The sequence below is a fragment of the Seriola dumerili genome, unplaced genomic scaffold (genome assembly GCF_002260705.1).
Source record: "Seriola dumerili isolate Sdu_G_001 unplaced genomic scaffold, Sdu_1.0 BDQW01000449.1, whole genome shotgun sequence".
Lineage (NCBI taxonomy): Eukaryota > Metazoa > Chordata > Actinopteri > Carangiformes > Carangidae > Seriola > Seriola dumerili.
The window spans coordinates 6,814,147-6,884,232 of record NW_019174704.1 but is presented as its reverse complement, the minus strand read 5'-3'; the positions used below and the strand labels follow the sequence as shown (position 1 = coordinate 6,884,232).

The window sequence follows — 70,086 nt, the reverse complement described above, 5'->3', positions numbered from 1 at the left end:
AATAGCCACTATGCTCATTTCTCTTTTTCTTGTCATCCTTCTCTCCCAGCAACAGAGAAAAGAGCGAGAGATGGTGAGGCAGCAAGAAAAAGGTCCCCACCGGAGACTTGACGATATGAGACGGGAGGAAGATAGAAGGTTGGCTGAGAGGGAGCAGGTAACCAACCACAGGAGACATGGGGCTGTAATCAGCCAATCAGGGTGAAGTGTGGGTGTGTCCATCGGCAACACTGTACAAGTTGCTCTGGTGGTGAAATTCCATGAGTAGGTTGCCATAGCAGCAAGGGTCTAAATTAGTGTTTTTATTCAGAGATGAGTTTTTCTGTGGGTGAGCTCTCTGCGTCTCTTATGCTCTGTTTCCAGTATACCCTCAGTAACACAAGAGTCTGGCATCATAGCACCATCACCTTGTAGTGCCAAATACAGATTTTATGTTAGTATAACATTGTATAGTTAGCATGATAATATTCTGGTAAATATTTCTGTTATTTATCTAGTAATTGGTCACAATCTCAATATAGTTATGAGAGTGATGTATTGTTGTTAATGCTAACTTTTATTTGTGTCTACAACTTCTAAACAGGGACAGTGTGCTTTGTCACTGCTTTTTGATTTCTGACTTGATATTTTATTAGTACAACACATGGTTTCTGTTGTTTGCTGAAACGACATTACGTAACTGTTATATGCCTCTATCTTCTACCCCTCCCCTGTTTACTTTCATTTCTCTTTTTCCACCTTAATGTCTGTCATTCCTGCTGTCTTACCTGTCCTTAGGAGTTTATCAGACATAAATTAGAAGAGGAACAGCGGCAGTTAGAAATCCTTCAGCAGCAGTTGCTTCAGGAGCAGGCATTGCTTATGGTAACTAGTCCTCACCTTCTTTATCAGTTCTTGATTTGACTGCAGAGGTTCCCATGTTTCCATGTTCATGTCCTCCTCTCAGTTATAATACTTCATAAATAAAGGAGATTTATTGACCACCACTGAAATATACTATATCTGTCCTCACAACAATGTGGCTTGTTTGTTTTTTTCTCAAAACAAACATTGCATTGTTATATCTCTGCTTGTGTTTCCTTTGAATTCTTTTAGGTGGACTAAAAGGCAGCTGATATGACTATTTTTACGGTCAGATTTTAACAGCTGTATTTGTAACAAAATAAGGAGGTTCTGGTTCAGGAATTTGAAGCACCCTGATATAGATATGCTCTACATGTTAAAAAGTATGGATGCAGCTCCCACAGTATTGCATGTCTTGAAAAAGCATGCACTGACCTAGATTTTTAGGCCAGTTTTAGGCAACTTTTGGTGTATCAGTGGAAGTGTATCTTGCTTAGATTGAGGGAAAGAATTAACACACTCCTGACATCTTTGTTTGAGCTATCTCCTGTGGAACGTAGGAGTTGCTGTCATTTGGATTGAGCTCTTTGTTCCTGTTTTTTGGAGGGAAAAAGAACCCAAATCCTCACTACTGTGTGAGGCATTTGAGATTTCACAGATCTCTCCTAGGTCACACATTCACATAATTCCTGTGTATATCTATGCCTTAATAGCGACCAGAACACAGGGTCAGACACAGGCCAGTGCCCCTGGAGCAGTTTTGGGGGTTCAGTGAAGGAACAGTGCTGTGATGCAAATTTGGTATAATGGGCACATTTTGAACTGCCGGACACATAATATACACTGTCCCAAATATCTTTTTTTCCCATGCACAGTAATTGCAAAAAGAACAGCAGTAAAGCAATGAATTCTGACTGTCAGAGACATCCTGAAATAACTCATCGGAATCAGAATTTGATTAATTCCATTTGCAAGTCTTAAATGTACTCCTGCAACTTAAATATGTTAATGAAAACTTCACTACCTGCAGCTGTTTGAGAGGAAGTGCTGTCCTGTAGAGATGTAATGAAGATAATAGAAGTCAAAGAAAATGTGAACAAAATAGAACTAAACCACTACCAAAAAAATCTGAAGAAATCTAACAAAATGCATAAATAAAGAAGAACTGCTGAATGGCTTTGGTGGCTAACTAAAGAAACCACAAAGTCAGACACAATTTATTACTTAATAACATTCATTGGTCTAAATCTATATTCACACATTCAGTAATCTCTCCATTGGGTCGTTGGGCTACCTCCCCTCCCTCACAGGGAATCATGTCCTCTCCCTCACAGGGAAGCACCTGAGTGAGACATCCTTACTGGAGACCAAACTCATTTTTCTCACTGACTTGTAAATCTAGCGCTTTGTGGCAATTTAAGCAGCAATTCAAGAAGAGCAAATGACAAGTATTTAACTTTATGGGGGAGTTAATTTTGATTAATTGTTTATCAAATATAACTTAATGTGGGATATTCAGAAGGTCCAGTAGCCTTTACTGCTTGAGAATGGAAAACAAATCTCTGCTGTTGTAAGAAACAAAATGACTTCGATTCATGATTAAAACTCTTTTCATTTTTCTTTTATTTCTTCTTTCCTCAACAACACAGTGGCCATCAAAAGGCTTGGCCAGAGCCTACTACTCACAATGAAAAACCAATAAATCAACTGACTCACTTTTACACTGTCTATTTAAGAAACTGCACAAAAAGGTTTAGTTACAGACACAATCAATATTCTTTTGATATAGGTTGGTAATTTACTGCTGTACTAAAAAAAAAGGAGTACAAAGTTAGAGATGATAAAGTCTACCACAAACATTTATTGTCTCAGTAGAGGAAATAAGTGGTGGTCAGCTAAATATGCAAACATCTGCCTGTAGTTTAAAGTGAATGCAGACTTGCTGTTAGCAGATGTGTTGGTTCACTTATGACATGCCTGAGCTGTCTGTGTCCAGTCTGAGGCAAGCAACATCTTGACTGCAGTGTGTTTCTTTGGTCAGGAGTATAAGCGCAAGCAGCTGGAGGAACAGCGTCAGTCAGAGAGGCTACAGAGGCAGCTGCAGCAGGAGCATGCCTACCTGGTGTCTCTGCAACAACAGCAGCAAGAGAAGAAGCCCCAGCTCTACCACTATAACAAAAACCTGGAGCCCAACAACAAACCTACTTGGGCTCGTGAGGTAGAAATGTTACCTACATTTACAGCATTATACACCACAGTCAAACTGCTGTACACTGGCCTGCAGAGTGGATCATTTCACTGTTGTCCATATTTCAGGTGGAGGAGAGGAGTAAACTCAACAGACAGGGCTCACCCAAAATCTGCACCACTGTCTCTGACACTGCTATCCAGTCACGCTCTGACTCAATCAGCCAGTCAGGAGTGGTCCAGTCTGCTCAGACCCCACCAATGCAGAGGCCTGTAGAACCCCAAGGAGGACAGGGCAAGGTGGGTGTTTAAAATTCAGTTGATTAAAACCTGGAAAAACAATGGAAGATACAACAGCTTTTGCCTTTCTGCCCCTTAATTCTTTGCTGCTTTACCGTTTATTGTCCCTGTTACCTTATTTATACCTTCTTTTATACCCTCTCTTCCCTCTCCACCCATCACTTGGTTCCTACGTGTTAAAAACATTCACCTTGGAATACAAACAAAACCTTGCATTTTTCCTTCGCTTCGGCCTCCTTCTCCAACTGTCTTGTGTGTTCTTTCTTCCGCTCGGCTGTCCTTCCCTCCTGGTGTGCTGCTGCTGCTGCTGCTGCTGCTGCTCCTCCTCCTGCTCCTCCTGCTCCTGCCCTGTGCAGTTCCAGATGGCTCACTTGGTTCCTCTGAAGCCTTATGCTGCCCCTGTCCCTCGCTCCCAGTCCCTCTGTGACCAGCCCACTAAGACCATGTCCGCCTTCCCCACCCAGGATCCCTCCCTCACCCCCACCCCCCGCCCCATCCACTCTAGAGAGCTGGTGCGTCAAAACTCAGACCCCACTTCTGAAACCCCCGCACCACAGGCACACCAAATCAGAGAAGATCGCGGCCCCTGGATCCGCCTGCCAGATGTGGAACTCCCACCCAAAGTAAGATCTAGAAGCTGGTTTTGACTCAGAGCAGGTGTGCAACCCTTATTTATATATAGATGTGGGAGCCTTGTTAAAAAATATAATGTTAGCTGGACTACAGTTAGTAAACTGACAATGAAATCACTCCTTTTTCAGTAAAATAGAAAGTCACACAATAGCTGTTTTTCTGTCCACTTCTTTGACCTCCATTTAGTGGTGGAGGTTAAAACCCCACCCTGCACTCACATGCTGAGATCAAGGAAAAACTTTTGACCAGTTGACCATTACATTTATGTGAATAATCTCAAAGGTAATTTATGCGATAAAATTGTCAGTGCAGCCTCGGCTGATTGGTCCGTCTGACAACAGGCTTGTAGGAAATTGCTGTTGTTTATTAAGAGTGGTTTTAGGGTTTTTGCAAAATACTGGTAAATGTACGACCTATGATGTTGCTGTCCTCAGATTCCACAGAGGACAGCATCAATTGCCACAGCTCTCAACACTAACCTGACATCTGGCATAAGGCATCCAGTAAGAGCCAGGTAAATGCTTTGATCAGTTTGATTAGTGCTCACTAAATGGTGGTAGGTTTGAATGACGACTTGAGATAAGTGATTTGTATCCTCATTGCAGCAATCCAGATCTCAGCCGCAATGATCGCTGGGAGAGAGGAGACAGTATGAGCATCATATCCAATCTGCCCCAGACTGGCTCTCTAGAGAGGCATCGCATCCTCAGTGAGTCCCTGCCTCCCCAATGCTATTTCTCTGCAGACTGTCTTTGCAGTAAGCCTGGTTTCAGAAATCTAACTACACCATACGACATTGTTCTTTTCAGGTTCCTCCAAAATGGATTCACCCATTCTCTCCCACGAAAGTCGGCATAAGCCAGGGGAGTCTCGCACCTCCTCCCGCCCTGGGCGCCCTGCTGTAAGTGTTCAAAACAGACATTATATTGGCTGTCTTTCCAGTATCCCCTACTTATAAGAAGTGCATGCAATATATAATTCTGCTCAGATATAAGCAATTATACAACAAAACACTAACATAACGCACCTGTTCTGTTAATTTACTTGTAGTATAGTAACTTCTCCTCAAATAACCTTTCCTTCACACATAATGTACTCTGCACTTTTGCTGTTTCCCTCCATGTTTCTCCTCTTTTCAAATCCCTGTTTGTTGACCTCAAATGTACAGAGTTACAAGAGAGCTATAGGGGAGGTTAGTATCACAGTCTTTGTGTTTTGTGCAATACTAAATGTTCATGCATGAGTTTTTATCAGCATTCATTGGCTGAAGAGACATGTTCATGTAGAATGAATTGCATGCTCTGTAGTGTCTTCATTTATTGGTTAAATCATGTTTTGTCTTTGAATGAAATTCCTTCTTTTTTTTCTTTTTTCTTTTTTTTTTTTACATAAAGGCCTTTTTAATGTATGTATTCTTTCTGTTACTCATTTGGGCATCATACACTCAGCATAATGCCATGGCTCAAAAACATCCCAAAATATCCTCAGGTTACAGGCTCTGAATTCTGAGAGTATTGGGAGTTTTGAGTCTGGACTTACATTGGGACTGTTTCTGAGCCCATCCTCCTCGCGACCCCTCACCTTCAGCTGTGTCTGGATTGTCATTAATATTAGTATTGCATATATTGCTGTTGTATTACTTGCTACTTTCTCCAATAGCTGAAATTATTTAAAACATTTTGTGAATGCATTCATGAAGTAAACGTGGTGTATATGTGTGCAGGACCATGGTCTCTTTGCCAAGGAGCGTGCTGAGGAACAGCCAAGGCCACCAGTCAAGGCCAATGATTATTCCTCATCCTCTGAGAGCAGTGAGAGTAGTGAGGAGAGTGAGAGTGGCGAGGGAGCAGAGGAGGAAGAAAGCCCCACAGATCGGTAATACTGTCGCCTGCGAATACTGGCAATTTAGGAAGCAAAGAATCATTTTCATTTGTGAAATTGACTTTTAAATAAAGATTTCAATACATCCTGTAATATGGTGTTACTTTCTTTTCATTTGTTTCCATTATTAATTTGTCCCTCTTGATTTCAGTCACAGGGACGCAGACACTGATTCAGTCAACACCATGGTGGTTCATGAAGACGAAGGCGAGGGGGGAGATGGAGAGCAAGCTGGAGGGTATGGGGATCAGACAATGCTGGTGCAGAGGGTGAGTCATCTGTATACGTAATGATGCTTGAAATGCATTGTGACTTGATGGAAAATTCAGTCTGTTACATGACAAAGAATATTACAGAGCAGCAAGACAAGGGGAATGGGTCCATAATATTGTTCAACAATGTTTAACTAACACTCTGAAAAAATGAATCATAGAGGAGAGCCAGACATACAATGCATTGTCAAGTTTGTTATCAATAGTCTGTAGTGCTGTAGGACATGTTAGCTAGCTGCTGCTGCAGACTAGCTCACAGGATCACAATAATCATAAATATGAGATTTTCTGAGGGATGGCAATATGATTCAGTGACAGACGGCATACATTTTGCAGGTGGCTCATGATATGTTGAATGTGGGAAGTGTCACTTTCATTGAAGTGCTAAACTTTTTTATATTTATGCATATGTGTGTGTATTTTAATGTGGAGTCAGCATCAAAATATGTGCCACACACTACAGCTACATTACTGAATATCAGGGAGAGATATGGAGTTTTTTATTTTATTTTGTCTGACATTATAAATAACACAGCAAACATTATACATGACATGGAAGATGAATTTTGATTATTTTTACACATACAGTAAATATACTTCCTGTGTTTGAAGCGCTTTAAACCAGGCATACTTTTATATTACTCACTAAACTCACTAGATACTCACTAGACAGAATCATTGCCAGAAGGTCACATTTACCATTGAGTATGTGTAAGATAGAAGGTGTAAATTATCTTAAGGAAAAGAATGGATTCCTTGGAGTCTTTTTTAGAGAACTTCATATACATTTGACATACATTTTTGTGGCTTCCATATTTTGTTTTAAAAATCTGAATATTTATAAGCTGTGTAGATAGATCTTTTCATAGGGCATCAGTCAGTTTAAAAAATACAAAAAGCACTGTATCTCTTATTTCCCTTTTTTTCCTTTATGTTGCATTAAAACATAAATCTTGTGTTTAGTTTTTGCTAAAAGATATGAGGCTATGAAGCATCCACTGATGTTTTTTTGTGCACTGCAGGTAAAACCCGGAGTAGTCAATTAACTATGGGCAGTCATTTAGAAATGGATGATGGAAAGCCGAACAGAACTAAATTTTTTTTCAGTTGCCTGTAAATAATAGTGGCACATCAGTGACAAAAGACACAACATCTAGCTGAATCTCCCAGTGTAAAGAACAAGACCTTGACTTTTTAATGCAAATTTGGTCACAGCTGTTACTTCACTTTTTGTGGTTACTGTGGTGTGCAATCAAAACAGGTCGTATCCTGGTAATCAGTACAGGAGATTAGCCTACATCTGAGTTGCTTATTGGTGTTATTTATTACAGGGAGGTGTGTGTGTATGTGTGTTTCTTTTCTACCTAAAAGACCCCAGAGAAGCGGAGCCATAATGGATACACTAACTTGCCAGATGTGGTGCAGCCCTCCCACTCCCCCACTGATTCAGCCACTCACTCTTCCCCTGGGAAGGACTCTGTTTATGACGTAAGTTTTACTATTGCTAAGTATATCAGTCCTAAATTCCTGGTTTATTTTTATGTGTTCCCTATTTGCCATCACTCCAGCCATGAAGTCCACTCATAACACATTGAATTTCAGGAAAATCAGTTCAGTTTGTAAGTGGACTGTCATCAAAAATACAAATCTTAATATAAAATCTTTTTCTTTTTTTTTTTACCATTTTGTCTGACAAACTAGCATCTCCTCAGACATGATGTTGATTTAAACAACACTGTATACAATTTCTCTGCTCCACCAGTATCAGTCGAGAGGTTTGGTTAAAGCATCTGGCAAGTCCTCCTTCACCACCTTCGTGGATCTGGGCATGTACCAGTCACCAGGAGGTACAGGGGATAACATCTCTGTCACTAGTGAGTCAGAAGCTTTTCAGTCCTGCAGCAACATCTGCTCTGAGCTCCTTGAACATTAAACAATGATGCTACAGCTGATTGCAAAAGTATTCAGTAAATTAACCTTTGACATTATTTCTTGTGCAATAAAATACACTGAGAGATGAAATTACGCAGTTTTCTTTCAAGACTGAGAGAATATCTTGCACAACAATGGAATATGTATTTTATAAAATTGTAACTTGATAATTGGCTGTAATTTCTCTTTAAGAATGAACTGAAAATTTGTGTGTAATTCCAAACCTTGTAGCAGTTTTTCCTGGTTTGTGTTTTCCCTCCAAAATTAAACAATTTCCATTGCTGCCTCCATGTTTAGGCTCCAGGTTTGAGCAGCTGAAGATGGAGGTGAGAAAAGGATCCATGGTGAATGTCAATCCCACCAACACACGCCCCCCCAATGACACACCTGAGATCCGCAAGTACAAGAAGAGATTTAACTCTGAGATCCTGTGTGCTGCACTTTGGGGTAAGAACGGATTCAATACTTTAGTGTAAATGTAAAAAAGAAAATCCAAAACATGGAGATTAGATACCTTAAACTAACTATATTACTTATTATATGGTATATCAATTAAACACAATCAGATTGAAAACATAGAGAAAAATCAGTCAGTGTCAGAGCCAAGTTATTTTAACCCTCCTTATCGCTAACTACTATGTCAGCTCCAACAGGGCTCTGGGTGCAAATATGACCAAAACAAGAGCAAGAAAATTAGATTTGAGTCTAGTGGTGTATCTTAAACTGTATTAATAACTCTTCATGAGAGAACATAGTGTCTCTGCTTTCATTATCCAAGCAATTTTTATAAAATAAATTCTTCAATCTTTCACCCATGTAACTTAGGGAGAAAGGTTAAAGTTGTGTTTTTATGTAACAAACTTAATGCATTATTGAGTCTCTCTACTCCATCTTCAAATATGCTTGTAGATACAGTAGTCAATGGGTCACATCACACAGTTACATCATGTATCCATTAAAGTTATCTTTTATACATCTCATTAAAACACAATTAAATATTATGGCAGTGCAGTTGCTGCAGGTTATAATGGGGAAACGATAATGGAAAATAAACATATTGAAGATGACAAATAACAGAAGTTACAAAACAGGCATACTGCAAAGATATTTTTAGCTGTGGCTAGCGGAAAGGCAATAATTGGAATCATTGCATGCACACTGAAAAAGCTGTGTATTTGTGCACGTGTGTCTCCAGGTGTGAACCTGTTGGTGGGCACAGAGAACGGTTTGAAGCTGCTGGACCGTAGTGGTCAGGGCAAGGTTTACCCCCTCATCAACTCCCGCAGATTCCAACAGATGGACGTCCTGGAGGGCCTCAACCTGCTCATCACCATATCAGGTCGTTAATGCTGCTCCTCGCCAGTCTGCTCTCACTACAGTCAGTTGAAGCTGCCTGTGCTTTTGGCATAGGACCACTGTCTTTAATGGGATGCCAAATACTAGATGCCAAATTGTGCTAATACTTTCAGATTTTTTTTTTGCATTGCATTGCATTTTGACTTTGCTTTCAGAATCACAGGAATGCTGTTTTTATTTCTGTGTGTGTAGAGCTTGGACATAGTGACAGAAGCTAATATTACAATATTTTTGAACACATACCTCACTTTTATCAGAATATCAAGCCAAATTGCTGCTTAAGTTGGGAGTGATAGTTTTTCACAGGATCAAGTCTCGATATAATATATTGAGAACCATATTTGCAATGTGATGATGTTGTTGGTTTTAGCAGATATTTACTTTGAGAAACAAGGGGTGGAAACATTTAAAAAACACAGGTAGAGGAAGTCAGCATGTTCACATAAGAAATTTGTGTCAGTAACTTTTAAGCAATATTTAAAACTTGGAAAGGATATTTAAGTGAGGTATATAAGTTAAAGTTCTATACTGTTTCTTCCATGTAAATGCATTTAAATAATTCTAATAATCTCCTAATGTGTCTATGAAGGCAAGAAAAACAAGGTGCGTGTCTACTACCTGGCCTGGCTGAGGAATAAGATCCTCCACAATGACCCTGAGGTGGAGAAAAAGCAAGGCTGGACCACTGTGGGGGAGATGGAGGGCTGCGTGCACTACAAAGTGGGTGAGTGACATATGATGGCTATTTATCACTGCTGTCTATTCTGCTTCAGGCATATTGTCATAAATGCATGTGGCACAGTGAATTATTGATAACAAGTATTTGATATCAGATGGCCTTGTTGTTCTATCTAGTGAAATATGAGAGGATAAAGTTCCTGGTGATCGCTTTGAAGAATGCAGTGGAAGTGTACGCTTGGGCACCCAAACCTTATCACAAATTCATGGCCTTCAAGGTAACTCTCCTTTCTCATGAGCTAGATTAGTTATGCAAGATCAGTCAACCAGAAGAGCATTCAATTTGATTATTTTCTCACACTCACTTTCTGCCCCTAAATCCCTCCACTCCTTTTAACCAGTCTTTTGCAGACCTGCCACACAGGCCTGTCCTGGTTGACCTAACAGTGGAGGAGGGTCAGAGGTTGAAGGTCATCTATGGCTCTTGCGCTGGTTTCCATGCCATTGACGTGGACTCTGGAAACAACTATGACATTTATATCCCTGTACATGTAAGTTGTACAGCTGTCAGACAGAAACAGTGTTTTGGCAGATGTGAAAACAACAGGAACCCATCCCTTCTATTTTCATCTCAAACAGATCCAGAGCCATGTGACACCACACGCAATTGTGTTCCTGCCCAGCTCAGACGGCATGGAGATGCTGCTGTGCTACGAAGACGAGGGTGTCTATGTCAACACCTACGGACGTATCATCAAAGACGTGGTCCTGCAGTGGGGAGAGATGCCCACATCTGTTGGTACGGGTCAAATCCAAAAACACCTTAGATGCACTTAGATTAAAGTGGCCACATCATGTGTATGAACTGTAATCAGTTTGCTTTGTAGTTAAATGACATTTTGCCTTGCAGCTCATATCTGCTCGAATCAGATCATGGGCTGGGGAGAAAAGGCCATTGAGATCCGCTCTGTGGAGACTGGACACCTGGATGGTGTCTTCATGCACAAAAGAGCTCAGAGGCTTAAGTTCCTTTGTGAGAGAAATGACAAGGTGAGAGTTGCAAGCACTTAAAGCATGGAGCTGTGAGGTCACTAATAGCAGCTGAATTTAAAGACGTTACTGACATACATGTCCTTTGTGTCCGTGCTGTCCCTCAGGTGTTCTTTGCATCAGTGCGGTCTGGCGGCAGCAGCCAGGTGTACTTCATGACCTTGAACAGAAACTGCATCATGAACTGGTGAAGGAACAGCTGCTCTGGTCAGTGTGTGGAACCCAGCAGGGTTTGGAGAAGGAAGTGCATCTGAAAATTCTTGCAAACGCATGCACACAAACGCGAACACTTCCCTCACTTTCTCTCCAGTTCACTCTCACACATGCACTCTAATAGACAAACACACACACACACACACACACACACACACACACACACACACACACACACACAAACACAAAGAATATCTAACTTCATTCCAGCCTACACTCCTTAAGTCACACTTTCTACCGAGGCCCCCTGATAACATTCTCCCTGGAATCATCACGAAAAAACACTGATGTGCTTCAAATGTTAATACCATCTATTAATTTATACTGTATATATTCTTGTCTTGATTTACTTTACTTGGTGGACCTGTGTTCAGTCGTAACTATTTAGTTCCTAATTGTGAAGTATGTTAAAAACATTCCTTGATGGTTCTGCAGTACATTTTGCAGAAGGCATTATTTACCAATACTGTATGTCAAAATGAAGCTGTAAATAGTTAGCACCTGACACACTTAGATCTGAGTCATTTGCAGGCCTCTCATATAGCCTCCATTCAGTGTGTTGCCACTGGACACATGGATAAATAATAAAATGCTGGAACACCCATCTGCAGTGGCTGGTGGTTCCCCGTTGTTTTGGGGATTTCACAATTTCAGGAAGACTTAAAGGAAGGACTTAATATAAAAAATATTATAAAGGGACATTCAAGTCCAAATAAAGTAGCTTGTGCTACAGTAGACAGTGACCTGAAGTCCTGCTCTCAATAACTTTTTTTTTTGTTCTGGCCTGAATGGCAAATTATGTTGCAACTCTTAATCACAGCAAGTAAGCCTTGAATGCTTCAAAAGCAAAATAAATTTCAGTTTAAAAACAAATAGATAATAATAAAAAAAAACAATCAAAAGTCTCATAAATGTGCAGTACTCAGAATAAGTACTGTGAAATCTCCTGCTTTGCCTTTTTTTTCTATGGTTTACGTGAAACCATTAATTGACTCATCAGGCTTGTATCTAAAGTTTTTGTTTTCGTAGATTTACAAAATACAAAAATTTGATATTTATATGTAGTGATTCTGTATTGGTATTAGCCTACTGGTATTCTTAATTTTACTGTAATTATATTGCCATTATATTGCAATATATTCTATTCTTGTGGAGTCTTTGTTTGAAGAGGAGAGTTCATGTATTTAGCTAGTACTAGTTAGGGGAGTATGGTGACAACTTTGGAGGACAGAGGGGTGGGACATTTGTCAGTAAAGGATGACATTGGAGAAATGTAGAAGGAGGGTGTTGCTGAGATTATAGTGATGAAGGGAGATCATTTTCAGGGTTCTTTCACCCTCCAACCACAGTGATCTACTCTACTGTATTATATTTCAGTTCTTAGGCTATTTTTGTTAGTGTGGATCTTTTTGTGAGAAGTGTTTGTCCTGGGGATTGCAGTGGAAAAGCTCTTAGTGTGGTACAGTTCTTATTTGTCTTGGGCCAGTGGAAAGATTTAATGTAGGGCGACTCTGCAATACCACAGAGGACTCCATCTCATCAGGCACTTGAGAACACGGCTGGAACACTTGAGACTCAATATATTTCATATCTATACATTCTGCCAAAGTTCACAGCATATTCTGTTGTTGGGGTATGAACCAAGGCCAAAGGCAAAAGAGTTTATTTGGCGACTATAGAGATTTTAGAAGAAACTATTCCTACTGATCACTAACCAGTTTCCTTTGAGTGTATAAATCCAAAGAATTAACTGGCTTTTCAGGATGACTATGGTATTATGCTTTAATAGCTGCTTGGGATTGCTTAGATAGATCTGGACTCTTTGTTTGTTAGTAGTGCACATATTCCCCCTCCCCTTTTCTTTAGAAGAATCAAGTGTGTGTTTCGTTTCGGCAGCTGCATAAGGGAGATATTGTGCTCTCATACACCAGGCAGTACGGTAGAAGTATTAGGCAGCATTATCAGGAAGTAGCCTGGTGGGTTTTTTTTTTTTTGTCAGCAGTTGGTAGATCAACACATGAATCAAGCTTTGTGTTCAGTGTTTGATTACAGTGTGGTTACAACAACACTGTGCTGCCACACCAAGATGGTTTTACTCACTCCCATCATGCATCTAATCAGCATGGAGTTGTGGGGAAAGTTAGATCATCTGCCTATAAATAAATGCTGACATGTTGATGTTAAAAGAATGCAACTGTAAAGTTTTTGTGAAACTGCCAGTATGAAAAGCTTTTGGATGTTATAAAAGGAATCTTGGCAAGTGATCAGTGGGATAGTCAGCTTAAAGTCACGCTTTAAGCTAAGGAGATATATTTTATGCATTGAAAAAAGAAAGCTATTAAGAATGCAGTGAAAAGTCAGGGCAGAGAGCGTTTAATCAAAGATTATATAAATAGATGGTTAATTTAACGGTAAGATTATAAAACAAACTGTAAATGAGCATGGAAAGCACTTTCACTTCAGTAAACACACATTTACGAATATATCTCGAGCAGATACTTTGGTGTGCATGTAAGCCATTGAAATAGAGTATGTATTACTGTATCAAAGTTGTTTTCCCCTTTAGCGAATGTGTTTTTATTCCTACATATGTTGTGTGCCATGACCTACATTTCAGTTTTCTCAATTACAATACACCAGGAGTTCTGGCACTCATTCTTTTTATGGGCAAATCTTTTTTTTTTTTTTTTCCAATCTGCCATGTTTACAGTTTAAGCAGTGCCTTGGAGTTGGGAAGGCGAGAAGTTTTAGGATGGGTTGTGAGCCCCCCAGCCCCCTACCCCACTTGTCTCTTACTTGAAATCACATGAAGAAGAGGCACAACTATTTTTGCTCCCTCATTATGACTAATGTTCTGTGCCAGTTAAGTGCACTTAAGTCAAATCCAGAAGACCCCGTAGAGGGACTTGAAATGCTTTTTTGGCACCTAAAACGATCTGCAGATGATTATCCTTTCAGAAAGTTGCAATAACAAATAAGTTAATACATGTCCAATTAATCCAGTGTAACTAGTAGAGGATCTTATCACAGTGGGAGCCAGCATAGAGAAAAGCCATATGTAGGAAACATGTTTGTAGAAGAAAACTTAGTACTTGTGCACAGATCAAATTAAAGTGTGTTTGATGTCTGCTCAGAAAATGTAGGTTCTTGCAGCAAAGTTGAGGTAAATGCTTATTCTTTAATGATGTTGATTGTTTAATCTTGTAGTGGGGAAAGTAGCTCGATATATTCTAAGAAGCCTATTTTATAAAATATGTAAATTAGCCTATATTGAGAAATAAAAGTGAATGTACATCTATAAGACAGATTTGTATTTATATAAAAATGTGTACCACTCTATTAATCAAAGCACAATGTATTTAAGGCAGAGAGATTGAAGCTGTAATCGAGTATAACAGAGAGATGGAGTTTTATTTTCCTCATTCACTCAGCAGTCGTCAAACTTGTCAGTATGTAACCAGTCTAACTAGTTGGTTATAGTGAAGCGAGTAGTCCGCACAGACAGATGTCTGTATGTGGACAGTGTCAGTTACTACAGCATTTCTGTTGGGTTATCCAGACAGAAAAATAATGTCTGTCGTCTGGTAACCAGAAGAGCCAACTTTGGCTGTGATTCAAACACGCATGGTGACTCATAGATTGGTGTTGGACTCTCGACGTCTGGTGTAAATTGCCTATGTGGGTTTGACAGGCTTTTAATATGCTCAGGTGACGACAGGCATCATCACACAGGTGGCACAGTGGTGACGCAATGGGCATAATGGCCTTTGTTGTGAGGTTAGTGGCTCTTGGCTTTGGGATTTTATCAAAAAAGGCAGCAAGTGAAAAATGCATTGATCAATCACTGACTATTACAAAACACAGACAGACCCTTGATAAATTTAGTTTTATACATTTTTGTCACCATGATATGAAGTTGAGGTGACAACACTAAGTATGGAGTGGTCGGACATTTCCTCTGCCATTTTGTTTGCTGCCTCATAGCTTCACTGCACCTAATAACAAAGAATTTAATGTTGCAAAAATTATTTTTGAAAACAATTTGAAACTGTCTCATCTTAATTCAAATAAAATGTACAGACAGTGATCTCTCTTTTTTGATAGCATTTAACTTTTGAATTATAATTAAACTTAACATTTAATGACACTGACGTGCAGAGTGCGCACAATAAACTTGGATTTGTGTGATAAAATGTAATTAAAAGGGTACTCCACTGATTTTGCATTGGTCCTCTGGAACATTGTCTGTCTCATGATGGACAGTTAAAAAAAAATATAGATCAAAATTCATGCATCAGAACCAGAGATTCATTTTTAGATATTTTAGTCTTGAGCCCCAACCAGTTTATCAGATTTTACGCAGTTCTCTCTGGATTCACAAAAGGCTTTCAACAACTTTTTCCACAAGACCCCTAAAAAGTTTGTTGTGCAAAATTGGTGGAGTTGTCCTTTTCTTATGTTGTCTTATTTTCATGCAGCAGAAATTCCTACAGTGGGTTGCAGTCTATAAAACAGAAGAGTAGTTCTGATTGATTCCTCTATAAGCACCTTAATGTATGAAAGTGCTTTTTCATTTCATGCCAAGAGCCATTGAAGATGTGAACCTCACAACTCTTTAGTTTTAGGGAAGATTTGTGTCAGATTTGACAGCAGAATTCATGTAACCTGGCTCTGAACAGCCAAGACGCACAAAGTTTCTCATCGGAAAGAAAGACACACTGCTGAGTTGTAGGTGGAGCGCTGAAGGTGTAGATGACATTTCTTTTTTATAAGCAATACAAGCATTTGAACAAATCAAAACCATGGCTGTCCATCTCAGTGTGACTTGCAGGAAGTGATTGGTCAGTGGCCTTTGGCAAGCTGAATGTTGGCTGGTTTGTGTGTCGCTTGTTACAGAAATTGTTCTGTACTTTTTGTTTGTAATCACAAGAAATACTACTTCTCTGTGTCAGTTTAACACAGTCACCTGTTGGGATGCTTGTTCTTGTTTTGCTGTAGTGAAATCCCAGAAACTGCCTTTATGAACTTTTACGTATTGATAAATGGATGATAGCTAATATTCTGATGAGGCACTCCTCTCTAATAGCTTATACTTCTAATCAATAGCGTATGAATGGAATAGCAGCTGTAGCTGGGAGCGAGGCAGATCAGACTTGGGGAGCTCAAAAATGACGTGGATCTTTGGACAGAACTACAATATCTATTATTCTTTTTCAATAACTTTTTTTTTTAAAGACGGTAAACATCTTTGCAATGTTTTAGTGTGTGCGCGCGCGTCTGTGTTACTTGTGAGAGGTTAACTCCAGATTGTATTTCATAGACTGATAAACTTTAAACTTTCAAAGGATTGTGTTGAATGAATTCATGTCTTAATACAGAATTGTTTGAAAAATAAAATACCTTGATCTCATTTTGGTCTGTATTAGTCTTGCTTAATTCATTTTGTATTGTGAAAAATATCCATCACACAATAGCTGAAGTACATTTCTTTGGGTCATTATTACCAGGGGACTAAACATGATTCCAGAATAATGATTTATACACTTTCTTTAACACTATAGTGGTGACCAGAGTGAAATATTCATTAGTGTTCAACCACATGATGGTGCTGAAATCTGCTTACAGATATGACACTACTGCTTTACATGAGGTGACACTGTACACTTTACATTAGGCACAGAATTTACAGAGTCACACTATTATATGGATTAAATTAACTAGCTAAAAGATAGAGAAAATATTAATGGATAAAGCTTTCATCCTCGTTTTGAGAACCAGAGATGCTGACTGAGCTGCAGCACCCCCTGGTGGGTGAGGGCAAAAACACTTCAGTCCTCCAAATTAAAATTAAAAAAGCTTCCAGAATTTTACATTGCAGTTTCATTTCTATCAACAGAAATAGGTGAATTACTCTTGACTAAACTATTAGTCTGTTAACCATGAGTAATGATTTGAAAAGATATTAAATAACATTGCTGTGACCTGAACACAGATGATTTGTCCTTTTTCTGCATGTTGAGTAGCACAGAACTACTGATTCATAACATTAGAGAAAAAAATTCATTAGTCAAATGTTCAGCTATCACTCATTACCGATTGAGTATTTTTCATGGTTTTCTGTGAGGAACCACAACTATTGCTTTGCCAGAAGAGAGAGGCAACTTTAAACTTCTGTTTTTTGTTGTAGCTATTATATTGGTTTTACTATATAGGTTTAAATAGGATATTTTTTTTTACATTACTTACGGACAAACTGTTTATTTTCTGTATTTAATGTGGGTCATTTTGTGGCACTATTTACCAGGACATACTATTACTAATGATAGGCTTTAACAAGAAAAGTTTATGTTAATTCTTAAAGAATTTAACATGTAACTTTGAAAAGGCAAATCGATCCCTGAACAGAATTTCACTTGTGGAGATTCTTTAAAGCAACCCCTGACTGTAAAATAAGAATAAAAAACTAGAATTTGTGGTAAAATGTGACAAGGCTATTGAGAAACTGCTCCAATGTTATTTTAACAGCATGTCATTGTATGTGTTGTTCTTCAGTACTGGAACAGTTATACATCAACTGCACCTGAATACCAATCATTTTCCACTGAGTTCATCACTTTTCAAATCCAGAACATTTTCTTAGAAACAGTGCTTTAAAAAAGAAACCACAATAACTGGCAGGAGAGGCTATTATTTATTAATATTATGTACAATTATACCATCGTAATGTCCAGATAATACAATGACAAAGTCAAAGTCTGAATACTGGCTCCTGCTTTATTAAGATGTGTCTTATAATGGTTTTCTTTTTCACCCACCTTCTGAATCACGGATATTTTTGAGTTAATTTAACTGTTATCAATATTCTCTATTAATAATCCTTAAAGTGTATCTGAGGCACACAGGGAGAACATGAATAAAAGAAGTGTTAAAAATAAAATCAAACTTCAGAACAGATGTACTGTATGTGGGGGTACATTTCTATAAAAACTGTGACTACATGATGTTTTGAGCCAGATGAAATTTGTCTTGGACTCGATCACCGATCCATACTGTCTGTCAGTGATTTATTCATTTATTTTTTCAGTGTTAATGGACTCGCGTGATTCTCATCCACGACTGTTTTTCCTTCACATTACCATTGCTGAGATACGAGTGGTACAGAGACAAAAATAGTACAGAAAAACTTGTCTGAAGTGCATTTTTGACTTCAATGTAAACAAAGACAGAATTGTCCAATTACTTCTTCTCCCGTTTAACTCGAGGAGCAGTGTCTCTCAGGATGTGTGTGTGCTGTGTGTGTGTGTGTGTGTGTGTGTGTGTGTGTGTGTGTGTGTGTGTGTGTGTGTGTGTGTGTGTGTGTGTGTGTGTGTGTGTGTGTGTGTGTGTGTGAGAGAGAGAGAGAGAGAGAGAGACTGTGTTTTAGATGTGTTAAAAGGCTTCAGGTCATTGTGGCATTTGTGTTTTTATTTGGGCAGCTGAGGATTCAACTGTATTTGGTCACATTTTGACATTTTACAGATTTTATATATATGTGTGTGTGTGTGTGTGTGTGTGTGTGTGTGGTACTGTAGCCTTGCTGCTGTGTATTTAAATCAGCTGTAGGTAGTGTATGTATGTGTTCAGGTCTTGTGTCATCTTGTCCTGCATAAAGTGTGTGTGTGTGTGTGTGTGTGTGTGTGTAAACTCATACCTAAGTCATATATATTATGTACAGTACAACATTGCAGTTTGTCTGTTGAATCTTACATACAGTGTGAATACAGAGTGCAAACTGTGTCCCAGCGGTGTCTGTCTGTTGGACGTGTGTTTGCTGTTTATACGCATGGCTCAGTTCCAGATCTTAAGGAAGCTGTCCCAGGACCCGGTGCACACCGCCATGCCGTCATCCGTCACACCCAGACAGCTCACACGATTGTCATGGCCAGCAAGGACTCCTGCAGGAGGGATGAGGACAAACAAAAGAAGACTTGTTGCTGTGAAATGTTTTGCTCTGCAGACTGTTCTGAGACTTCTTAAAAACCACACAGAACACAGCAAGCCAGTGTTTGTTTGTGCTTTAACTTGCACCACAGGGTGGGTGGTTTAACCAATGATGTACATTTTGTACAAAATCAGGCTGTGAACATGGGAAATGGACTGAAAGAGGAATGTGTGAAATCACTGGTAAGTCTGGCATGGAGCTCTATTTCCCCAGAAATAATCATATGTAAACTTAGATCAAATGGTTTAATGTAGAGCTGCAACTAATAATTCTTCTTCTTCTAATCTGCCAATATTTTTAAAGTAATCATTTCAGTCTAGAAAATGGCAGAAAACAGTGAAAAAAACATTGACTGTTGTTTTGTCCAACCAGCAGTCCAAAACCCAAAGACATTCAGTTTACAATGATATAAATCAGTGAAAAGCAGCAAATGTAAGCTAGAGCTAGTATGTGTTTGGTATTTTTGCTTGAAAAATAATTTAAGCCATGAATCAATTGCAAAAAATAGCTGCTCATTATTATTTTTCTACCGATCAATTAATTAACAAATAGCTGCAGCTTGTTGTACCACTTTGGAAGCACAGCATTATGTTTGTTAGCTTTGGTCTTAGTCAAGAAGAATGTTTTCTTTTCATTTCCACCGCAGGCATTTTAGCAAGGTATCACAGTCAGCTGCATTACCCTGAAATTCCTTTCAAAACAAAAGCACACACTGTAACTTCACTTTGAGTCTGAATTGCATATTAAAATAAAGCATGATTTCTTGTTTAAAATATGGACTGCCCTTTGTGTCAAAAAAAAAGCTTAAGTGTCTGTTTTTTCAAATCCTCCTTAACTTTACTGAAGTTCAGGTAAGAGTCAGTTTTACACTTTTTTGCAGTGATACATGCTGGTGTCATTTTGCATCGTGTAAGTAACCCTTATATAGTTAGGAGTTTTAAATGCTGTTAGTGTATAGAGACAGAAATATAGCAAGCTAAATTTTTAGGGTTGGAGGCAACAAAAACTACAAAAATATTAAAAGACCCCTGATGTCTCAGTGAAGTAGCTTCATAATGAATAATCTCCTCTTTCAGCTTCAAGATGAAGCTTTTTCAGCCTACCCTGTGACATCACACAAAACAGCTGTTTTTTCTGGCCCGTTCCACCCACCTGCTCTGTCCCCCTTCATGGCATCCCAGATGTTACAGTTAAAGTCATCGTAACCAGCCAGCAGCAAACGGCCGGAGCGTGAGAAAGCCACGGAGGTGATACCACAGATGATGTTGTCATGGCAGTAGAGGCTGAGCTCCTGGTCGGCACGCAGGTCAAACAGCCTGCAGGTAGCGTCGTCAGAGCCTGTGGCGAAGGCGCTGCCGTTGGGAAAGAACTGAGGAGAAGAACAGGAAGTGAGATGATTCCTTAAAAATACAGCTATAACAAGATAGTAGTGTAGTAGATTGTAGTGTCGGATGTATCTTGAAGTATATGAGACCTTGACTCTTGGATTGAATCTGATCAGGCTAAAAGATGATCACCTGTTTCATGTTTTAATACTGAACCTGTCCACCTGTCAAACAAGCAGATAACCTGTGTGGTGCATCAGTCCAGACTTGCACTGGAGATTGTCTCCTAATGGTCAGGATGTTCAGATATGGTGTTAATTGATAATCTTGTTAATCCTCTAGCATGCTCCCAGTTTAAATCCCTCCCAAAGCTGGAGACAAGGCAGTGTGTGATGTCACAGAGTCAAATCCTGGAGCTGCTCTGTTGATAGCATATTAGACAAAACACAGGAGGGATCCACTGCTACTTTACACCACAGCTGGGCTGATATTAAATGCCAGTTATTTGATGTTAACATTTCTCATAGATATCTGTTAATAGACATAATAGGCTCATTTGATACATTTTTTTGTTCTATTTTGTTTTATCTCTGGGTTCAAGTTTACATTCAGATTCATTATTGGAATTGTGTACCATGTCCTGATATTGTTTTTATTAATTGATTATTATTGTGTTACTTATTCATTTAGCATATTTCTTTTAGACTTATGAGAAACAGATTAAATAAAGCAATAAGATCCATCCAAAAGACAATATGCAGCTGTTTCCACAATAACTTTTACCACGTGAACTTTGTGTTAAGCTGTCTGAGAACAGATCCCAGATTAAAAAAAAAAAAAACATCTGAATAAAGAGCAGTATGAGTACAGACAGATTTGGTTACAAGGCCACTCGTGCCCCGAGCACACTCACACAGATGGCATTGATGTCCGACTCGTGGCCTGTGAAGGTCTGCCGGCACATGCTGTCCCTGATGTCCCACAGTTTGACCGAGGCGTCGCAGGCTCCTGACACAAAGGTGCGGAGGTCGGGCGACAGGGACAGGCTCATGACGTCACCGCTGTGGCCCGAGAAAACCGTGGTCTGCTGACTTGTCTCAATGTCCCACAGTGCACTGGGGTAGAGAGTGCAGAGTTTAGACGCCTATCGGCTCAGGAAAGCTTGTTTGCACGGCACATCTGTGTGTTGATTTGAGTCACTCACCATGTGGTGTCTCCTGAACTCGTGATGATTTGATTGTCATCAATGAAACGGCAACATGAGAGGTAACCTGAGAGAACAGTAAGAACAGATGCTTGGATGAGTTACTGTTGTGAAACTGAAGGTGATATGTACATTTAGATGTCTTGTCGAGTGGCATTATGGGAGTCTACTTTAATACCCTACGCATAAGAAACTTTATATTGAATGTACAAAATATTAGGACAAGGGTGAAATGCCATTTCCTGCATGTAAATACATTTATATCAATCTAGTAAATAACAAATTATGATGTGATAATTGTTTTTTACAAAAACAGATTACAAAGGTTATGTGAATTGTTAACTCTCTAAATCTACTTCAAATCATTTATTTTCCTTGACATTTTCATCTTCACTACAAAGATCACTGTCCTTTAAAGTCCTTTCTTTGACTGATGGTCGATTCCAGCATGTTTTTAGGAGAATATTCACAGTTCAGAAATTATTTTTGAATCCCTTTCAGGCTGCATTCGGCCCCAGTAAAGCGTCATATAGCCACCAATAAAGCAGGCAGGATGTGTGCAGCCTGAGAGGCAAAATTAAGGCAAAACAAGTAAAGCAAAGCACTCGTTTCAAATAAAGCTGATTGCTGTGAAGATGGCTGATAAAAAAAAGAAGACTTCTATTAACTCAGAGCTTCCCTAATCTGGATTTTAACATCTGAATAGTAAGAAGACACTGTTTATGGGGATTTTAGTATGAAAATCTAACTAAAGCAGTTAAAGTGAGGGGGACATGTCCTCGCCACCCTCAGTGGAAATTAAAGCATTAGATGCACCTTGATATTAAGTTACAGTCCTTGGTGAATTATAAATGTAGTGTATTTGTGCCCATTTGCAGACAAAAATGTAATTCATTTAGTCTAATTTCATGGATTTCCAATTAATTTGTCCTAATCAATATAAACTCTAGACCCAAACACAACAATATTACATATCATGATACTGCCAAGAAAGAAAACAGAAATGGTGTTCAATCTAATAATGTACAGCAGCACAGTAGCTACAGTGTCTCAGTCTCACAGACTCTCAGTAATGTCTCAGCTCATTAAGACTGTGTTGCCCTGCAATTAATTAACCATGTAAATGAAATCTTTATTGTTTAGGGGTTTGGGACTGGAGCTTTCCCACGAGGCAGGGGACTGCTGTGCAAAATGTCTCATCACTTTGACTCACAGAAGAGTCGAGCACAAACAGAGGCGGTTGAGAATGCGATGTTTTCTCACCTGTATGGCCAGGTAGCTCCCTGCTGACTCTGACATTGCCCTCACGCGTCTTCAAGCAATAGATGGAGCAGATGTTGTCGAGGCCTCCACAGGCCACGTAGTTCCCAGAGGGGGCGTAAGCACAGGTCATCACCCAGGAGGAGCGAAGAGGGATGGCATGGATCTAGGACAGGAAAGGTATTTGGAAGCAACAAACATATAACTTCTGGGGTAGAAGAAACCCCAGGGCCAGTATTAAAACTGAAAGGAAGCTGTTATGAGTCAACCACACTCCTACAAGACAAAGACCTAATGCCACTTGCACTCCCAGTTTGGACAGAGGCCAAGTGTGACTATTTATCCAGCTGATGGCCTGATGAGGAGAATGATTCAGCTGACTTTACCTTGTTAGTGGTGTAGCTGTCCCAGATGATCAGTTTTCCATCTTGAGAGGCACTAACCAGAAGCCTGCAGACAAACATTCAAACATTTCAAACCTTTTCTGTTGCCACTTTTGCATAACTAGTGTTGGACCTTCATTGGGCTTAGTGTTCATTTTCAGAAAAATCTTTATTTGAAACAAACCTCCGCGGTGGCTGATTTACTCAATATACAGGAAGGAAAATCTGAGAACCTATTTCAGAATGCGTGCACATGTGCTCCAATCCTGTTAAAAGGGACACACTGGGAGATGACACAATAACTGAGTTCAAAGTGGAGATAGTCAAGTTGGACTCTGTCGGCTCGTTGGTCACTTGCTTTAATAACATACAGAACATAACTCTCATAGATGCAATGATGTACATTTCTCAGTTTGCTAAATCTGTGCTTTAGTTCACTTTGCGGTGCATTAGATCAATCTGAGTTTAAATTCTGAAGGCGCAGTTTTGGCACTTAGGCACAGCAGTGCTTTGAGCTAACGTCAGCATGCTAACATGCTCACAATGACAATGCTGACATTTGCTGATGTCAAGAAGCTATATAATGTTTACCATGTTCATCTTTGTGTAGTGTGTTAGCATGCTCACATTTGCTAATTAGCACTCTCAATTAGCATTGATGGTGGTGCTAGAAGAAAAATTAAGTTACACCAATTCATCCTGAGGGGGGACATGAGGTCAATCTGTCTTGAGGTAGCTTTTGGGACATTTTAAAACCTCATGATGGCACAAGAGGAAGAGTGGGGAAATCACTAAAGCCATTTGGATACATTGTCTGGGAACCATGAATGTTCATGAAAAAATTAAAAATTAAAAAAAAAAATAAAAAAACATAAAAACATTGACCTGCTGATGGTAATACAGTGAAATTCAGAGGATCATCAAAGCCATTATAATTCATCCTGTGGGCACTACGAAGTTCTGTTCTACATTTCCTGGCAATCCATCTAATAGTTCAAATATTTCAGCCTGGACCAAAGTGATGGACAGACCCACCAACCCTGCTACAGAGCTGAACCCCCAAAAAACACAGAATAATTGCGTCATGACATTTGATGTTGTCATTTTCAGTTTTTCTCAAATTGTCTAGACAACAGAAAGTTATGTCATACATGACAAGACAGACACAGTTACGGCCAGTTAGTTAGGACCACCACATATCACAACAGCTAGTTAGCCTGTTTGGTCACTTTAATAAACATTACATGTTTGTTTGTTTATTTTTGAAAAGGTTTTGATGGAGATGTTTTACTCTGAACCAAATGTAGATTCAACCAACATCACAGTGGAGTGTTACTGTCCAGTGCTATATAGATTTTTATAGGATGTAGCCAGAAATAATTAAATATATAATTATTATTTCTCCTTTTGAGAGTGGATGACATAACATTGGTTTTACATTTTACACACCATACTCAAATGTAATGCATTATCTCATCTACAGGTGTTACGATAGGGAGCCAAAGAATCAATTGGCCAGTTCAGAATGACCATTTTTCTACTCATCCACTTCTGTGGAAACTGTAATGGTACATTTAAATGATACACAACAACAGTAAAGTAAAAGGCAATCAAAGGCATTAAGTCAACACCATTAAGTGTTTGGTAAAGTATAGACTCACCTTGAGTCTGAACCCCAGTGCATGGCGTAGATCTTGGCAAGGTGGCCCCGGAGGGTGCGTCTCGTTCGCATCTGAATCCGCCCCACAGGATCCAGACCAGCAGTTATCTAGGTTGGTGAGGAGAGGTGCATCAAAGAATTAGGTGTAGTAACATTCACCCTTTTTATTGGTAACTATGTGTATGATGGAAGATTTTACAGTGACGTTTCTTGAGAAACAAATAACTGTCATGTATTTAAAACTTGTCAAGATTCTCACATGGGCTTGTTACCATGTTTCCGTATTCATGGCCAGTAATAATAACTAGCATCAAATCCCCAAAAAGATTTATAGACATTTATTATAGTTGCGTATTTTACCATGAGTGGCACTTACCTGTGTCAGGGTTGAATCTCCACATGCTTTCCTGGCATCCTGTTGGACATGGAATCATAGGATGAGAAAAGAGACATAACACAACAGGCAAATATGTCGGTATTATCATGCCAAAGATGAAAATGTAACTACAAAAACATTTGACATACTCTTATCTGGTTCCTAAGCTGCTCGGCCTCCTGACGAAGCTGCTCCAGCTCACTCATTTTGGATTTGTCCAAGCCGTCACCTGTTGGTTTCAAATATCAGACCATGATTTACATAAGTATCATCTTAGAATGAAAGAGCAAATGACTGCTGATATATATTGTTTGTCCCACTGGGACTGGCATAGTTTCATGCTTTTATAATCCAATAATCCAGGGGCCCACTTTCATCAAAAATAATAATCAATTAAGTCAAATAATTTACTTAAAATACCATTTGTCCCTGATTTGTAAGAAGAAATAATTAAATAAAAACACACAATTTAATCTCTAAGGTTTACTTAACCCACACAGTGAGAAAAACCTTGTAATCTGTTTATGGCTGTGCAACCATGCCTGGTTTAACTGAGGAGAATAATCTGTAATGACTAAGCTGCTATCGAGCAGCCAGCATCGCTACCAGGCAGCAGATACTGAGTGAACACTCCCTTTAAAGCAGAGGGAACCTGTTACACTGCGTACATACAGGCTGTGTATTAAGTCAGAATTTGTGCTAATGCTGGACACAGCCATCTTTATGACTCCCCTTATCATCTGAGGCAATGTGGTTCCTAAAATTCACCATAATAGGTCAAATTGACCAAAAAGGAGATGGTAGGAGATGGTAGGAGATGTATCCTTTAGCTACGGGCCAACTGGGGTCACACACACACACACACACTCGACATCACATCATGCTTTCAGTGGGAAGCAGCATTTCCTGTTCCTGATAGGAGCACAGTTACACATTCAAACAGCTTCCCAGGCAGGGAGCCTGTATTTGCATTTGTGAAGCAATTCAAATTCACGATAACACTCTACAGCAAACATGCATACAGCACACACTGCAAGGAAGAGCAATTAGCTACAGTAGGTCACTGTTCCCTGGAGGGACCTGCGACCAGATGGATCACACAGCAATAATGGAAGCCAAAAGGGGTGCATCATGGGTCTCAGTCTCCTGGAACAGCTGCTCATTTAGCCAATGAGGAGAAGAAAAGCTGGGTGTGTGTGTGTGTGTGTAGTGCGTGTGTTGTGTGTGTGATGTGTGTGGGGGTGGGGGGTGGGGGGTGGGGTGGGGGAGTGGGGGGTTATGCATCAAGAGATCATCATGGATGGCTCCAGCCAGATGCTCGGGTGCATGTTTTTGTTGCCTGTGAGCATCGACTGGAGGACGAGCCGATTTGTGCTGAAGCCATGCCAATGGACAGGGAGTAGAGCAGTGTGAAAAAAGACAAACACATCATACAGATTCCACCTGCACTGATGCATGGCCTAGTAGCAGACAAGAGGCTGCCTCCTACATGATGCTGCTGATGAGGAGGATGAGGGTTAAGTAGAGTAGAATAAAGCATGTTCTCACTGCCTTAACATTTGAGGGCATTTACTGGCCTTTGAGAGCATGTTTTATAACACAAGGAGACAGAAATTCAAAGAGAGGAAGTGTGACTGGCCCCACCCCTTGAGATGCACATCTGATGTGTAACTACACCAACATGGCATGGTTATATCTGCAACTGGAGGAGTGTGCAGAGCCTACTCAGCCACTGCATCTTTCACAGAGTAAAACTGTGTGGCTCAGGTTTACACATGCAGGCCTGGGGATGAAAGCCGCAGTAAAGAGAAAGAGGCCAGATACTGTATGTACTTCATGAGCTTCATTATTTCTCTGTCTGCAGCGTTTAGAGATTCCTGGAGCATTCAAATAGGAAGACAGGCCCCATGAACGCAAGCTACATCACATATTGATCAGCACAGTGATGAAGGCCTTGGCCACATCTTGTTTCAGATACTGAGCTCCTAAAATGCGGATGTAGCTAAATGAATTTAGTCGAAATGATGCCATGAAGAGGCACATCATCACTAAGCCATCTTACACTCAATAGGCTGGCCTACAGCTGCTGTCACAGTGTTTGATAATGGGTGGCTACCTGTTAATTCTCCCGATGATTTTTGCTGCTATTTTTTTTCTGCCGTAAAAAAAAAAAAAAAAAAAAAGAAAAGAAAAACTGAAAGCAACGACCCCAAAAATCCCGCGGATGATCGGGCTATACGTCTTTTTCACTCATTAAAAAAAAAATTAGCTGCAAAGGAGATCCACTTAGAGCTCCGTGTATCACGATGGGGCTGTTTCCAAATCCTTCAGCAAAACGGCAAACGGAGGAGGGCAACACACATTTCCATTTCTCTGCTTTAGTGGAGCTCCTGAAAAAGATGAAATCTGCTGCTGCTGCTGCTGCTGCCGTTTCCTCTCCGAAAAATGCTTCGGCCTTATTCACGCCCGACAAATTAACAAATACATCTCTGTCCGATCCGGCGTAAACAAACACAATAATTAGCTGCAGCTCAGTCCCCGGCCCGCATCAAGGATTGTCCATTAAATACTATTCAGTCCGTTTTACTCCGACTCTGCTTTTCGTGACGTTATCCTCGTTTCCTTCCTCTCTTTGGTTTCCTCCTCCCTCTGCCGACACTTCATCAGGGCGGCCGCCTCCGACTCAACTATGAATTACTGAGTAAAATCTGCAAAGTGCCTCATGTAGAAAAAACAATGAGATCAAATAGCTGCAAGAAATCAACCCATCGGCAGATCGACTGTGCGGATTTTCTTCCAGTATGAGGAGAGGCGGCCCTGTCGATCAGTTATCCACACGGTTCCTGTTTTTTTCTGAATATCATCATTCAGAAACAGGCTGCCAGATCACGCGGTGAGCGTTTGCAGAAGGATCCTCAAATCCGGGCATGAACCATATGTTTCAACCACACCCATTTCTGAAATACTATTAAACCCCATGACCCCCCTCTGATCAGACCACTCTGCAGGTTTGACATCATTTCCACATGCAACAAGTTTATCTGTTCAGAGGGGAAAGAAATATGAAGACTGAGTTAACAGATCCTCCAGGTTGCTCAATGCAGGGACTATGAGTGGTCCCTGAAAATTGCAGAGTGGAAAGCATGAAAATGTTTTGAACATAAACTCCTTCCACTGTAAATTGGAAATTTATCAAATTTACAGAATATAGGCCTATTGCATGTATTTTCTGTGATTTCTGAGGTCAATGCAAACACAGACAGCTTCCTCATCGGGAAATCAGAACACTAACAGTTGAACTGGCTCCATCAGAGGACATATTGGAGATCTGCTGAGACTTATTTGTCAGTGAGTCATTGGGATTTTCTATGGGATGTTTAAAATAACTTAGATGTGATTCAGACATTCTCCCAGTTTTCCATTAAAATCACAGGTGTCGCAATAGTGTCCTGATTTATTCCATTAGTGTACTAACTTCAGGATTTGTCAGAACAAGTTGTGCTATAGTCACCCTCTACTCAATTATGTGTGTTGCTTATTGTAAGGTGACTTCCTTGGATGTCGAGACTGATGTATGTGCAGGTTGATTTCACATTTGTCCGTTGAAGGGGGAAGTTTCCCTGTGCTCCTCTTAAAACTAAGTTGAACACGTGTGAGTACAAGCAGGATTTTGTGACATCACAACCACCAGTTGTGTAAATTGCAGCTTACACAAGTATGATGTGGAAACTTGAAGTCAACTACACATGCACTTGATTTTTCAATTCAATTTAATTTCAAGTATTTTTTTTTCAGTCTATCATGTCAAGTGTATCCATCATGTCTGTCTACTCTCTTTGAAGAGACGTTTTTAGTAGGGGTAGGCTAGTCCAGGCCAGTACTCACTGTGGGATGGCACAGAAATCAGAACCTTGTTCAGTTTTTGCTGTGTTGTGTGGCGCTGTGCAGAGGTTAGATTATGATGTTTGTGGTCAGAAAGAGTATCTAATGTTTTGTGGTTGTGCAGGTAATAAGAGAGGAACTGTGCAATTTTCTATTATCATTATTATTATTATTTCTAAGTAACATTATTAGCAGCTATCAGTACTTTTGTAGCTTGTACCTGAATGTTTGCTCTTTGAGTTTGGTTCCTTAGTACCTGTTCTTACTTTCATCTAACACATTTTGTTAGATGCTGTACCATGTGTCAAACATTATTATGACTGAAAGCTACCAAGCACCACAGTGAGATCATCATAGCATCAGCACTAGCATTATACACAACCTGATATCTATCATGCATTAACCACATCTGTCAACAACAAAGCAGTCATAAACATGAACATGCAGTCAGACTGAGCTGTCGTACCTTAAACCTTATTCTCCCTCCCATAAAAACATTCACGTTATTAAATCCAAAGCTGATCCAGAACTGTGGAGGAATGCTTCTGCACCCCCTGGCTCTGCCACTCTATTTCAATAAAAGCAAAGGAGTTTTTGAAATGATAACATTTGTAAGATGACCAAAGTAAAATGTACTCATAATACTATTAATCCAACTTTGTGGTCAGTGGTGGGTTTTATTTTGTAGTTTTGCAGGAGCTTGTGGTGCCACTGTCTCCCAGAGCAGATGCTGTATGTCCAACATGTGGTTGACTGAAACTTTACAGTTAGCAGAGGCACCCTTCTCTCTTTTTCCTCTCTCTGACATCATGCAATCTCCGTGTCTATCACCTTGTTCAATTTTAGTGCTGTTTTCTTTTTGGAGCAGAATGGATCCAGGCTTGTGTGGCTTGCAAATTTCACACGCTGGATTTTAACTATTACAATTATATATATATATATATATATATATATATATATATATATATATATACACACATACATATACATAAATACACATTTGTTTATTTTATAGAAAAATCCATCATTTTAGTGATACCTGAGGTTAGTCCTGCCAAATAATAATACTCTCGATAGTGGACGTCATCTTAGTCACAACAGTGACCCCTGGTGTGGAGAAATGCCATTACAGCCCAGCTCACAGTAAAACTTTACATAAGCGCCTGATAGTTGTAGACAGTAGCCAATGTGTCTGCATCCATACGTTTTTTTTCTTGATGCATACAATGGATTATCAGATGAAACAACATTTATATATTCCACACTGATCTGAAGTTATTGTACTAAACATTGGTGAGGTCACGTTTGACTAGTCTGCAAATAAGGGGCGTGGTTATGTTAGACAAACTGTACCTTTGCTCATATTTGTGGTACTTTTGCCCTCCCCTTCAGGCAGTCACATGGGCGGTTTCTGTTCTCCCGTGACACTTTCGAACAAATAACGGAGGGACGAGGCGTGCCATGGCTGCTGTGTTGTTATTGGGCAGCACATCTTTCACAGCATCCAACTCTCGGGACAGGGCACCGGCCTGCTGCAGTTATACTTGGCAGTCCGCTGCGCATCTGACCCAGGACATCATCTTCTGCCAAAAACACAGAGCTGAGACACACGCAAGGCGGGCTCAGCGGACCCCAGAGAGAAGGCGTTTTCAAGCAGGAAGTGGGTGAAACTGTCTCGGGGGGAGGTTCGGAGAGGTGAGTTTGACTGTCCTCGCTGTTTCAGGGGGGGATAAGAAACACCACGGGGTGCGTCTCGCTGTAAATATCCTGGATGTTGCTGAGTGACACAGTGCAGGAGCTTCTTAAACCGAGTGCGTTGGTTTATTACAGCCGGGTGAACCGCCGGCGTGTCCACTTCCTGACCTGAACGTGAACCTCAGAACGTAAATAGATATTTACCCAAAATGGCGCATTATTTATCCACGTTTTTTTTTTTACAATTTGCCTCTCAGAAGACGTAAAGTTTTTATGCCGCATTTGCTCCACCCCTATTCTGCGTACATGTGACGGAAAGGTTGATTTATTTTGGTTACCGAGTTGTTTCTAAAATAGGGTCCGGGGACCCGCAGAGGGCCTCTCTTGATAGGTTCAGGCGGTCCGCATCAAGATCAGCAACATCAGCTCAGTGCGTCACTGGCATCATCTAGAAGAGCATCAGCTACATCACAGGAACTGAGCTTGATGAAGTGATATGGGTCACTGCATGTACGAAGTTCTCACACCACCTTCAACTTCCCTGTTTAAACCACTGACAACTCATCCATGGGGTTCACAGTCTGTCTCATCTGATATATTTGACTCAAAACTTGTAAGTTTTGTGCAACTATCCACCAAATGAGTCAGCCAAGTGCTCACTGGAAACAAACTGGGCTGCACCAGCTATTGACATGATTGATAATCTGCTGATTAATTTTTGCACTGATGACTGATTTTTAATTGTGTAAAATGCCTACTGTGATTTTTCTAGACCCTGAGCTTTAAATACTTGTCTTACTAACAGTCTAAAATCCAAACATATCATATAAGGCAAAGAAAAGCAGCAAATCATCACATCTTAGCAGCTGGAACCAGTGAGTGTTTTGAATTTTTGCTTGAAAAATGCAGATGAATTGTCTGCCAATCAATTAGTCATCAAATTGTTTCAGTTCTACTGTTGAAATAGTGTCAAAATTGTAGGTAGAAAAAAAATCGCCAACTGGGTGTTGTCACCATAACAATTAGGTGCTTATGTCTCTTGCATATCCTGTCGTGCTTTGTTGTGTAATACTTCTGTCCTAGTTTAGGTTTGCCATCATGTGATTCCTTTATGTGATCTAATAATTTGCAGAGAGGGCTGTTGTTGAGACAAATGTGACAGCATTTTCAGAGATGAAAACCTTGAGGAAGAAAGGCAAAGGTGGATGCTGGCATCTGAGATAAAGAAAAGAAGAAAGGTCACCAATGCTCAGGCAACCGTGCTGAGATGTCTGCTCTTTGGTTTGAGTTGCGTGTAAAAACAAACAAGCAGCTGTGAATCAGGTGACTCCAAATACCAACCTTAGGTGTGAACATGAGCTTTCATTAATGAGTCGTAAACGTCACTTGCAGCCCTTTCCTGGTGGCGCTTCAGTGCTCGGTCTTCACTGTGTTTTGTAGTAAAAAAAAATCTCTTTCCCTACTATTAAAGGGTGCAAAGATGAGATGTGACTGACTGTGTAAAAAAGTAACAGAACAGGTCAGATGAATTATTCCTCATCGTAGTGTCAGGTGACTGTGTGGCACATAAGTGCTGGTGAACCTGTTGCATTTCATTTTCATACTTGTGTTGAGCCACTGAATCTGACTTGTTTTATCTCATCAAAAAGTCCCAAGCATATTCAGTTTGGCCTTAGATTGTAATATTCGCAGCTCTTCACAACGCTTTAAAGTAAACAATTTATTTATCAGAGGATGGAAGCAATGGAATGACTCACATGCTTCTGTGCACATGACGATTCTCACTGTAAGGAAGCACTGGAAAGGGCAAAAACCATCACTGGTTGCACTGATGTGAGAAAGCAAATGCCTGTATGTGCCTGTGGCTACATTTGTTTTGAGAAATAGAAGAATACATTAAGTAAACAAATGCAGTATACATTATGAGATAAAACTGACATAATATTCTGTCTCACTGTGTCCTTAACATATGGGAAGAGCACACATTTGTCAAAAAAAAAAAAACCTACTTAAAAGTTGATTTATGCAGAGAGTGTCACATCTTCTATCGTCCAGCCTTTCACTTAGCATGTCTGGAAAAGCAGAGTTGTGCATTACACATAAATTGGGAGATGTATTTGCCTGTGGGGCTTAATGGTGGAAATCAATCTGTTTACACACAAAGCAGACGGAAAAAAGAGACCATCATCTCAAAATTCAATGCTTCAACCCAAATTCTGTTATGATATTTCTTTAAGTCTAAAACCTTCCTCACTGATTTCTTTTTCGCAGAACAAGAAGACTGGTCTGAAACTCTCCTCACCAGCCATGTCGAGTGAACGCACACCTCTGATCACCTCTGGGGTGTGCGGTCTGTCTGTGACCGCAGCGGCATGTGGTGCAGCCCCGGACCCCGCCACAGAATCCAGCTCTGAGAATCCCAGTAAAGACCCTCGTAAATTGAACACCTTTTTCGGGGTGATGGTGCCGACCATCCTCTCCATGTTCAGCATTGTGCTGTTTCTGAGAACAGGTGAGCACTGCATGTGTGAAGAGAGATTAGAAAACTATGATCTGCTTTGTGTTGTAGACAGTGGCTGTTTGTATGAATCACTTACAGTATATCTGAGTCATTGTGCCTCAGGGACTAATGCTGCCATGATCTCTCTTCCAGGGTTTGTGGTTGGTCATGCGGGGCTGTTACAGGGTCTTTTAATGGTGATTGTAGCCTACACCATTATATCTCTTACAATACTGTCTATCTGTGCCATTTCTACCAACGGTGCTATACAAGGCGGTGGAGCCTACTGTATCCTTTCAGAACAAACACATTTTCATTTTCTTGAGTGGTACGTGATCTCACCCACAGTTACACTCATCTCAGTTGAAACTCAAACCTTAATAAAATGTGACCAGACATGATCAGTCGGTCTCTGGGTCCAGAGTTTGGAGGAAGTATTGGTTTGATGTTCTTCCTGGCCAAAGTGTTTGCATGTGGGGAGTATGTTCTTGGTCTTGTGGAGGCCATACTTGACGTATTTGGTTCAGATGCTGGTAAGTTTTGGTTATTTTTTCTTTCTTTAACTAAACTATTTCCCCCACACCATTTAGCACACATCCCGATTTTTGAAAGGATTCTCAGTTTTCTGCCTGTTTTTCTCTGTTTTAGAGTCATCTCTGTCAGGGCGGGTACCAGTACTTCCTCAGGGTTACTGGTATACAGTTTTATACTCCTCAGTAGTCCTTCTTCTATGTCTGCTTGTGTGTTTGGTGGGCGCCCACATCTACTCCCGCACCGCCTTCGTCATCCTGCTGGTGGTCACTGTATCCTTGCTTTCCATCTTCATCAGTTCTGTGGCAGTGAAACCTCACGACTTTGTCATCACCCGTAAGGGATCTGGTAACCAGACCCTCCGCTACAACGCCAGCTACACGGGCTTCAGTGCTACCACGCTGAGGAATAACCTGGGCTGTGAGTGTTGAGGTTAAGTGAGGATATGAAAGTCTTTTTACAAGTAAAACCAGATGACACTTATAAATTTAGGAGCATCTATTAAAGGTCTTGCTGTTGTTCCTCATTTTTCTCTCTAGCTGGTTACTCTTTGGACTACAGCACCAACACTGTCATGTCTTTTGCCACCGTGTTTGCCATCATGTTCACCAGCTGCACTGGGATCATGGCCGGAGCCAATATGTCAGGTTAAAGCTTGTTGTCATGATATTACATATATAATTACATCGCATTCCATTATGGCATTGCTGCTTTTACTTTTGAACTATGTGCATGTTATTATTCAGAATAATGATCAGTGTAAGAGCCAACAGATCTTTTACAACCCCACTGTTTACACACATTGCAGTTCAATCTATCATTGTGGTGCATGTACACCCAAAAAAGCAGGCCCTGATGTTTGCTCTGACTCCACATGTCTCTGAAGGGGAGCTGAAGACTCCGAGTGTTTCCATCCCTAAAGGCACCATCGTCGCCGTCTTTTACACTTTCACAGTCTACGTCCTCCTCTTCCTCCTGGTCAGCGCCACCTGTGACAGGTCTGAAATGGCTTGTTATAGTCTTGTCTGATAAATCAACAATCTAGTAAGTAGTTGCAGTTATAAAACAAACTGGTAGCTCTTTGTTTCTTTTTCTTTAGGACCCTGTTGATTCAGGATTATGGGTTCTTCCAGCGCATAAACATCTGGCCCCCGTTCGTCACTATTGGGATATACTGCGCCTCGCTGTCAGCTGCAATGTGCGCTATGATTGGGGCATCACGTATCCTCCATGCTCTCGCTCTGGATCAACTCTTTGGTGAAGTTTGAGGTTTTTACTCACCATATCAGTGCCTTCTTTGTGTACTGAGTCATTTTCTAAGAGACTTTTGTTACCCAAACAGGTCTGCCGTTAGCCCCAGCTGCCATCACATCAAGCTCGGGGAATCCATGGGTGGCAGTGCTGTACACCTGGGGCCTGGCACAGGTGAGCAGAGATTCGGCGGTGTGCAGTCATCTGCTTTCAGAATTATGTGTGCTAACCTGTGGTTTGTTTGTGGTGTGTCTGTGTTTCAGTGTGTAGTGTTTGCAGGCCAGCTCAATGCTGTAGCAAGCTTGGTGACTGTTTTCTACTTGCTTGCCTTCGCTGCTGTTGACCTGGCCTGTTTGGCTCTTGAGTGGGCGTCAGCACCAAATTTCAGGTAATAAGCGATCTATCACTATTAAAGGGAAAAAAATTTAATCAATTGTCTTTACTGACCTCCATCAGTGGCTTGTAGGAATTGCAGTCATATTTTTTAACAGCTTGGGACTCAATCCAACAGTGCAGTCGAATTTTCAGAGTAACATTACAAGTTTGCAGAGCAGAAATTCAACAAAAGCATCTGCTGTATCTAAAATTAAACAATTATACTGTTTCTGCTGAAGAGCCATCTGCTTATTCACAGTACCATCATTTAGTGTGGCCATAAATTCTTGGCCAGGGGGGTAAGAAACAAAAATCTAAATGTACTCGCGTCTTCTTACGAAGTGAGATCTGAAAGCCAGAATAATTAACACCAGTCAACATCATCATATAGATTAACAACCTGTTCAGCCTTGCTTGGATATATTATGCTCATATATTTTAAGGGACAGTAAAAGTAATATTTATTGCTGTTCAATGGCCTCAGTCTTTTTTGTTTCTGTGTGTTTAATAGACCGACCTTCCAGCTCTTCTCCTGGCACACCTGCCTCCTGGGGATTCTCAGCTGTTTAGTCATGATGTTCGTCATTAACCCCGTGTATTCCTCAGGCAGCATCGTCCTGCTGCTACTGCTGCTCCTTTTCCTCCACTACAGATCGCCAACCAGCAGCTGGGGCTACATCAGCCAGGCTCTCATATTCCATCAGGTATCTGCACATACAGCAGACACACACACACACACACACACACACACACACACACAAACAAAATCAGCCCAGTTTGTCAACAATGCTGTTCTCCTCTCTCCGCTGTGGTTTTAGGTGCGAAAGTATCTGTTGATGCTGGATGTGAGGAAAGACCACGTGAAGTTCTGGAGGCCGCAGGTGCTGTTAATGGTGGCCAACCCTCGCTCTTCCTGTCAGCTCATCCTGTTTGTCAACCAACTGAAAAAGGGAGGACTCTATGTGTTGGGCCATGTGCAGCTGGGCGATCTGGGTAATGCTCTGTGGATGCTCTGTGCTGGCCATCTGCAGCAAACTGTATTAAATTATTCTTATCTTGGAATCCCCCCCCCCCTTGAAACCAAGCACTAATTTTTCCTTTAAATACTGCAGACAAAATGAAAAAATTTCCATTGTTTTCATCAAGTTCACTGTCTGAAATTGGGTCTTTATAGCAGGACATTCTGTAGGTTTGGTAGCTAAGTGAAACTCCCCCTTTTGTCACTGAGACTACTTGGCATCATGTGATCATTTTTATCATTCAGTCGGAGGTTGAATGATGAGGATAAGCAGACCACTCTGATTGGCCTACCTAAAGTCGACAGGCACCATCATGGAAAGCTACCTTGCGGGGCTTTTACTTTCCACCTGCTGCTTCTCTTGCATTATTAATAAAAGAGTATGTTCTCTTTGCACCTCTGTGGCATCAGACTTCAGAGTTTAAACCAGCCAACTCTCAATTCAGAAAAATATCTCAGTCCCTGTTTATTTCTCAAAATGACACATATCTTGTAAGAAAAATATATTCAGTTTTTAGGAGAGATGCATCTTTGAGGATTCAGAGAGCAACTTGCTGACATATTCTTTCACTCATTAACCCAACTCAGAGATTGCCTTTCTGCCCCCTGGTGTCCATCAGGAGAAATGCAATGTCGAGAAAAGTCATTTACTTGCATTTTCTTTTCTGCAATACTACTGAACTGTGAGGAGTTGTTTCTGTGACAGAAAGTCCTGTACTGTAGTGTTGTTTATGAATCAAATCCATGCAGTATATGAATTTCTGCCTCTTGTGTGTTTTAGACACCCTGCCGTCAGACCCAGTCCAGCAGCAGTATAACTTCTGGTTGAGCCTAGTTGATAAACTCGGAGTGAAGGCCTTTGTAGATCTGACGCTGTCTCCTTCTGTCAGACAGGGAACACAGCATCTGCTGCGCATTACAGGTTTAGGTAAGCTCTGAATTCTTTTAACCCTCATCATGCCCACATTCAGAACAGATTATCTTTGTACTTTATCTGCACTTGGTGATTCTTGTGCACTCTGCTTTCTGTTTCTCTGTACAAGGTGGCATGAAGCCGAACACGCTGATTCTTGGTTTCTATGACAGCTGCACTCCTGAGGACTTCTTTCTACAAGATACTGCATTCTGTGACTCATCAATAGGTCAAAGTAATGAGGGAGAATATAATTTTGGGGTTGACCTGCCTTCATTACAGGCCCATTTCCCTCCAGTCCGACACGTTGAGAGCCCGCGCTGGCTATCACCAGAGGAGTACGTTGGGATCATTTCTGACGCTATTAAAATGAACAAGAACGTCTGCCTTGGCCGCTATTTCTTCCAGTTAGAGGGAGAGGGTAAAGATAGTAAGGTCGACGGATCAGAGCGCACAATAGATGTGTGGCCTCTTAACCTGCTCCAGCCAGGCAGCCGTGATTACGAAGACGTGTGCAGCCTCTTTCTGCTGCAGATGGCCTGTGTGCTCAACATGTCCAGCAAATGGCGCCATGCAAGAATGAGAATCTTCCTGAATGTGGAGACTGAGTCCAGCGACCAGGGCTGGGTGGTAAACGAAGAGACGTTTCGAGAGTTGCTGAGGAAGCTGCGGATCAGGGCTGCGATAAAGATTGTGCCATGGGACTCTGTGGTGCAGCACCATGCTCAGCCAGACAGGGAGCATTCTGCAGAGCAGCCACAAGCTCTTTCTGAGGGCTTCTTGTCGGCGGTGAACTGTATGTTAGTGGAGAACAGCTCGCAAGCTGCTGTTCGCTTCCTGTATTTACCTCGACCCCCTGCTCATCACAGTCAGGCACAGCAGTACGTAGCTCAGCTAGAGGCGGTGACCAGTGGTTTAGGGCCAACGCTTCTGATTCATGGTGTAACACCGGTCACATACACTGATCTCTGAGCATGTGCAGTCAGGAGTTTTGTTCATGTTATATCATTTGATATTGTATGTGCAGCAAAGTCTCATCTGACTTTGCTGTTTATTTAGGTGAAAGTATAAATTCTAGGATAATTTCTTATTTTCATATACTTGAACTGGCTTGGTGATTTAGCCAAGAAATGGCAGAAACTAGCATCTTTTGGTCATGTTTGTGATATAACCTCTTGTTTGCATTAGCTTAAGGTCTTTAGGTCTGTCTTTTCACATGAGACAGATGAAAATGTGTCAAAGTCTCTTCAGAACAAAAACACAATTTGTTTTGAACATTACGGGTTGTCTAGGACACTGAATATAGAAATGACTGTATATAATTTCAGGGATGAAATTATAAATCTGTGGTGTTTTGTGATACCGATTGACCATGGTAAATATATTATTGGTTCAGTTTCGAAAAAGGATTTTGTATTAATTCATACGAATTCTTCATCTTTTTAAGTCCTTTGTGTTTTTGTTGCTTGCTTTTTCCTTCATTCTAACATTTCTGCTGGTTGTTGGACCAAGTGATCAAAAGGCTTTTTGTTTCTGCACTGAACCGAGTTCTGATATTTGTTCTCCATGCACTTTTGCTGTTACATGTGTATCTCCAGTATTCACAAAGGGAACTGTTGTGTACATTGGAGCTCAGAATAATAGCATTGATTGCTGGTTTATATGCTAACTTAAAAAAAAACATGGGACTTTTGTGCTTCACAATGCAAACTGTCAAAAATACACCAAAAAGGGTTACACATGGTTACTTTTGAGTTACTAAAAAATAATGAAGAGCATGTGAATTCAGTCTCAGTCAGGACCAAGGATGATTTTGACCAAGTCAAGGTTGAAACCAGAGTAAGTTCTCTTATTTTTACTCAGCAAATAATTAACCACATTTACAAAATACAATATGGGTAAAATGAGTAAAATGTTACAGTACTCTTGTCATGTTTTGTTTTACAGCATCCAACACTGCATGGATCTTTAACAAACTGTACATAGAAAGTTGCTGAAAAAGCATCTTGCATGACTTGGCTTTACCTTTTTACCATGTTCCGTCATGAGTTGTGATTAATGGTCACTGAAAGCCTTAAATGACTGACTCTTGTTTACTAATTCACTTGAATGGGAATGTGGTCTCAGACTTTTGGACCCCACTGTACACAGGAGTAAATATAGGTCAAATGTACTGTGTATTGTTATCTTTGCAACTGTTATATTGTATCATTGTAAGAGACTATGTATTTAAAAGATTGCTTAATTGCAAATTGTGTCTGCAGATCTGTCAAGTGTAATAATACTATACAGCAATAGCAACAATAGAGGGACAAACTCTGTTAATGTTTCCCTGCAGATGTTGTGACTCAGTGCTACTTAAAGGTCGAGTGAATAAGGCTTTTGTACATGTTCGCCTCCATAGATAATTAAAACATCATGCAATAATTAAGAATAAACAAATAACAAAACATAACTATATTTATATGCATAGTGTTGCCTTTAACTCTGCTATGATATTATAAATATTTAAGGTATCTGCAGTGGACCTACAATGAAGATAACCTTTTATAATGGTCATATTCAGCTGCAAAAACCAACATTCATGTCATTCATTTAGTGAACTTCAGCTTCTGTGCAGATGATTATTCCTCCTTTTCTCTGAGCTTCTCTTCCCTGCACGCTTGTATTTCATGTTCATTCATCTCTGCGAGGTTTCGTAGTTTTCTGATGAGGAATGATGACATACGAATCCAGTCCGGCATGAGTATTGTGAGAGCCATGTCCTGTGGGATGACAGGAAAGAGAAGGTGAGACATTAAGATATTGCAGCAGCTGACAATATGTAGGTGATCGTAGTCACTCATCTCTCTGACCTGGAGTGCGTGGGATAGACATCCGCTGGTGTAGCTGGAGTGACCCACAGTGTTCAAGGCTTCATGGGCGAACCCTGAAGCACTTTTTACAAAGTAGTTGACGTTCATGTTGTTAGTCATGTTGGTGGACACCATGAAGGGAGCCACACACTGGGGAAACATTAAGTGTTGTTTCATGGGTTGAACTTGCTTTAATATCATGAAGCAAAAACACCAAAGAGGCTGAAAGGCATTAAGTGCAGTGCAGAAAAATCCAAAGTACAGTAAGTCTGATGCAGCCTCACGTGCAATAAATGAAAAAAGAGGAAGATAACATGAGTCAGTGAAAGCAGCAGGGAGCAAAGGTTCATTTTAAAAGCTTCATGTTTGTTCAACTAATAAAAACACACTGTTCAAATTACTCTGGCTATTCTGTCTGTGGAGCGCTGCATACATCCGAACCTCAAATTATTTTCCAACCACATCAAAACTGAAAAAAGGTAGCTGAGTCAGGGCAGATAAAATAATCTGTTAACCCTTATTATGTGGACAATGTATAATTTAACTTCATCACACTTATAGGTGTCAGATTGTCACGCTGTCTCAGTTTTTACCCTCTTAAGTAACTTAAAGGGAACCTCTCTCTCTCCACAATGATGGCACATAAAGTATGTTTACAATTGAACTACATACTGTATTTCTATTAGAACTGGAGCTAACCGATCCCTCATCACCCTGTATCATGTGTTCATCTGTGAATTAGAACTAGAACAATAAATTGGCCAGGCCAATCAGATACATGGTATTAGCTATACATTGGCCACAGAAATTTCACAAAAAAAAATGCCAAAGATATGATTGAGGTCACTTAGAAACTGTCTGCTGGACAAACTTACATAGTTTGTCCAGCAGAGAGCAATGACGAGTTTGTTCTTCAAATGTAAAGTGAAAGAAATCCACCTGGAAATGGAAATGTGGTGTAAATAAATGTAAATCCCAGTCTTATCAAGCCGCTTTTGACCATCATTGAGTACTAAAAGTCGTAAAACAGGTGACAAAACCAGGTAGTACAACAAGAATCTGCATTATTCTTTGTTTTTACAAGATACTAACATTTATTTCTAGAGAATTCTTAAAATAAGTCACTTTGTTTTGGAAATATATTGAAATACTCTCCTGCTTTCAGAAAATAAAACTTTAAAGCCTAATAACAGACAAACTTTACATGATAAGATGGTGATTTTTATACAATAAACCTTTGTAGCCTTGAGTTTTCTTATTTCATAAACAGAGTCTGAATGTAGTTTATTTACAGTTAATTGCATGTCAGTACATGCAGATAATGCTGCATTCAAATAGTGAGTGAGTCCCATAGTTACACGGGCAGAAGAATTAACCCTTGAAATGTGTTGTTCACTGTTAGTCAATGCTTCAAAGTGAAGCTTCTGTACATTGTAAAATCACACAGGGGGTGGTGATACCGTCATAACGGGGCTTATATGTGTTTCACAAAACATATATTGACAAGTTACATTGGATTGAAATTGGCTGACATTTGGCTTTTGCAATTTCAGACAATGAATCACAAATAAGCTCCAATTTGAGCTCATGCTGCATACTTTACCTGAACTGTAATTCCCTTTGACTTGTACTCAGCATGCAGACACTGTGAGAAATATGTAACAAAAATCTGAAATAAAAAAGAAAGTCAAAGTCACAAAAAAGCAGAGCAGTGAGAGAGTGCCATGAAGTTGTGCACTAATGAGGGAATGTGTGCGCATGATCTGGATATGATGTGTTTGAATGAATGTGTGGATGAGAAAGTACCTTGGTGGCAGAATAAAGGGACAACAAAGGCTGTGGACGGATGCCCACTTCAGAGGAGATATTGATGATCAAGCCTTTCCTTCTGCAGAAGGGATGAAAGATAAACTATGAATTCATTCTGTATCCAAGAAAATTTGAATCGAGGGCAACTGGATGGTTGCAAATACTTCTTCGGTACTGTTTACTGGTGAAGAGACCCAGGTATTTAGCCTCTGTGGGGTCATTCTCAAGGCCACTGATGTGACTTGGTTTGTTAGTGCTCCCGTTGCCCCCTTGTTGTAATGACAGTTGTTAGAGTCACTGAGTCACCTGAAGTGTGAATGGTTGTTAAATCTCCTGGGACGGGTTGAAAGGACAGCATTGATGCGTGGTGTCATAAGCCTCTGTTGAGGGATGGTTTCTCTACTTTGACATAGATAGCTTCCTTAACCCCCTCTTAAAATCATCTGTCCTCCGTATCTAATATATGTACATCACTGTTATCAAAAGAGTGTCCATTATCCTTCAGGTGTAGGTAAACCTCTAAGTCTTGGGTAGGGTTAGGGGTTAGTGCCTGAGGAGTTGGCCCTCCTGTGTTGAGCCATGTGTTTGTTTAGTAGTTGTTTGGTTTCACCGGTGTAAAGGTCGGTGCATACCTCTTTGCTTTGGGCTGCAGACACTCTTGTGTTCCAGTGGTTGGTGAGAGTCCAAGAGTATGTACTGGTCTGTGTGGGTGGGTTTCCTGTATACTCCAATGTAAAGGCTCCTGTCCTCTTCAAGGTGTACAGCATAGTCCAAACAAGGCAGGCTGTTCGCGTGCGAACTTCATGTTTCTGTTGACTAAGTTGATATGTTCTGCGAAGCCTTGCATTTCTGGGTTTTAATTTTGACCCATGTGGTTGAACCAGCGGCTTGGTGCGGGCATTGTCTTTCAGTTTCCACCGCTTCCATTGTTGGTGTACATGTAAACAATGAGGTTACATCATAGGTCACTATGCTTTCATCTGGGTCCAGTTTCAATCCTAAAACCTTGTTTACAAAGTCCATGGAATGCTAGGATGGTAGCTATATACTTGGCAATGTTATAAGTTACTGAGTTGATGCTACTGATGATGGGCCACACATATCTAAACCAATGGCTTCACTTTACAACGACCAGGAGCACTAATGAACCATGTGACATCACTGGCCTTGATAACAACCCTAAACAGGCTAAAAACCTGTCAGTCAGAACCGAAGAAGCCTCTTGGATGAGAGCTTTGAAACATCTTCGGGTATTTACAGCCAAGTCCAGTTGCCCTCGATTCAACTTTTCTTTAATAACCATGACCTAGATAAGTGAGAATCTTCACAAACAAATTCATGCTGTACTCTCATTATTTCACGCCCACTGTAAATCTCTGAATATTTGTGACAATACCTTTCAATCATGCCTGGAAGAACAAGTCTGGTCATCTGATTGAAGATAATATAAATCATCATAAATCTTTTTTTATACAGCAAAAACCAAAACTGTGTTCAGATACAGTGGAAACAGTGAATACTGATGCCTGAAGACGAAAAACACACATAAACACATAGTCACACAGTAAATACTCACATACTTTGTATATCTTACCTGAGGGACAGACAGCATGTTACAGTTGATAACCTGAGTGATTTTCTGGTCAGAATATGAGCACAAGGGAAACTGTATGTGAATGACAGGTAAAAATAAATCCTCCAGTGTATTGTCTACAGAAAATTACTTTTATAACGTCAAACTTACCTGTTCAGCATCTGGTATTTCCAGGAAATAGGCAAAATGATCAGAATAGGTCATTCCTACATTGTTGACTGTGTGGGTTACAAAGACACAAACAAGAAACTTTGTTCATCTTACTTATTCAACATGATGTGCTACAGATGGATCAATCATTAAAGGAATAGTTCCTCATTTTGTGAAATACGTGTTACTATCTAATTGAAAGTTAGAGGAGAAGATTTATAGCACTTTCACATCTGTATGATAAATATGGAGCTAAGCAAATAGTCTGTTAGCTTAGCTTAGCCCAAACACTGCAACCAGAATGAAGCAACTTGCCTGGCTCTGTCCAAAAGTGACAATGTCCTGCCTACCTAAAGTTCACTAATTAACATATTAGATCTTGTTTAATCCAGCCATTACAAAGGTTAAAAAATGACGCATTGTGATTTTATGGGAGGTTACATGTGGGCCTATTTTTTAGCCATGCTTTCCCAATATCTCTACTGGTTGCCTGGCAACCTAGAGACTCGAGCAAACTACTGTGCTCAGCGCAGAAATAGTCTTCCACACAACCCCTCATGAACTTTACAGGAGCTGGTAGGTAGATTTTGTTGCCTTCAGATGGAGCCAGGCTAGCTGTTTCACCCTGCTTCCAGTCTTTGTGCTAAGCTAATCTAAGTGGATGCAGGCGGCAGCTTCATATATAGACAACAGAGTGGTATCACTCTTCTCATCTAGCTCTCAGCAAGCAAATAAATAGGCGTATTTATTGCTTGCAAAAGACTGACACTCTGACCTATGAGGCTATCAGTTGTTTTTATCTAATATTTCTCATTTCATTGGGCATCTAGATAATTTCCTTTTTGCTTGTCCTCTGCTCTATAATTAGTTTTCCTGTTACCCAGAATTCCAATCTCCAGGCCCTGTAGTTCCTTGGCTATAGCAGGGTAGATGCTATTGCTTTCTGTGAAGTCTGCTTGGATGATGCGAGTCTTTCGTCCATAACGATCCTCTAAAGGAGAGAAACAATGTTTTAGATGATTTCTGCTTTGGAGTTGCACATGGAAAGACAAATGTGTTTTCAGTGACGAGGAAACAGCAGCAGAACCTTACCTATCTCTTTGGCAACCATTTGAAGCTTATCATCAGATCTGCTTATCAAAATGACATCTAGGCCTCTCTGCGCCAACTAGAAGGAGGCATGCAGACAAACAGGTTTTGTCACTCTTAACCAACAACCAACTCTACACTGGTGAAAACTGAAACACTTGATCTAAAACAACTTAACAAATATCAGCCAACTATCCTCAGCTCCAAACTTGACATTTGATTCAAAAAATGGAATTGTTGTAAATGGAAGCTGGAGACTCACCTCACTGGCATAAGCTTTACCTATGCCAGATGTGGCACCAGTGACAACTGCACAACGAAGAAAGCACAGAAATGTTAATGTTAATTTTAGATTTATCAAAACATGTATATTTCTTTTAAAACATTTGTAGAGCTTTTGATACAGGGATCACAAGCTGACACACAGCTTTTAAATCTTTGCTGCCAATGAGAGTCAAATGTTCCATTAAAAAGGAATGTGAATGTCTTATCAAGTCGCCAATCAAACAGGCTTCATAGATGGAGTCTGGTGTTTGCTGCCGCAGATGAAAGCTTGTGTTCAAAGAGAATCCAGATATACCTGCACTTGGTTATTAACTTAACCACAGGTTTTTAATTAGATCTACATTGTCTATGGCAATGGTATGTGTTTCACACACATGCATGCGCATACACACACACACACACACACACACACACACACACACACACGCACAGGCTAAAAGACACTGTTAACATTTTGTTTTGTTCTGAAAGCAACCTGTAATATAACATTACATATATTGTCATTGACTTTACCTGCCCATTGTCCATATGTCCTTAAATCCTCTTGCCAAAGCTCTGACAACACAAACTCTCTTAGTCCACACCAACATCTCCAGGCCAGTTTCAGTAGGTGGAAAACAACCATGAATCCACCAATGATGGTTAGGACTTCAGTGAATGACATTGTGCAGCAGGGCTCCTGACTGAACTAGATTCCCATGTAGCTCAATGGGCAAAATTTGGTGCTGAATCCTTAATTAATATTATAAGGGATGACAACGTTTTTATGTACTGTGTTACACAGTGCTCCTCCCACACTGCTCCACCCCTCACTGTGTGGCACGAGGATGAGCTTGACAGACAAGCAACACCCCTAGAAACACACAATGCACCTGCACCTTGCAAACTCCCTGTAGACTGAACTGAAGGAACTGTTTAAACTATTAAAATAAAATTAAAAAACTATTGAATAATTAAACCTAATTTCTTGTTAAAATAATTTTCAAAAAGAGTCACCTCAAGTGAACTTAGTGCCTCTACACACGTGTGATCTTGAGGATCATCTGGATCATCTGGGAGCTTTATTCATTTTGAAGCATTAACACTCTCTGAAAACAGAATTTGACTATTGAAATATTTGTGCATAATCATACTTTTCTGGTTGCATGCTATATCACATTACTAATACATTTTTATCAACTAAAACATCAAATTGCAGTTACATGCAAGCTTGGAAATAACAATAAAAAAGAAGGAAATGACAGTAAAAAGTAAAGAAAACCTCAAACAAAAAAAGCATAAATGACATTGTCCTGTTGAAATGCATTGTGTGCAGGATTTACAAAGTTGTGTTTTTGTAATTCGAGAAACAACTAGATAAGTTATTTCTATTGGCAGGATGTGCTCATCCCATATTGTTGCATATTGGGTATGGGGAAAAAAGACATTTATTTTATAGGGAGACTCAAGCAATTTGATGCATCACTTCCAAAAAAAAAAAAAAAAAGAATTGTGAAAATCAAAGAAACTGAGATAACCTAACCTTTAATCCCTATAGATACTATGAGTCCCATAGTGCAACTTTATAGTTAAATCCTTTCTGCCTAATAAATTCCCACATCTTTCAAGCTCCATGACAACAATTCATAGCACAGACTTTCTGACAAAAATTTGTGGTGTCACGAAAGCACATCCAGTATAAAATAACTGCACCTCATTACGCGGGTAACACTTCCATCTAATCACAAAAGCCCAAAACAAAACTATGACTTCTCAAGGAACTACAGTGGAGATAAAAACAATAACGTAGCTGTGAACATGACATAGTATTTCTGACAGCTGATTAGTTTTTGCTACAGTAACAATCTGTCAGGTTTTAATGTCAGCAGAAACAGTCCTACCAATTCAAGCAAAATCAACGTCTGTACACGGATAAACCTGAAAATGCTCCAGATTAAATGTATGAGTGATAATATTTGTGATAGTCTAAAAATTCCAGTTGTACGTATATATGCAGTCCCATGATGGGAAAAAGCTGCTTATCATCTAAAAGATAAATATTTGTCCGTATTGCTTTGATAAACCTTTGAGTTGTGCTCAGATGGTTTGTTAAGTTGAAGTTAAATTCATTTAATTTTAACGTCTGTAGGCTTTTATTTTCTTAACCTTGAACACTGAGTGGATAAAATAACATTTGAGACATTTCCCCTACTACTGATTCCTTGTTTCTAACAGACACTTCAAATGAATAATAAGAGCCATGTCAAGCTGGGGTGAAGTGATAAAATTTACACTGAACTTACACCATGGCTTTCCTACATGGGGCTACTTTCTTTCAGATTCAAACCCTGTGATTTTTCTTTTTCACCACATATTTAGTGTAGTTGATGACTCTTAAACAAAACAAGAGAGGCAGAGGGGGATTGTTCCCAAGACTAGGTCATTCACAGGGCAAATTGGGCAACTACCCTGGGGCACCCGACCCTCAAAGAGATGGGGATGTTTAATTGATTGATTAATGTATGCTGTCAACTGGCACTTATCTCGGTTTTGTTGACAAATTCACTTCAGCAGGCTACCGTCAACCACCAGGGGGAGCTGCTGGGGTCTGAAAGGTCACAGCTTGACCTAGATTTGACAGAGAGCCACATCCGTGGTGGCAGAGCTGCTCAGTGGACACTCATTAATGTGTACATTTAATTGTGCATGTGTGAAATTTGTTGTTGTTTTAAATTTCCCTTTATCCATATCTAAATGTCAAAGAAAAAATCCAGAGCACACCAGTGTAATAGTGAACATGAATACAACAGACAATACAATTTAAGATTATTTAAAGTTAAAGTTCAAAGGATAACACAGTTCACTTGGTGCAATATATCATATATGGAGTTTGTGGTGGAGGGAGGGGGATACAATGTGTTAGTGGAGGAATAACAAGGGGAAAGACCAAGGACTGTGTAACTCCCTCCATAAGGACATAAAGTCTGTCAGAGGTCAGACATGAATGGGGTGGCAAGTGATGGTCCTTTTTTATTTACTTATATGTAAATGTATGTGATGACATATGATGACATTAATGTTATTTCTCTAGTCAGGTTGTGCATCTTAATAAGGTGCATCATACTGTCTCGGGTTGTTATCTTGTAAAATAATGTATGAAATCCATGTCAATTTGTTTTTTAAAATCCCTATACAGCATATTTTAAATTCATGTAATAAGTGAATGTGTAATAATTTTTTTTCAGCTTTTGAAACCTTTCAAAACTGTTATTTCTCTTCTATTTAATTTTTCTTTTCAAGTTGCACTTGCATTTCTGAGATGAAAAATATGCTATAATGCTAAAATATGCTATATCTGCTGCTTACATTTTTCTGATACTGCATGAAGCCACAGTTCTCAGGAAACCTCTGACACCAGTGTCTGAGAACAGTGACAGGGGGTTTAGTACCTAACACGCATTTTATGTAATAATCTCAAATGCTTTTCAGGGAGGATTCCTTGCTTTCCTGTGCAGCTCTGATCCTGAGATCCAGAAAAGACTGAGTGATGTCACAGTGGGAGGCGGCCAAATCAATTCACCTGATCAATTTAGTGGGGTCATTGAGGAGGCAAGTATCTAAGCTTCTCTATCGCTCCTCCCACAGCCTTTTCTCAGTATTTGATTAATTAACCTGGACAAATAGGTTCAACAGAGAAAGTAAAGAATTCCAAGAGACAGATGTACTTATAAATCATCGAATCACGCAACAGATTTGCAAGTCATGTGACCAAGCCTTGGAATGTCTGTTGAGGGCAGGTGTCATAGTTGAATGTAGAGAGAGTGCATTTAGATTTAGATTTAAATGAAATAAATGCTTAGTGAACCAAATCCCAATGCTCTTTATTGTCAAAGTCAAATCACATTTCTCTATAAATACTGAATGCATGTAACTTCACATGTTTTGCTTGCATGTCTGTGGTTGTTGGTTCTGTCTACAGATGAATAACATAATGAACAAATTACAGGTCAGAAGTGCTGGTGTCCTCCTATCACTATTGTGCTGTTAGCTGCTGCCTCTGCAGTAGGCCAAGCTGGTTCTTTGCTCAGCTGGGCTGGCTTTATGTCTGACCTTGCTTTGAAGTGATCTCTGTCAGTGCCGTTAGCCATGTCGCTAAGAGGCTTGTGGGCAGCAGATCAGTTTAGCACAGCCTCACCTGACTAATCTGATTACTTCAACAAGGCTGCTATCAATGTGCAGGACAGGGTAAACAAGAACAAACACATCCTCACTTGTCCAAATGTGGTATAGACCACCTTCATATTCACAAAGTTCAGCAACAATAACTGAAGCTATGTGTTTTAGTATATTTCCTGTATTATTTGTGAGCATCTTTGCATTTAAAAACTCTTTCAAATGTGGAGTCCCCCCCCCCCCACAGGCTTAAATTCCAGCTGTAGTGATGCAGTGAACTGTACATGCAGCCAGGTCAAAAGGGCAACAGCAGACTTTCAGTGGCTTACCACAAGATATTTTCAGCCCTCAGCTCCAGCTCAAATAGTTCTTATGCCTTTATTAGGAGGGGCCCCCATATGTAAGGTGCTCATATTGACCTTTGAACTCTGACTGTTATCTTGTCCAGAGTGAGGAGAGAGGCTTTAAAGATGTCAGCATGGGCATGAAGCCTCAGATACTGTGAAGAAAGCTGGTCACATAAGGATAGCATGACATCATTTATCAATCTAAGAAGCTGTTATTAATCGTGAACATTTTCTGGTATCTTATCAGGGGTGAGCTTCAGTTTATTGAGGGAAAAATGTTATATTCCAAGCTGTGGTTGGCTCAGTGACATCTGTTTACTTTGATAGGATAAAAGAGCAACTTTACTGACGTGTGGTTAGTCGTGCTTAGTTTCAGTTAGCATCTATAGCTATACTGTAGCAAGACTAGAGAAAGAGCGAAGGAGTAAGTGAGTAATGGTCTCAAGGATTTGAACTGGAGCAGAAGGGTTACATGATGCTGCAGACACAGGCGTCTTAATCCACTGCACCAGCTTCAAGAACCAGGTAATTACAAGCAATTCTATGATAGCAATGCAATTATTAACACTGCTGGTTAGTATGAGTGAGTTTATTCATTCTTTTATTTCTCTATTTGCTTCAGGCACATTTATAGTCCTTTATAAGGATTATGGGTTGAAAGTGAACGTTTGAAGTGTGGTTTTTGGTGAGCGTCCCTGTTTTAGCACAAAAGGCCCTTGATTTCAAACAGGTGGAGTTGGAGAGAGGGGCAGTAAATCAGTCCAAGCTCAGAGTTAGCCACCATTTCCATCCCAATCCCAGTTCTTACTATTAAAATAGCAGCTGAATCCATCAATCAAATCAGCATATACATATGAAACATATGACATACATATGAAATTTTCTCAGCTGCATCAGTGCCTCAATTTACACACTGCGTAGAGGATACAGGGTGACTATGCCTCTACTTTCACCTTCTTGTTCATCTCCTCCAGCCCTCCCTCCACGCACACTGTTCCCACACCAGTATGGATTAAAAGCTAAAGAGGGCTGAGAAGTCAAAGCTTGCCAGTCCTTCCTTCTCTTCCCTTTCCTCTACCTGTTACCTCTCCCCAGCTCTCTGCCATAACAATTTTTTTTACCAATCCAAACTGTGGATAGAGGCTGCACCTCTTCTTACGCACCGTCCCGTTGGTCTTTGGTTTGGGGTGGGTCTCAGTCCGAAACAGGGACAGAAAGAACTAAAGAAAGAATAACCAACTGGAAATGTGGAGATTTATTACTTTCGCTGTTATCTTCAAGGAACTTGAAAGCATGAGGAGATGATTTGACTTTTTAAAATCTTTTTACTTTTTGTGCAATTTGGATTACCTATGGTATTTTTTCACAATAAAAGACCAAAGGTAACTAATCCTGTCATATACTTCTGTATACTTAATCCACCTGGAGTTTGGATGTTTGGATGGTGCTATTCAACAACAGGCAACGCTAACATGACTCCTATAGAAAAACTGCTCCAGGTCAGAATTGTTTGTCATTAAATCTGTTTTATTTGATTGTCTTGTCTCTTATATAGATGTGTCTTTGTTAATGTGAACAACTCATTCATCATTGTAGCTCTGTTCAGATCTGTTTGCAGCAGATCTACTCTTGTAAAGGTGAAGCTGTTGCAACATCACAGACTGATTCATCCCTTTATTAATTTACTATAGACTTAAAAATCATTGCTCTTTATATGAAAAGTTAAGAGGCTAAGAGGGTTTGGAGGATTAACATGATTTGACCTATTTTTTATTTTCAGTAGAACTTTAAAACAGTGTGAGAATATTCTAGTCAGTGTTCCTCTTAACCTATAAGCAACTGATAAGCCAGTGTCAGTATTAGCCACTTTAGGAGGCTTGCTGGCTCCTGCTTGCTTGCTACATTTCAGCAGGAGGAAATGAATCAGACCCTGTGGTATACTGTGTTGTAGAAATGTAATTTTTGAAACACTGAAAGCCACAGGTTGTTTTTTCATGTATGTTTTCACCCAGAGCAGACACTCATTTAATTTGATACATGATACAGACCTTAAATTACGTTAATTTCTAACTTTAACTTTTTTTGTCATCAATAATTTTTTAATTAGACGTCATGGTTCCAGTATTTTAAGCCTTGGGCTTAAGCTGTTAACTTGTCTTCATAAACCAATTGGGCTCAAATTCATAATGCTCCAAATTTTAGCATTAGATGCAACTAAAATTTCCTTAACCACTGTCACGTTGGTCAGGCCTTTTGCTCAGTTGTCAGCATCAATACTTTGGATTTTGGCAGCCATTTTTAAGAAATGTATATCTGAACATGAGTTATCAGTATAGAGTATGTTACAAACAGATGTTTAAAACAAGCTTTTCACAACATAAAATCCTGTGAATTTCCAATCAGTAGATCATGAAATGATTGACTCATGAAGTTTTGTGGTACAAGTCTTGACAGCAGGAGATTATAGTCATAGTGGCTAACTTAATGTTTGAAGATACCCTGAAACATCAGTCTAAGCTTAATCAAACTATCTTTTGTTTTGGACAAAAAGCTTATGCCAGCTGCCAGTCCTGGCACTTGATACACATTTAGATGCAGATTTTTCAAGAATCTGAGTGGTGAAGAAGAAGAATCATCCACAAAGAGATAGCTGAGAAGAGCTCAAGAGATTTACTTTAGAAGGGAAAAGGGATACCAAGACCAAATGGAGTCATCAAGGCCAGATTTAGCTCGCACATTACCTGGCACTTAATTTTAAATTCCTTGGCCCTTACAGCACTAATCAGCTTGCTACACACATGCCATTAATTCTTCAGGGGACAGTGCTGTCCTCATTGGGACAGATGGATGCTGATAAGATTCAAGATCACAGTCTTTTAAACAAAACAGCTCAGCAAGATGTAAGTTCAGGTCAGGGATCATGTCTGTATCCTGGAGACTGTTTAAGCCCTCAGATGTTCTTGCTTGTATCAAAGAGGCATTGTCATTGTGTCAATTTTCTAATTCATTCCACCTTTTTTTCTTATTTTCTCGAGGTAGTGATGGCTTGGGGTTGTGTCGTCGCCTGTCCAGCTTTGGACTAGAGGCCTGCTGAGTGCCAAGGGCTACAGTCCCATCCACAAAAGACACACTCACTGTCACACTAATCATTGTAAACTCTCCACTCCTCTTCTGTGTCAAAAGCATCAGAATAGCTGTGCGAGAAAATGGCAAGCCACAGAGACCCACGCTTCCTGCACAACCTGTCCTACCACCCGCGATGGCAGCACAACTCAATAAAAGTCAAGAGAAAAAGACTTATACGGACAGTGGTTACAAACAGCTGCAGTGGGTATAGTCAATTTAAATCATTACCAGCATCATCATCATTGTCATCAAGATCACTGTCATCAAAACCACAGTTGCCATCTTCCCCTGTGCAACGCTCCAGGAGCTGGTGGGGGAACTGGCTTCTTCTGCCCTTAATCATGCTCTCATTTCTGCCCTCTCAAGCCTGGGCGACCACTTTCAAGGTGGCCCTGGTTGGACCCTGGACGTGTGACCTCTTATATTCTAAAGCCCTACCTGACATGGCAGCCCGACTCGCCACAAGCCGCATAAATAAGGACCCCCACCTAAACAAAGGCTACTGGTATGACTACACACTGATCAATGAGGATTGCAAGTCATCCCGTGCCCTTGCTCGCTTTGGTGAGCTGGAAGGTTATGGTGCTGCTTTCCTGGGCCCTGCCAACCCAGGATACTGCTCCTCAGCTGCTTTGTATGCAAAAGAGTGGGATGTTGGGATTCTTTCCTGGAGTTGCCTCAAACCCAACATGAAAAAAGGAGGGATGTACCCCACCTTTCTGAGGCCACTGCCACTGTCATCCCGGGTACTTTTTACTGTGTTGCGGTTCTTCCAGTGGGCTCATGTGGCCATAATCTCAGAAGAGTCGGACCTGTGGGAAGCCACAGGACAGGAGCTGGCCTCTTCACTGAGGGCCCTTGGCCTTCCTGTCAACCCTGTAGTAACTATGGAGGCCGACAGGGATGGGCCTCGTAGAGCCCTGACAAAAGTTCGAGAAACAGACCGGGTCAGAGGTAAGCTGCAAGTGTAGAGATGTTAATGTCCACGCTGCTTTGTTCCACATGAATAATGCAAATGCATAAGTTTTTAAACCCTCCTCTCTCCACAGTGGTCATCATGTGCATGCCCTCTGTCCTGATCGGTGGTCAAACCCAGTACCAACTTCTGACAACAGCACTATCCATGCGTATGATCGACCGTGGCTACGTGTTCATCCCCTATGACACCCTCCTGTACTCACTACCCTACAAAGATACATATTACTATTCTCTTGGCAATGACACCAATCTGCGGAAAGCCTATGATGGGGTAGTCACCATCACTGTGGACTCTGGAGAACGCAATTTCTATGAGGCCTTCAAAGATGCTCAGAACAGCTATGAGATCCGCAGCAGCACCCCACCAGAGGAGGTGAGACTCTTTTCAGTGTATTGTCATGATTAAGTCATGGTAGAAAATTATGACAAATCTGGAAGAAGTGGAAAAACAAAAGCACTTGTAGAAACATTTGAATTTTAATTATCACATCTCTGTCTCCTCTACTAGGTTTCTCCATTCTTTGGCACCATCTACAACATGATGTATTACATAGCAATGGCTACTGAGCAGGCACGCGCTAATGGGGGCCGCTGGGTAACTGGTCAGATCCTGGGCGAAAGTGAGGGTGGCTTTGAATTTGAAGGCTTTAATCAGCCCTTGTGGGCCGGCAGGAATGGTGAAGGCATGCAGGCTCGCTATGTAGTGCTGGACTACAGTGGCATTGGAAACACGCTCTACTCCACTCATTCTCTGGAAGCAGCTCATACAGATGGCGGGTCTGGGAGCTTGAAGTTCCTTGGTCGTTCAATCCATTTTGCAGGCAGTACACCCTACAGAGACTCAGGCTGCTGGTTTAGCCCCTACTTTGCCTGTACTGGAGGTGAGTGCACTAGTAGTATCATCACAGGAAATGTGTCTTTAAGCTGGTATGTTGCACATTGCTGAATTCAGTGCATTCAAACTGTCTAACCTTGTGTTTTTTTCCTCTTGTGTCATTTCTTCTTCTCAAAGGCATGGATTCAGTCACTATGTTCTTCCTTCTCCTTCTGTTCATTGGATTGGCTAGTTGTGGAGTCGGCGTCTTACTTCGTCTTAAGTATGTACACCAATATATCAAAGGTTGATATGTCTTCCAATGCAGTCGTGTGATTTTTACAACGTTATGATTGTTTAGGAGAAGCGGCAGGATTGGGTTCAGCATTGGTGGTGGTGGTAGCGGTGGATCATCAAGGGTAGTTCTGACCCTGGATGATCTGGTCTTCATCAACACTCAAGTCAGCAAAAGGGTCAGTTCTGTGCCGAATCAATACTGACAGGATTCTTCTCTGTGCTGTGCATGCAGTACTTTGAGAGCTTATGATGCATGAAAGTTGTTTACCTGTAAGAAATGATCTCTTCTAAGCTGACCTATCCTCTTTGTACTGTGTGTGTGTGTGTGTGTGTGTGAGCAGAAGCTGAATGATGAAAGTATCATGAAAAGCCAGCTGGATATGAAGACGCCTCACCACTCTGTGTCAGGGCGCAGCTACTTGGCCTCAACACCAGACAGCTCAAATGTTGCGGTGTTTGAGGTGAGGCGAGTTGGACATGACATATTCAATAATCTCCAGTTTATCATTTTTGAGCTCATGCCTTTGGATGTTATTGGCTTCACGAGGACTGTGTCGTTTTCTTTACCTCCCAGGGTGACTGGGTTTGGTTGAAGAAATGTCCCAGTGGATCAGTATCAGGTGTCAATAGCAGCACTGAGCTTATCTTTGTCAGGGTAAGTGAGTGTGTGAGGGATGGCATGTCACTTATTACTGGCACACTGACTCTCCATTGTAGCCAGAAACCATAAAATACATCATAGCCTGAATCTGTGATTACACTGTGATATGCTCTATCTCTGAGCTTGAATTTGAAAATCCTGTAGTGAAACAAAAATAATTGGTTGTCTGCATTTGAAATGAAAAAAAAAACAGAATGCAAATGACTGACTGCACTGACCCAGGCCACAATAGAAATGGCTGCAAAATGTACTTATACCCGAAAAACAAACTGTACAGTTCACAGCTTTGATGTTTGCGTTGTCTTTCCCTCAGCTCAGAGATATGAGGCACGAGAACCTCAATCTGTTTCTGGGATTGTTCTTCGACTCTGGGATCTTTGGTGTTGTGACTGAGCACTGCTCTAGGGGCAGCTTGGAAGATCTGCTCAACAACGAGGATGTGCGTCTTGACTGGATGTTCAAGTCTTCACTGTTAATGGATCTGATCCGGGTAAGAGAGACAAAATGACCAACTCATGTTTCATATCTCGTGATTTTTTATATTATTATTATCTCTCACACATTTCTACAAACTGTCATCAGGGAATGAAGTACCTGCACAATCGTGACATCATCCATGGACGGCTCAAATCCCGTAACTGTGTGGTAGATGGGCGCTTTGTGTTGAAGGTGACTGATTATGGGTTCAGTGAAGTTTTGATTTCCCAAAGCATTGACACTGAAGAGGAAAAGCCAGAAGGTGAGTTTATGTGCATCCACAGACTACTTTAGTGATTGGGCTTGTGCATATATCAATTATTTTGTTTAATAATGGTGGTGCATGTTTTTCCAATAAAAAGATCTGCTTTGGACCGCTCCTGAGCTGCTGAGAAATTCTAGTCTGATGAAGAGGGGATCATTCTTAGGAGATGTCTACAGCTTCTCCATTGTTATGCAGGAGGTCATCTCTCGCTCTTCACCTTTCTGCATGCTGGACATGCCTCCAAAGGGTGAGACATGCATTAGTAACCTCACTCTGAATCTTTTTGGCAAATCTGCACAGGCTTTTTGAAATGTTCATCCTGTCCTTCACTGTCTGTCTCCACTTGAGTAAAAGGCCAATGACTGACCTGTGGGCGTAATAACATGCTATGGATATGATGAGTTCATTCATAGTTGCTCTCCAACCACATTACACACAAAACGGTTCACACTGAGCTGAAAATAAAAAGACAAATATCTCAGTTGTTGCTGAAAATGCAGCACAATATCTGGTTTAAATCAGCAATGACATTCATAGTTAATGGCTGCACAATGTCTGTCTGTCTAACATCTCTGTGTTCTTGTCCATGTGGATGTGTTGACAGAGATTATCAGCAAGGTCAAAGAGCCTCCTCCCTTGTGTCGGCCTATTGTGTCAGTGGATGAGGCCCCCTTGGATGTGATACAGGTGATGAAACAGGCCTGGAGCGAAGAACCAGACAAGAGGCCGAACTTTGAGGAGATTTTCAAACAGGTAAAAGCGCTGAAAAACCCAGGCAACTTGACACAGGTCTGCTCCTCCTTTTACTCTGTGTTGCTCTGTACAAAAGTAGCAAGCTTGAGATGACATTCCTGTTCCCTCCCTTTTTTCCATCTGTCAGTTCAAGAGCATCACCAAGGGGAAGAAGACCAACATTATTGACTCTATGCTGCGCATGTTGGAGCAGTACTCCTCCAACTTGGAGGATCTGATCAGAGAGAGGACAGAGGAGCTGGAGGTGGAGAGGCAGAAGACTGACAACCTGGTGGCTCAGATGTTGCCCAGGTGAGTGTCCAGCAAATATCACTGACGCACAAAAGACACGATAAAACTGCAGTGTCCTATTTCACTTTTCTGCACACACAGCACAGCTATTGAGGTTGATGAGCAGCACTAGCCTGTTGAGGCCTGTAGAGCATCAACATGGTTACATGTGTCACTTAACTGATCAAGAACTGGAATCAGAGCCTAAGTTGGTACAGACTCAGACATACAGTAGAGGTCTATAATACTCTGTAGCCATTTAACAACAGAGACCAGACCAACTGCGCAAAAAAATGTGTCTCAATCAATGGGAAAAATTGTGAGAAATTATCGAATTGTGGCTGTCAACTCATGAAGAAAAAAAACAAAAAACACTCAGGATTTATTTCTTCAGTTTTCTTTCTCTGTATCTCAAGTTTGTCCGCTAGAATGTGGTGGTAGTTCTGCTGCGTTCAGGAACTGTGGGAATGCTTGCCGCAACATCCAACATTGAGAATGTGATCAGAAACCTGTCCAAAGCAAACACCATTATTAAAGCTGTCTTTAGATATTGCTTGCTCACTAAATTAACTGTTAAGTGATGTTGAATCTCAAATGCAATGATCACTATTAACCACCGGTTAACTGCAACTGTCCTCGACTCATCATCTTCCTCCTTCCAGGTCTGTGGCCCAGGCGCTGAAGACAGGCAAGCCTGTCAAACCTGAGCATTTCAGCGAGGTCACTCTGTACTTCAGTGACATCGTGGGCTTCACCACCATCTCAGCTCTCAGTGAGCCCATCGAGGTGGTTGACTTACTCAATGACCTCTACACACACTTTGATGCTATCATTGGGCTGCATGATGTCTACAAGGTGGGTGTCGGGGGATCTTGCATCTATTTATGTATCTATCTTTTTGTATTTCAGGTCAAAATGTCCACAAAAATTTCATCTAAGATTCTCTATATTATTGTTGCTTATGAATCTCATCTAAATATATACCAGGAACATAATTTCAATATATGTGTTGTGTACACTATTTTTTATAAGGAAATGCCTTTGAGTTACTTTGCAGTATGAAGCATTATGATGCACGTTGAAGAAAGAATGCTACATGTGTGTGTGTGTTCAACTCTTATTTTTTTTTTTTTAGGTGGAAACTATCGGAGATGCCTACATGGTAGCCTCAGGAGTCCCCAACAGGAACGGCACCCGTCACGCAGCTGAGATGGCCAACATGTCTCTTGACATCCTCCACTGCATTGGGACCTTCAAGATGAGGCACATGCCTGAGCTAAAAGTCAGGATCCGTATCGGGCTGCACTCTGGTGAGCAATATGTTTGCTCTTTTTGTGCTGCCATAAACTGCTCTTACACCCATGATATACAACAGTAATGCGGTATATGAAGAATTCTTTAACCTAAGAGTCACATACAGGTGTAATGAGTAATATGGTGTGAAATAAATCTTAACTCCCTTTCAGAGTGGGTAAAGGTTAATTTGTTGCACAGGTATAAAAATGCAGGAACCCAAGCTCCTAAGACAAGGAGGTATTTTTACCTCGTTTATCCTTGTCTGGAACTTATTCCTGGAACAGTGAAACACTATCCACTTAGAGTGCTGTCATCCAATTAACACACTGCATACTCTGGATCTCTAACTATATTCTATGAATTTCTTCCTTGACACAGAAGTGGTAGTGCAAAGCTTTAATATCATGTAAAGGGATAAGAACTGTGCACTTTTACTGAAATGTTAACGAGATTGTGAGCCTCCTAGAAAACACAGGAACAAAAACATTTTTTAAACTGAGTCCTCAGAGTTATAGCCACATGTCACAATGTAAAAATTTGAACACGAAATGGTTTATGATATAAGACATTGCTTGGTGAGGATCAAGTGTCCTATTCAAAGCCCCCACCCCTCACCCCCCATCCAACCACTGTGTGTGTGTGTGTGTGTGTGTGTGTGTGTGTGTGTGTGTGTGTGTGTGTGTGTGTGTGTGTGTGTGTGTGTGTATGTGCTCTTGCATGCTATGTTTGCAGGCCCAGTTGTAGCAGGAGTAGTGGGTCTTACAATGCCTCGGTACTGTCTGTTTGGAGACACTGTCAACACAGCATCTCGAATGGAGTCCACAGGGTTGCGTGAGTGTCTCGTATATTATTTATTATATACTGTAGATCAGGCAGATCTTCTTCTTCGTCTTCTTCTTTTTAAATTGAAATAGTGATTGAGAGGACAGGTGTATGGCAGTTTGTGTGCATGCTGCTTGAGCCTAAACAGGGCTTTAAGTGAGCAGTCCTCACTAATCCTTTAAGACTATCAGCAGAATTAGAGGCCAATTTGAAGTTTCAGTGTAAATGTCGTCACTGACCCTTGCCTTGGTTACCCTCTGCATGCTGTATAAATTAAGAATAAACTTAAGTATTAATGACTAAGTACACTTCTCTCATGTTTAAAAATAAAACACTCACATTTCAGGGAGAGACTGTAGAGAAAGAAACTATTCAGCTTTAAACTGGTCAGTCTTATTTATTATGTCTAAAATAACGATTATGCATTTATGCATGACTATAATGTACTTGTGCTGTTAGGAGCAGAGTAATAATGGGTAGTCTACTGCCACCAAGTGGCTCAATACCAGCATGACGCCTGACTTTCTAGAGCCCTCAGACAGTCAGAGAACCAAACCAAAACTTTTAAACAAAAGGTTCAGAGGACAATACAGATTTTACATGTATGCCTGATGTTCAAGCAGTTGCAGTGAGTGAATGTTGATGATTTTTCTGTATTCTGTGCTTGTCATAGCTTACAGAATCCATGTCAACCAAAGCACAGTTGATGTCCTGAACAGCTTGAAGCTGGGATACAAAATTCAAGTCAGAGGCATGACAGAGTTAAAGGTAAATAAACTAAAAGATGAGAAACACTTTCATAATATACACAGAAGATATGCACTGTACCTAATGTAGCATTAGCCTCGTAATAGTGATGATTGTTTATTTCTAGGGGAAAGGTATTGAGAACACATATTGGTTGGTCGGGAGGGAAGATTTTGACAAACCTCTGCCTATTCCTCCAGACCTTCAAGGGTAAGAAGACATGTTCTTTACTCCTCTATACACACACATACATGTGATACTCTGTAATTTTAGTTTATTGTAATCAAAAGGCCTATTTGTATGGATGGTCTGTCATGTTCTGCTCTGTGTGCCAGTTATGGTACATAAAAACCTGTATTTCTCATTACAGTGGAAGCAATCATGGTATCGCTTTAGATGAGATACCTCCTGACAGAAGACAAAAATTCCTGGATCGACAGAAGAAGATGGGCTAGCCTGATGTTTTTCACTGAAGCCCCAGAATTGAGAAGTGATACTGTTTTCCAGTGAAAGAAAATGCACATGTCTAAATGAAAAGTGAACAGTGCTAGATATTTAAATAATCCACAATCTACAATAATTCGTACTACGCTCGAAATGAAACCCTGCACCAGTGAGTTGGAAATTCACACTCTGGGTATGTCAAAATCATTTCTAGACTGAAATAATCTTTCTGGGAGATTGTCATTCTCTTCATTCATAGTTTTAACACATTGGTGCCATGATAAACCCTGACTCCAACATGTAAAAATGAGCCAAAAAGAGGCAACCATATTTGTTCAACAGTTGTTTTTATACCAAAAATATAAGCATACAACATAATGTGCACACCATGGTTGATTTACAGGGCCAAAATGTGTTGTCTTAGAAGACACCAATTGCCTAACAAGAGGTGATTATGATGGAGGTGTCTACAAAAAGGATCACAGTATCACATGTAATACTCATGTACTCCGTGTACTCTATGTATTTGCACTGATCTTTGTGTTTTGTAGAGATATTGGAGAGATTTTATCATGAACACCCTGAGGGTGGAGGCTGTTACTGCTGGACTAGTCATCTCGGGTATAATAGAGTCTATGCTGCACTCACTTTAAAAGCATTAGCCTTTTATAACAACAACACAGAATTAATACATTAAAACATTCTCACAGTAATTTCAGCTGGAAACACTAGATAGGTCAGTCAGGGTCGAGAGCTCAGTTCAAGCATAGCTCTGATTTTGCTTTTGTAGTGCATCAATGTGATTATTCACTCATACAACAAATGAAGCCATATGATCCAAAAAATGTCGAAATATGTCAAACAAACCATCTGGTTTGTTTGTTAGATTTAATTATTAACACATATTTTTAAAATTTAACATAACTTTTTGCCTACCAGGTCTTTTAACATTTTAATCCATTACTGTGATAGGCTTATTAGTGTTGATTTGGCTGATAGGCCGGTTTCATTCTAACATTTCAGTTCAGTGAAGTGTATCTAAAGACAAAAATGTGCTCTAAAATTTTGTCACAAATATACAGATGCATCTGCAAAGACAAAAATAATGAATACATTCTAAAATTTAATGACAATTCTTCTTCTTCGAAATACCATGAGACCCACATGAAACTGACTTATGATTTGCATCTACCGTATGTTTCTCTTCCTAATGATGTCATGATACTACATACAGTATGTATTGTTTTTTTAATGATGTGTGTATTGCTTTTAACATTATGCTGACATTTTCTACCAAAACATAGAAGATGTACACAGCATGCATGCATTGTCATTATAGCTTCATTGACATTGCATGAGGCCTATTACTGAAACATGCTGCATGCATGGCTGCATGTATTATAAAGCATGCTGTGTGTTCTTCATAGGACAGCAATAGGTAGACCTCATTTTTGCAATAAACAATGTATCTGCTCTGCACTGATACGCAGAACGTCAACTGACTGAAACGGTCATCTCCAGTTATGTGCTTCAGCAGACTGAGCCTTCAAATGTATCATCGTCCTCTAAAAGGAAAATATCTGGCTTTGTCTGAATTTCTAAGCTATTATCCTCCCATCACTGCCACTGCTCTGGGATCCCAAACAGTGGCTGCATCTGAAGGTCCTCTGAGAAGAAATCTAAGTCCACCTCCCATGCCCACCCCCAGAGGATCCTTGTGGAATTTTGCAGAACATATAAGGGGAGCATGCGTATAAAAAAAAAAAAAAAAGGGGAGGACTGAGTCTTCTAAGTTATTTCTCTTTGGCCTGGGGATGTTCACTGTATATAGTGTAAATTTGTACATAGTTTGTCTTTGTGTTCTACAGGGTTAGGGACGTTTTAGTGGAGTTTTCTTTCTGCTTGGGTTCCCTAAACCCCTAACTCAACAGGAGATATCAACAAATTACAACACACACAAAAGAAAAAGCAAGCAACCTCACTCTCTGTTGACTTGCTAATTGTCCGCTGCAGCACTGATATTGAAGCAACAATAGGCAGGCAATGTCAGCATGTCATTTTCCTCCGAAAACAGTTTCAGTCTGCAGACGTTTTCTCCTTGGGAGCTCAGTGCTGACCACCTCTAACATACACAGACTTGTCACAGTAGCTCAGCGTATAGACAAAACAAATGACTTGATTATCAGGTTGCTTCTTTGTGGTGTAGTCTTTCATGCCATTAAGTGTTTAGCACCAGCACTGGCTCTTCAAGCAAGATTAAACCCCTGAGGAAGAGGAAACACAGAATTCTGAATGAGGACGAAGATGATGGGGGAAGCCGTCTTAATGTTTCTTTGATGGCTATCTAAGGAACAAAATGAGTTATTCTATTTCATAGATAGGACACACTTTTTCTAGATTTTTAATCAATTTGCCAAATAGATAGATATCATCAAACCTGAATGAACTGTATTGTTCATTTTGAAAGTGATTTCAATGTGTTTCTGTAAATAAATTATGGTTTTAGTGAAAATTGTGTCTTTGTATGTTACTGCTTACTCTTATGTGTCGAGGCTATTTATGCCAAATTGTGCACTGACAGTACACTAAATTATGATTCAAAGCAAGTAGACCAATGAATCACAAGTTCAATAAAAGCCAATAAATCATACTGTAAAGGACATGTAGGCCATTTATATCTTGACATTTCTAAGTTAGTGGCTTTTATCTCTCACATCTGATTCATATTTTTCAATTATAAAAAGTTTCAGTTTTGAAAAAACAGGGTTGTAAATGGAAAGGGCATAAGAAAGGACTTGGCAACAAGGGGTGACAGCAACATTAAGACTCCACTCAATTATGGAGAGACAGTAACTCAGTGAAAGTCTTACCTCACCATTTCACCATAAATCCCAAAGCAAGTTAACAAGCTTTGGGTTGGTTTTATTTACTTGGGCTGGTGTGACTTTGTTTTTTTTTCATTTGGTAGTGGAACAATCCAATGAAAATGTAAGGATGGCTTTACACAATGCAACTTCTGTGCAATATGCTACGCACCCTCAACAAACCTGCAAAGTGTTTATGTTACAGTTTCATCTGGAACAGTGCAACTGATGTTTCAGGTGGATTTCCTGCTGAAATACAACCTCCATGGAGCCGTCTTACAGCAATGCCAACAACAAGAGTTTTTACAGGTTTAGAAATGAATAAGTCCAATGATAGCTTTTTTTATTTACTGCTTTAGGTTATTAGATCTTTAAACTTCTAGTCATAGTCTCACTTAGTCTTACCTACCACTGGAGAAAACATTTTTAAAGGTGACTTTGCAAAATGGTTAAAATATTATTACCTAGATTGGAATATGAACAGATCATGTCTGCACTGCTTGCAGGAATATCTACAAGTGATATCAGAGCCCTGAGGACAATGTCAGCTCAAAACAAATTCTTATTTCTGCCACTAACAGGGGTTGATATGAGGGCAACTGGATCAGTTTGACAGGTTGCTTTGCTAAACCTTTTTTGGCACTTTGATCACACCCCTGGGATTTAAGCATAGACTGTATCATTTGCAGTATGAGAGAGAATTTCCTTCTAGTACCTCTAATTTCCTTCTCTGGTGCAGTGTTTTGTTGCATAGAGTATTTAGGACATCAGTGCTATGCTATGTGGCATTATTCAGTGATCATTCTGGCTGTATGTGCAGCATGGGTCACAATATAAGCAATCACTACAATAATATGTGTTCTGGGGAATCATCTCCTTGTAGCATCTTTGGTGATCCAAACCACCTGGATAAGCTCATTAAGCAAACAATAGGACAATCAACTCATTATGTCACAAGATATAACCTGCAGTAGACTATATTTTACTTGTGTGTGTGATCACAAATTTTATTGGATTAATGTCACATTGCATGTTATCAAAAAGCCTGCAATTTCTCGTTTCTTGCAGCAGGTGATCGAGTGGTTATTGGAGTATATTTACATATAATTTAGACTTAAATTAAATTAAATTGAAAAAGAAGCTACAAAAGACACAAAACACAATTGCCTGTTATTATATTCCTACATCTCTCTAAAAGTGTCTCTATAGGGATTTTTTATTTCATCATCATATGTTCACTGTACCTACTGTATAGACTAGGCTATACACTTTTTTGCTGTAAAATATGCAAATTTGCATTTAATGGTTGCATGACATTCAGCAGTACTATACAAAAATATATTAGGCCTATAGCTGCATAAGCCCTAACCTCTCAAACAGCATGTTCTGCAGTTGTTTTTCTCCTGTCTTTGTATAGCCAGTGGAGTAAAATCCCCCAGATGAATGCTCAATTACACGACATGAACTGTCTGATCGTCTACATGATCATAAACCCAGTCTTCCTCGCCTGAACACCGTGTTCCTCTGCACTCCTCATCACTCCTGAAGCCCCGCTAGCATTTGACTGGCACCGGCTTGGAGGTGTCAGTCCAGCAGAAGCAGAGTGAAGTCACCCAGAAAGAGCCAGGCACACACCGGAAACTTAGCAGATTGGCTTTCACAATTAGAGCATGCTAGATTGTTATGCACGCACAACAAAACTTATTACAATACTTGGGTGACATATTAAATCATAGCCTTATGAGGGTGTAGTTGATAAGCAAACACTTTAAGGGTTATTTTTTACTCTAAAGAAATGATTCAAACTAAATGCTGTAGAAATATATGTGATTTGAATCAGAACGTGGTTGGAAAAACAGACTTGATTGTGGCATAAATCTAACTGTTATTTCTTTCTGAGCCCTGGCCAGTAGAAAAGTGATGAAAAATGATGATTCACTCAGTGTGAGAGATGAAGAAACTCAACTAGAGGACCACTGAGTCAACCTGCTGCTCCTCCACAGTTAGAGTAGTTACATGAGGTAGTTATGAGTCCTTCCTCTCATAACAAACTTTAGGAGACTGGGCAAAATCCACGACTCACAAGTCCACTGCAGACGATGCTGAGAAAAAAGTATAGCCCACCTGTGCACGCATTATACTTGACATTTCGACCCCTGACCAGTATAAGTGAAGAAAATACAGGAATGGACCGCACGTGGATAGCAAGCCTAATTCAGTTCAGTAAATATTTTATCTTGAAAATCCTTACCGGAAGTGCTGTTTTTATTCCGCGTAACTTGACTGTGGTGGGTTAAGATTGACTGTGGCCAACCTCAGACAGGTGGAGGAGACGTCCTTAGGCAGCTGAACTGCACCGTGGTTGGACTTGGTAGGGCAGGACCGGGCTGGGGTGCAGGACGAGCAGCGGTGGCCGCTGTGCGCGCTCGGTGCGCGGATCCTCCTGCAGCTGCTGGATTCACAGTATGATACCAGATCCAAAACATGGTTTGGCCGATTCTCCCATCCTGAGCCTTCGCACACTTGCTGGACACTTAAATGTGGACACAGGGAGGACGAGGGATGTAGTTGCTGTGGATTGATGAGGAGTACACATGGACTTCGATTTTTTCCCTGAGATTATCGGCTTATAATTTTTTATCGCCCTGCCTTGGCCATGGAGAACCAAGCAGCCGAGCCGCAGAACTATGAAGATGTACAGAAAAGCGGTTATCTCCGCAAGCATAAATCAATGCACCGGCGATTCTTCGTGCTGAGGGCGGCCTCGGAGCATGGTCCTGCTCGACTTGAGTATTATGAGAACGAGAAGAAATTCCGCAGTAAATCACCTGTGCCCAAAAAAGTCCTGAACCTGGAGACTTGCTTCAACATCAACAAGCGGGCAGATTCCAAGAACAAGCACATGATAGTCCTTTATACCCGCAGCGAGAGCTTTGCCATCGCTGCAGACAGCGAGGAGGTCCAGAACGAGTGGTACCAAGCAATGCTGGATCTTCAGTGCAACTGTAAGATATGAAAAGTGTTATGTGATTTCTACTGTCTGTCTCTGCATCAGGCCTATCCTGCCGTAGGCTGTTTGTTCTCCATACACTATTTGGCGCGGCCATTCGTGATTGTTCATTGCATGTCACTGGCTCGAATTGTTTGAATATTTTTTGCAGTACGTGTAGTTTGGTCGTATAATGTGAATTTATTGGTCTTATTAATACAATTCGGTCGGTGTGTTTTTCACCATGAGGCAGGTGGATCCGATGAACGGGGGAGACCAACACTATGGGCGGCATGTGCTGTGTTTGTGCAGCACAATCTCAATAAGCGTTGGTTTAATACAGTTCTAATCTGCGGATCATTTTCTGTCTGCAAAATGTAATTTGATGCATCAAATAGCATCTACATATAATAATATTCAGATGATCCCTTTCAGACTAAAATGCAGACCGTTTCATACGACGGTGTATTTTTGCATGGCGCAGTGGGCATATAGCAACCATCCAAGGGATGCATCATATAGTAGTAGCCTATCGTGGTGCACTCCGCTGGAGCCTGTGTTTTTGTTTTTCTGCACAGCTCTGACTGCCGTTCGCCTAACCTACATTTCTGTTAGACGGTGCTGCTGGTAGGGAGGAGATGGCATCGTCAGTGCGCTCTCACTGGAAAATGTGTTTCTGTTGGGTATCCTCGTGTTTGCGTTGTTATCCTTATGCTGTAGCTGAACATCACCACCCACCCTCCCTGTTATGCTTTGCCTTTCAGTTAGTTGAGATTGATGGGCTTGCCCAGCTCTAATGTTGTCATGTTGAGGACCTCTAAATAGATACACATTAGAGTGCAGACCCCCATTTTGTTGAGATTATTTCTCAGGGACAGCCACAATAAAACGCTGTTCTTAATTTAATCTAATTTTAGTGTATCCAATAATGTGCACAGGGGCGTTGAAATGGAGATTGAAACACATTAACATATACAGTAGGTTGTAGTGGTTCCCGTGGAGATCATCTTTAATAAATTACATTGAGGGTGGACTCAAACCACCATAGTTGTCAGTTGTTCTGTGAAGATTTCAGTGACTGTGGCAGGAAAAAAAATTATAATTCTGTAATTCGTCATATGATTGGCACTGAACTGAAATGCTGCATTGTTTCACAATCAAGCATGGTGCCTTTCAGTAGATGTATTCCATACCTCCGAAGACTTAATTAATTATAGAGCTGTAGCTTAAAAGTGATGGTGATGAATTAGCTGCAGCACAGCTGCTTGGCAGTCACAGCAGCTATCATTGTATGTATCAATTTAATATTGATAAGGAAACAAAGTATTACTTATTAGTCTCACTTTCACTAGTTAGTCATTTTGGCTTTGATCGATGTTTCAACAGGTTATATGTTTTGTTTTGTTTTTTAGTTTTAATTTTCTAATGTATGTATTATGTCATCCAGTGCTTTAATTGTTTTTATTTATTTATTCTTTATTGTTTTCCTAGGTAAAACTCCTGAAGACTATGGCAGTAGTGGAGAGTGTAGCTCTCCGTCTCCTGTTCCAACCTTCAAGGAAGTGTGGCAGGTCAAGGTTTGGCCTAAAGGTCTTGGACATGCCAGGAACTTAGTGGGCATCTACCGGTTGTGCCTAACTGACAAGACAGTCAACTTTGTCAAACTCAACTCTGATGTGGCTGCTGTGGTGTTGCAGCTGATGAATGTCCGCAGGTGTGGCCATTCAGAGAATTTTTTCTTCATTGAGGTGGGTCGCTCAGCAATTACCGGCCCTGGAGAGTTCTGGATGCAGGTTGATGACTCTGTAGTAGCTCAGAACATGCACGAGACCCTGCTGGAGGCCATGAAGGCCCTGAGCGAGGAGTTCCGTCAGCGCAGTAAATCTCAGTCTGTGGGAACGTCATGTGGAGGTGGCACTGCTTCAAACCCCATCAGTGTCCCGAGCCGTCGTCATCATCCAAATCTGCCACCAAGCCAGGTGGGCTTCTCCAGACGAGCCCGCACAGAGACCCCTGGAACAGGAGGCAGCAGCACGAGCACTTCACCTACATCACGCCACGGGTTTCCGAGGGCGCGAACAGCCAGCATTGGGGCCAGGTCGGAGGAAGGCGCAGCAAGTGCCAAAGGGACATGGGCAAGCTCCAGTCCAAGTCTTAATGGATCCTGCTCAACTACACCAACACTGAGGCCCAAACCCACCAGGGCCCCAACCCCCGCTAAGATTACCCTCAGCCTTGCACGTTACACGCCTAACCCAGCTCCCTCCCCTGCACCGAGTCTGTCCTCCAGTTCTGGTCATGGCTCAGAGTGTGGCCTAGTGGGGGCAGCAGTTGGAGGCATGACAATCTGCTCCTACCCTCGTGTTTCTCAGAGAGTTTCTGTTTCAGGTTCACCGAGTGACTACGGCTCTTCAGATGAGTATGGTTCCAGTCCCGGGGAGCACTCTCTGCTTGTGCCCAGTCTGTCTGGACATCATGTACACGGAGAAGGCTCCTCCAGTTATTTAGTCATGGGACAGCGAGAGGGACTCCTTGGTTCCCATCATCGCTCCAAAGGCCGACGGATTCTGCGGCGCTCATCCAGTCGGGAATCTGAGGCAGAACGCAGACTACTAAGTAAGAGGGCATCCCTGCCTTTGGCAGCCCATGAACGACTGACTCCACAGAGAAAAGATGAAGATGATGAAGATGATGAAGAATATGCCATCATGTCACAGAGTGCTAACAGAGAGAGAGCTGATTTGCACCATGGTGTGGCAGTTGGGGGTGGGCAGCCTGATGTAGTAGTGGAAAATAGGAAGAGGGCTGACAAAAGCAGGGGAGAAGTGGAAGCAGGACAAGCTGTGGATAGTGGCTATATGTCAATGCTGCCTGGAGTGACGTCTCCTCCTGTTACACTTTCTCTCTCAATAGGTATGTCTGACGCCAGTGCTAAACCGGGGGCAGATGATGAGTATATGGCCATGACCCCCAACAACAGTGTGTCCCCTCCTCAGCACATCCAGCAGCCCAGCTCAGAGGGCTACATGGTCATGTCTCCCAATAGCAGCAGCTCCACAGACCTGCATGGACTGGGTATGTGGGATAGCAGGGCCAGCATGGAGAGCCGGGCTGCCAGTGACTACATGAACATCTCACCTGTCAGCAGCCGCTCTGCCTGCAGCACACCACCCTCCCACCCCGAGCAGCACCAGCTGCAACCAAAAATGTTCAATTCTTATTTCTCCCTGCCACGAGCTTATCAACATACTCTCTATACTCGCTTTGAGGAGGACTTAAACAAAGGGGAAGGAAAAAAGGACA

General features: G+C 40.7%; 6 protein-coding genes across 7 annotated transcripts in view; 4 read left to right on the top strand and 2 right to left on the bottom strand.

The window, feature by feature from the left end:
• Positions 1-11,473, top strand: part of mink1 (misshapen like kinase 1) — a 26,334-nt gene extending 14,861 nt beyond the window's left edge. The window contains exons 12-31 of the mRNA XM_022762729.1: positions 50-157; positions 778-864; positions 2,885-3,061; positions 3,160-3,330; positions 3,687-3,953; positions 4,398-4,477; positions 4,569-4,672; positions 4,773-4,864; positions 5,687-5,838; positions 5,996-6,113; positions 7,488-7,604; positions 7,879-7,990; positions 8,346-8,495; positions 9,244-9,387; positions 9,994-10,128; positions 10,260-10,360; positions 10,484-10,633; positions 10,722-10,881; positions 10,993-11,132; positions 11,240-11,473. Coding sequence (XP_022618450.1) covers positions 50-157; positions 778-864; positions 2,885-3,061; positions 3,160-3,330; positions 3,687-3,953; positions 4,398-4,477; positions 4,569-4,672; positions 4,773-4,864; positions 5,687-5,838; positions 5,996-6,113; positions 7,488-7,604; positions 7,879-7,990; positions 8,346-8,495; positions 9,244-9,387; positions 9,994-10,128; positions 10,260-10,360; positions 10,484-10,633; positions 10,722-10,881; positions 10,993-11,132; positions 11,240-11,323 — 2,649 coding nt within the window. The 3' untranslated portion in view covers positions 11,324-11,473. The remainder of the gene's footprint in view (positions 1-49; positions 158-777; positions 865-2,884; positions 3,062-3,159; positions 3,331-3,686; positions 3,954-4,397; positions 4,478-4,568; positions 4,673-4,772; positions 4,865-5,686; positions 5,839-5,995; positions 6,114-7,487; positions 7,605-7,878; positions 7,991-8,345; positions 8,496-9,243; positions 9,388-9,993; positions 10,129-10,259; positions 10,361-10,483; positions 10,634-10,721; positions 10,882-10,992; positions 11,133-11,239) is intronic.
• A 7,280-nt stretch (positions 11,474-18,753) lies between these two features.
• Positions 18,754-27,704, bottom strand: LOC111234326 (guanine nucleotide-binding protein G(I)/G(S)/G(T) subunit beta-2). The gene is made up of 10 exons (XM_022762340.1): positions 27,651-27,704; positions 25,684-25,763; positions 25,535-25,573; positions 25,160-25,266; positions 23,502-23,565; positions 23,119-23,281; positions 21,856-21,922; positions 21,565-21,766; positions 20,479-20,695; positions 18,754-19,279 (listed from the first exon to the last, which is right to left on the bottom strand). The coding sequence occupies exons 2-10, from the start codon at positions 25,738-25,740 to the stop codon at positions 19,173-19,175; spliced, it is 1,023 nt and encodes a 340-aa protein (XP_022618061.1). The 5' UTR covers positions 25,741-25,763; positions 27,651-27,704; the 3' UTR covers positions 18,754-19,172.
• Positions 27,705-30,871: 3,167 nt separating this feature from the next.
• Positions 30,872-38,688, top strand: slc12a9 (solute carrier family 12 member 9). The gene is made up of 14 exons (XM_022762443.1): positions 30,872-31,111; positions 33,383-33,623; positions 33,765-33,899; positions 34,007-34,144; positions 34,260-34,562; positions 34,682-34,789; positions 35,029-35,140; positions 35,242-35,399; positions 35,485-35,567; positions 35,657-35,781; positions 36,280-36,472; positions 36,587-36,761; positions 37,568-37,714; positions 37,830-38,688. The coding sequence occupies exons 2-14, from the start codon at positions 33,419-33,421 to the stop codon at positions 38,669-38,671; spliced, it is 2,724 nt and encodes a 907-aa protein (XP_022618164.1). The 5' UTR covers positions 30,872-31,111; positions 33,383-33,418; the 3' UTR covers positions 38,672-38,688.
• Positions 38,685-46,235, bottom strand: LOC111234380 (very-long-chain 3-oxoacyl-CoA reductase-like). 2 transcript variants are annotated; one of them, XM_022762445.1, is made up of 11 exons: positions 45,995-46,226; positions 45,459-45,505; positions 45,200-45,275; positions 44,988-45,098; positions 44,108-44,175; positions 43,958-44,002; positions 43,760-43,794; positions 42,361-42,442; positions 42,158-42,223; positions 40,555-40,704; positions 38,690-40,464 (listed from the first exon to the last, which is right to left on the bottom strand). In XM_022762445.1, the coding sequence occupies exons 1-11, from the start codon at positions 46,143-46,145 to the stop codon at positions 40,324-40,326; spliced, it is 972 nt and encodes a 323-aa protein (XP_022618166.1). In that variant the 5' UTR covers positions 46,146-46,226; the 3' UTR covers positions 38,690-40,323. The 2 variants fall into 2 exon arrangements, with proteins under 2 accessions (XP_022618165.1, XP_022618166.1); XM_022762444.1 differs by having other exon boundaries at positions 38,685-40,704; positions 45,995-46,235.
• Positions 46,236-53,163: 6,928 nt separating this feature from the next.
• Positions 53,164-61,319, top strand: LOC111234372 (retinal guanylyl cyclase 2-like). The gene is made up of 18 exons (XM_022762428.1): positions 53,164-54,060; positions 54,156-54,457; positions 54,593-54,965; positions 55,097-55,181; positions 55,260-55,371; positions 55,537-55,656; positions 55,770-55,850; positions 56,170-56,346; positions 56,439-56,595; positions 56,696-56,845; positions 57,203-57,351; positions 57,479-57,642; positions 58,284-58,476; positions 58,757-58,931; positions 59,650-59,748; positions 60,413-60,507; positions 60,614-60,696; positions 60,857-61,319. The coding sequence occupies exons 1-18, from the start codon at positions 53,187-53,189 to the stop codon at positions 60,939-60,941; spliced, it is 3,474 nt and encodes a 1,157-aa protein (XP_022618149.1). The 5' UTR covers positions 53,164-53,186; the 3' UTR covers positions 60,942-61,319.
• Positions 61,320-66,450: 5,131 nt separating this feature from the next.
• The window catches only part of LOC111234553 (insulin receptor substrate 1-B-like), an 8,306-nt gene continuing 4,670 nt past the window's right edge, over positions 66,451-70,086 (top strand). Inside the window, exons 1-2 of the mRNA XM_022762701.1 lie at positions 66,451-66,799; positions 68,275-70,086. The exon at positions 68,275-70,086 is cut by the window's right edge and continues 1,332 nt beyond it. Coding sequence (XP_022618422.1) covers positions 66,451-66,799; positions 68,275-70,086 — 2,161 coding nt within the window. The remainder of the gene's footprint in view (positions 66,800-68,274) is intronic.

Bases quoted from the DNA above. Each gene is read 5' to 3' on its own strand.
- LOC111234326 (XM_022762340.1), bottom strand. From the start codon at position 25,740: ATGAGTGAGCTGGAGCAGCTTCGTCAGGAGGCCGAGCAGCTTAGGAAC. The intron at 23,566-25,159 runs GTGAGTCTATAC...GTTTGTCTGCAG, and splicing joins CACTGGGGTTCAGACTCAAG to GCTTCTGGTTAGTGCCTCTC. The intron at 21,767-21,855 runs GTGAGTGACTCA...TCTCTACCCCAG, and splicing joins AGTTCAGGAGACACCACATG to TGCACTGTGGGACATTGAGA.
- slc12a9 (XM_022762443.1), top strand. From the start codon at position 33,419: ATGTCGAGTGAACGCACACCTCTGATCACCTCTGGGGTGTGCGGTCTG. The intron at 35,400-35,484 runs GTGAAGTTTGAG...TTACCCAAACAG, and splicing joins CGCTCTGGATCAACTCTTTG to GTCTGCCGTTAGCCCCAGCT. The intron at 35,782-36,279 runs GTAATAAGCGAT...TGTGTTTAATAG, and splicing joins GCGTCAGCACCAAATTTCAG to ACCGACCTTCCAGCTCTTCT.
- LOC111234380 (XM_022762444.1), bottom strand. From the start codon at position 46,145: ATGTCATTCACTGAAGTCCTAACCATCATTGGTGGATTCATGGTTGTT. The intron at 45,099-45,199 runs GTAAGGTTCTGC...TCTCTCCTTTAG, and splicing joins AATGGTTGCCAAAGAGATAG to AGGATCGTTATGGACGAAAG. The intron at 42,224-42,360 runs GTACTTTCTCAT...TTTTTATTTCAG, and splicing joins CCCTTTATTCTGCCACCAAG to ATTTTTGTTACATATTTCTC.
- LOC111234372 (XM_022762428.1), top strand. From the start codon at position 53,187: ATGGCAAGCCACAGAGACCCACGCTTCCTGCACAACCTGTCCTACCAC. The intron at 56,846-57,202 runs GTGAGACATGCA...ATGTGTTGACAG, and splicing joins GCTGGACATGCCTCCAAAGG to AGATTATCAGCAAGGTCAAA. The intron at 58,477-58,756 runs GTGGGTGTCGGG...TTTTTTTTTTAG, and splicing joins GGCTGCATGATGTCTACAAG to GTGGAAACTATCGGAGATGC.